The 69762-nt window shown below is 58.4% G+C and overlaps 1 protein-coding gene across 10 annotated transcripts; it reads right to left on the reverse strand.

Moving 5' to 3' along the window:
* Window positions 1-9090: 9090 nt before the first annotated feature.
* PRR5 (proline rich 5) lies at window positions 9091-60169 on the reverse strand. 10 transcript variants are annotated; one of them, XM_032646514.1, is made up of 10 exons: window positions 60101-60138; window positions 40645-40867; window positions 34527-34646; window positions 24611-24691; window positions 22024-22072; window positions 20467-20524; window positions 15730-15821; window positions 15188-15328; window positions 11597-11732; window positions 9091-10065 (listed from the first exon to the last, which is right to left on the reverse strand). In XM_032646514.1, the coding sequence occupies exons 3-10, from the start codon at window positions 34634-34636 to the stop codon at window positions 9590-9592; spliced, it is 1143 nt and encodes a 380-aa protein (XP_032502405.1). In that variant the 5' UTR covers window positions 34637-34646; window positions 40645-40867; window positions 60101-60138; the 3' UTR covers window positions 9091-9589. The 10 variants fall into 10 exon arrangements, with proteins under 10 accessions (XP_032502405.1, XP_032502404.1, XP_032502403.1 ...); XM_032646513.1 differs by lacking the exon at window positions 40645-40867 and having other exon boundaries at window positions 60101-60169; XM_032646512.1 differs by lacking the exons at window positions 40645-40867; window positions 60101-60138 and adding an exon at window positions 59301-59319.
* Between the last annotated feature and the right edge of the window lie 9593 nt (window positions 60170-69762).

Genomic DNA, 69762 nt, shown 5'->3' on the forward strand with positions numbered 1-69762 from the left:
CCGGGGCCCCAGGCAAGAGGGTGACTGGTCCTCCGATAGGATCGCATTCCCACCCGGAGAGCCGCTCAGGAGGTGACTTCTAAGCGTGGATTTCTGTCAGGCCCGGTGTCTGGCGCCCCCTTCTGGCTGCAGCTCTGTCTCCGCTGCCTCCTCCCCGTCTCCCTGGTTTCTGAAGGTCGGCGCCCGGGACTGGGGCTGCACCTCTTTTCATTTACTCCCCAGCCTCCTGCTTTCAATACAGCCTATACCAGATGATCCCCAACCGTTGTCTCTCGACTCCAGCCTCCTGCCTCTGACTGCCCACCTGACATCCCCACACGTCCACGTGGGCTCCTCTCCTGGGCTTCCCATCCGGTTCTCCACCAGCCCCTTCCCAACCCGTCGGGGCATCCTTGGCTCCCCTCATTCCCTCACACCCCATGCGTGGTCCCTGGATGAGCCCCGATAGCTTTTCCTTCAAAACATGTCACAGTGCCACCACTTCTGTCCGCCCACACTGGCCCAAGTGGTCCAGGCCACCAGCATCCCCACGTGACTCATTGCAGCATCTCCTGGCTTCTGCCCTTGCCCCTTTCCATCTGTGTTAGCACAGCAGCCAGGGGCATCCTTCCACGCGATCCTGCCGTGCCCCTGCTCATGTCCCTCCCCCTTCCTGCTCTTGGGGGAGGGGGCTGGCGCTAGCGGCTGCACAATCCCAGACTGCCTTGCGTGGAAGGTGGCACGGCTGCTGGCAGCTCTGGGGTCACGTGTGGTGGGCTCTGTTGTCCCCAGTGGCCTGTGTACAGCAGCCAAGACAATCAGGTGTGTCGACCCCTCCCCATTTCTAGAGGGGGGATCTGATTGCAGAGGCCAGCTGGCATAATATCACACGCTGCGACAGTGACTGGTTCCGGTTCCGGAAGTCACTGGGCCCAAGCCAATGACGCAGGCCTTCGCTGGGCCACAGTGAGCAGTTCAGGACACTCCAGTTGGTGGGAGGAGCTGGGCTTTGCCTGGAAGTTTGGGGAAGAACAAATCCTGCTCTGTCCTTTTCTCTCCCCCAACTTAGATGAGAAGCTTAGTGCACTGGGAATAGCAAGAAGCCATCCTGTGACCACAATGGGATCTAGGCTCAGGATAAAACAGAGATGGCAAGGAACTGGGTCCTTGGTGACCTTGCAGAGCCCCTGGATCAAACCCACCCGGGGGGCCCACACTTCCTCCAGACTTTCTCATTAAATGCACCAATAAATTCTCTTACTGTTTGAACTAGTTTGAATTTTCTATTTCTTACAACCAAAATGCCCTCTGATAAAATATCTTTATACCTTTTAGCCAAATTGCAAAGAGTTTCTCTCCTGACAGCATTAGCAGAAAAAAAAAACCCAGGGAAGCCCAGGATGGCTGAGCCCAAGACACATGATCATTCCAGGGATAGGAAGGGAGTTAGATCAAAACCTTATCCTCCCCAAAGTCAAGACAGTCAGCTTCAAGCCAGTCGTGCTAATGGTAGCCATGAACCATGGGGCTGTTTGCTCGCTGCAGTATCTCCAGTGTCTAGCCCTGGGTCCGGCACATGGTAGCCACTATCCCCGATCAGTATGAATGAATGAATGACCACTGTTTCTCTCTACCGTCACTCAAGCAGCTGCCTGTTTCTGTGCGAAGAATTTGTAACCATCCCAGCACATGGGCCTGTTCACCTCACACGGCACACTTGCATGTTATTTGTACCTTCCTTGCTCCCAGTGGACTTTGGTGGTGAGAAAGCAGAAGCATCTATGGTACTGCCTGACCTCTGAGTCTCATGCATACCTGAGCCCCACGATGGATCAGGAAGGGGGCCTATTTCTGGGTCGAAACTCTTCTTCCCTCTCAAAACTTGACAAGGAAATCAAGAGGATGCCTGATGCCAGGGACTCACACTTGATGGGTTTCATCTAGTGCTTTGCACTGGTTTCTCTTTTCCTTTTGTGGAATGTAAATGCCTTTTATTATCAGTGTCAGATGGGTCTCATGAAAGCCGGACAATTTGCAGGTTTTCTGGTTCAAAAAGCGACTTTGGACAGAAGTAAGAGAAAACACCCCCCGGATGGTCTACGGCTGGCAGAGTAATTCTGTGGTATTAAGACATGTCAGGGGGAATGCCACCCTCCTCGCATTTGTGTTTTGTGAAAATCTCATACAAATTCCACTACCATAGCTTAGTGATATTTAAATATATACAATAAAGCAATCATACGGAATGATTGTCAGGAAAAGAATGCAGGTGTATCCTGCCTTTCATAATAAAAGGAAAAAGAAGTAGAAAGAAACTGTGAGACCCAGGCCTGCTCCCTTTTTGGTTCTTCTGTTTTTCCCCAAGCACGTCTAATCAATAACCCACCGGTTAGTCATTTCCTTTTGTAGCTATAACAATAACTCCTTGCATTTCAAATGCTTTGCGATAGAAAAGAAAGAATAATAATGCAAAACGAAGGAATTACATCTGAATGGTATTATTCTCAGCTTTATTAAATTTGCTCTCTGTACAAATGTTTATGAAGTCGGAGAGCTGCTTTTCCCCCAAGCAGCAAATTCCACATCAATAAGCAGTGGGGGATGGGAACTTGAAGGAAGGAGGAAAGAAAGACCCCTGGTCCCTGGTCTTGGGCTTCTCATTTGTTTTTTCCCAAATTAACTCTCCCTGCCAGCTGCTTGAGCCAAGACGTGGTCTGCTTTGAACCTTATTAAAACCATGAAACCAAAACAGGTTGAGCCAAAAGGCATCTGGGAGATCGTGTTCCAACCCTCCCCCTTAATGGCGCAGACCAGCGAGCTAAGGGGTTTTCTCTGCTGCTGTGTAGCCAAGCCAGGAACCCCAGCCAGGTTTCCCGACTCCCTGCCTTCCTATCATGTGCCCTGGTCCAAGTTTTAGAGCAAATGCCTTTGGTTGTTAGCGTCGACTGCGAAATGCGAACCACTTCTCTGCAAACTGAGTACAACCCATATGCTCACTCCACGATGTCTTCTGTGGTTGCTTGGACCTAATTGTTGAAACTCTTTTGATTTGAAACTGAGCACGTGACATTCTTGATGCCTTTTTGACATCAGGCCGGAACGCTGGTTGTGTCCCCTGACACCGTGCACCTTTCAAATGCCCTTGCTGTATTGGGATTCCCTGTCCTACCAGTCTCTCCACCCGAGGTGGCCAGACCACGGGTTTACCCAGAGTCCTTTGCAGCCAGGACCCAGACATTGACTAGGCTCCACCATTGCAAACTACACCATAAGAGAGGAGGTATAGCCCTGCAATTTATTATGGGAAAGGGCAGCCTCGGATGTTCAGCTGGGGGTGGGGGTTGACGCTGCAGTGGGTACAAGTTTAAATACCTGGGACGTGATTGCTGTTGGTGCTGGTGACCGTTGTGGGTTTGGTCCAGTACAACTGGAGTATCCTTGTGTGGTGGGAGCATCTCTATGTGGTAAGCGCATCCCTGTGTGGTAGAAGCATCTCTGAGGGGTGGGAGCATCTCTGTGCCATAGCAGCCTCTCTGGGCAATGGGAGTATCTCTGTGGGGTGTGAGTATCCCTGTGCAGTGGTGCAGTAGTGGCAGTTTTCCCACCAGGCCCGTCATATGCGACGGTTTCAGGCATTTGGAAGGTAAGCCTCGAGCTTGGCTCTCCCACCTCCTGACAGCTCTAGGAACTCCCAACCTCCTTCAATAAACTCCTTCTCTGGGTAATCAGCAGAATCTACTGCCATTGCTTGCAGATAAGAGCCCTGCCTTATCCTCTGCACCCTCCTATTTCGTGCTACCCTGTCCCTCCTCCCCTGCCAAACACAGGCTGACATAAATCCCCACAGTGAAAAGAGAAATGCCAACATGAGAAATTCTTCTCGTGACGATGTCGATGATGCTTTACATTTTTATAGCTGTTTACAGTCTGTTAAAGCAGTTCTGAGTTTTCTGCAAACATGTCTGTCAATGAGGAGAAGCGTTCTTGGGTGAAACCATCAGTTTATTAAGTCATTATCACCTTCAGGTCAAAATCCATTAAGTGCTTGGGGCCCATACATTGTCATCTGCACAGAGTTTCTTACTTTCTTTTTTTTTTTTTTGCGGTACGCGGGCCTCTCACTGTTGTGGCCTCTGCCGTTGTGGAGCCCAGGCTCCGGACGCGCAGGCTCAGCGGCCATGCCTCACGGGTGCGGCTGCTCCGCGGCGTGTGGGATCTTCCCGGACCGGGGCACGAACCCGCGTCCCCTGCATCAGCAGGCGGACTCTCAACCACTGCGCCATCAGGGAAGCCCTGCAGAGTTTCTTAATCAAGGATGCTTGGTATCTCAGGGTTTGTGATCTTACAGCCCCTGCTCTGCGTGTGTCCATAGTGTACAGACTAGCAGAGAAATATCATCGGTCACAGAATATTACATCTGGAGAGATCCTCACTATGGATGAGGAATCTGAGAATGTGCGACTGGCCCAATATTACACAGCAAGGTAGTGACCAATTCAGGACCAGAACCCCGGGTCCTGGTTCTGCCCACAAGGGGTATGCAGCACACATAAATAAATAAAATGCCATATGCCAGTATCAGCCTTCTCCCCATCCACAGATGACCTTCCTCTAGAGTGTCTGGGAAAGAGGAGTGTATCAGTTAGTCATGCCAGGTTATGCTGCAGCAACAAATATCCCCAGTCTCATGGGCTTACATCAGATTAGGTCTACTTCTCATGCACGCCACCCGTCCACAGCCCCCTGAGACCCGGCCTACCGGAGCAGCCCCGTCTGGAGAGTGCCAATCACCACACAGAGAAAAGGAGAGCTCTGGAGGGTCTCTGCCTGGCAATGAAAAGATCCAGCGCCAAAGGGGCCCTCTGCTCAGAAGTCGCTGGCCAGAGCTGGTCACAGCACCCCACCCAGCCCCAAGGGGACCAGGAAGTGTGGCCCTTCTGTGTGCTCGGGAAGCAGGGAGCAGGAGACCATCGTGATTTTAGGGACTTATCTTGAGTCTGTGCCCGTTGCACCCCTGGCCCATGCTCCTCTGTCCAGCAGCCTCCCCACTTCTCCCAGCCTCCCCAAGAGTACTGCCCACTTCACTGCTGGACACGCCTGAGCTTTGGGAACACGATTCCCTGCTGGAAGGCTGCTCCCCTCCACTCGGGCCCTTGCAGAGGGGCCCACACGGGCCGCCCACACTCCCCAAGGCAAGTGCTGCGGAACTGCAAGGAGAAAGGGAATTCTTCGTCCCCCCTCCCCCCTTCCTCCTTCCGTTCTTCGCGTGCGCACGCGTGCGTGTTTGAATGTGGTAAAACACACGTAACATAACATTTACTGTCGCAACCACATCTAAGTCTACAGTGTTGTTAAGCACACCGACGTTGCAAAACCGAAACTCGGGACTCCCCTGGCAGACCAGCGGTTGAGGCTCCGCGCTGCCAATGCGGGGGATGCGGGTCCGATCCCTGGTCAGGGAACTAGGGTCCCACATGCCGTGTGGTGTGCCCCCCGCACCCCCCGCCAAAAAAAGTTTTAAAAAAAGGACACTGAAACTCTGTCCCCATAAACGCTGACTCCACGTCCCCTCCCCCTGCCCCTGGCCCCCACCATCTACTTTCTGTCTTGATGAACTTGACTCCTCTAGGTGCCTCATATAAGTGGAATCCTACAATATTTGTCCTTGTGACTAGCTTGTTTCACTTAGAAAGGTTCATCCCCGGTGTAGCACATGTCAGAATTTCCTTCCTTTTTTAGGCTGAGTCATATTTCATTGAATGGATGGACCACATTTTGCTTATCCACCATCCACGGATGGACACCCTCCCCTCCTGCAGCTGTACATAGTTTTCATTGCTGTCCCATCACATCAAGGACTGTGTTCCCAAGAATATAGGTCCTGAGGACACACACACACACACACACACACACACACACCCCAACAGCCAATTTCCCTTCCTCCCTCCCTCACAGCCCGGCAGGAGTTCTGGACTCTACCAGCAATGTTCCTGGAACCAGCTATCCCTTGAGACTGTGGGCCTCTAGGGTAGTGGGCAGGGAGCCTGTATCCTGTGTGCCCTTTACTCCCTGAAGGTCTGAGTCCAGCTCCTCTGGTGGGGAAAGGAGGCCAGCAGACACTGGAGGGCTTACAAGACCCCAGCGGAGGGGAGTGTGGAGGTGGGCGGCAGGGTCTGGAGTGCAGCTCTCAGACTCCCCGCTGCCTGGGGACAAAACTTGGCAAAAGCGATGGCTTTGTGCTGGCTAACTGACCTCGGAGTGGCGGTCAGCCTCTCTGCGACAAATCGGCTTGTCACCAGCAGAGGTGGGGACTGTGCTGACGTCACACCCAGCGGTTGCTGGTTCCACTCATCGCCACCCCGACCCCGGTCAGCAGGTGACCTGCAGGAGATCTGTCTACTGATGAGTTAATAAGGCACCACCAATCACACATTTTAAAGAGACCTTCAAGGTTGTACGTCAGCATAGCTGGTTTCCTCGTCATCCTATGTATTTTATTGTGAAAACACTATTCAAAGACTGCGTCCCTGGGCTTCCCGGGATGCCCGAAGGAGATATACAGGGCAGGTCAAGACCCCCCCGAGGCGGAGAATGGCCCCCACTCAATGCTGATGGGGAGTCCCCAAGTGTGTTTTTTAAATAACATCTTTTTCACTTCCCCTAGATCTCCTGGACGTGCAGCTCTCCGTGGCCCCTCGTACCCCCTTCACCGTGAGCACATCCTCTCCACAGCGAGCACCCCTGCTGCAGCTTGCCGGACGGACGGGGACAGACGTCCTACTCTGACTACAAGGGATGTTCCGCCATCTGCTTTTTGGCCGTTCCGCCTGAAGTGCTGTTGACTTTCATTATTTAGCGGGACCTTCCATTCCAGATGCCTTCGGAACACCCGCCTCAGACCCCGAGCACAGCCAGCATAGCTCACAGCACGCGGACCCCCAGCATCTGGCTGAAATGCAGATCCAGCCTCAGCAGGCGTGGACTGGCCTGAGACTCTGCATCTGGGAGGCAAAGGCGAGCGTGGTCACCAGGGTCCCCTGGAAGACCTACAACAAATAAACCAGAAAAAGACAAAAACAGTGAGCTGGTCTCTTGCACCCCAGCCCTGGAGATGCAGACGGACCATCCTCTGAAGGCTCCTCTGCTCGTGGTGAGGCCGGATCAACCTTCAATTAACTGAGCAGCAAGCGTGTGCTGGGCACTGACCTGGGGCTGAGGGCTCGGTGGGAACAGGGCAGGGGGGCCTCCTGGCCACATGGGGCTGCCTTCTAGTGGGGAGAAAAGCTAGTAACAAATTCATTTCTTCCAGAGGGGTCTCCCAGGAGCTAAAACCTCCGAGCCTCTCTTGGGCTCTGGTCCCTCCAAGGCAGAGGTAGTTTAATCCACTGTCTCTTTCCGCTCTGCTCTGAAAGAAAATCGCACCACATAAGCTTCTGACCGCACAGTCCCTGTTTCCACCCTTAATTACAGAGTGACAAGTGCCGTGAATGGGTGGGGAAACAGGAGGTGGGGAGAGGACTCGGGGGTGGGAGGCGGGTAGGTCGGTGGGGCGGACACAGGGCCATAGGCCGGCCTTGGCCACAGCTAGCTTGGGGCTTGGCCTGAGCTCCCTGGTGGCCAAAGTGAGACACGGTCGGTGATGTGACCTTCATTGTGAGGTCTGGTTCTTGGATGGGACACCTGGGTTTCATCTTAAACCGAGACCCATACGTCTGTACGTGAAGGTTCTGTAGATTTGGGGGGACCAGCAGTAGCTGGTTTTCTATCTGAATTTATGTGCTCCCTGGTCCTGATTTTTCATTTATAAGTTACCAATTTATAGCAAGATGTTTTGATGCAGAGTACCTCAAACATTTTTCGAACAAGAGTGGGTTCAACACATGGACACATTCAAAGCCCACCTTGATGGGATACCCCTTTATGGGGGGAGCGGGGGCAGCCCCAGCTGGAGGCCCCGCCTGGGTGTCTGGAGCTGCTGCGGGACCCAGGCTCAGCAGCCACCCCCTCCCCGGGTTCTGTCTCCCCACTGCTGGGAAGGCACGGCTGGCCGGTGTCTGGGGCTCCCCTTCCGCCTGAGGTGGAGGGATTGGTCAAAGAGCTCAGGGCCCCCCACAGACAAAGGTCATGCCTGGGCGTGGGGCCCTGTGCCAGCAGAGTCCCCAGGTATCAGAGCAGGCCCAGCAGCCCACGAGGTGGCAGTGCTCAGACCTCCACGACAGAGCCCCCGACACTTGGGAGGTGAGGGCAGGACAGGGCCCAGTGCCGGGGCGGTGGGGAGGGAATAGAGCCCAGGCAGACAGCCCCCTGCTACAGCCTCTGCCCTTTGCCTGGTCCTTCCGTCTCGAGGGGACCCTGCCCATAATACTCCCCACCCCACCCCAGGCTCAGCCGATCCCAGGCCTATCTCGGGTTCCGTTAGGGAGCCGGGAGCCAAGCAGGGCGGTTCAGGGGTCTCGGCCCCATCAGCGGAGCTGAGTGGTCACATTCTCCTTGGTCCTCAGACCCGGGACGGGCTTCCGGCCCCATCCCCCACACCTGGCTCCTCTGAGGCTGGCCCACTCCCGCTCTCCCGGCCACGGCCCCTGGGCACCTTCCCAGTGCTGAGGAGACACGAGGCCCCGTGCACTCAGTACGTCCCCAGATCAGACCACGAAGCTTCGCTCCTATCCTGCCATCCCCTGCGCACCCCTCCCTGGGCTGGAGCAGGGGCTCCTGGCTCGCTTTTCCCACTCGACAGGAGAAACTTGTCCCCCCAGGTGGCTCCCCCCCGCAGAGCCCCGTGGGCTGACACTTCTCACCAGGCGCCCACCTCCCTTCTCCGATCACCCGACTCCCAGCAACCCCCAATCACCGGCTCACGCACCCTGGGTCTGTCCTGTTATCTGCTCGTAGGGCACCCACATCCCACCTCCAACCAAAGGTTAACTCCACGAGAGGGGAGCCCTGGGAACGGGGTCGGGGGTCTCCCCGCCTAGCCCGCAAGGCCCCTTCCAGAGGCCCAGAGCCGGCCCTGGGAACCTGAGCCCTCTGGGAGCGGGAAGGGGAGACCCCAGTGAGGCCGGGTGCAGCCCGAGGGTGACGACCCTGGAAGAACGTCCTCAGGGCCTGGCATCGCAGACACAGCTCGAGAGCCGGGCAGACAAGTTTTATTCCACCCGCTTCCCGCCCACGGCCACGCCAGGCCGAGCGAGGACGGGCTGCGTGGAGGGTCTGGGACAGAGGTGCACACAGGAGGTCACGCTGTGGCCCGAGGCGAGTGGGGGGCGGGGAGGCAGTTCTGCCACTGACCCTGGGGGTCTCTCTGGGGTCCTGGCCGAGCTGAGGGGTTCACAGTCTGCATGGTGTGGACACTGGAGGGCTGAGCAGGCTGGGGCGCAGGGAACGGCCAGGTCTGCTCCACGCACAGGAGGCTGCCCTGCACCTGCTGAGCCCCTGACGCCCCAGAACAAAGGTGCCGGGGTCTCGGGCGGCGACGGTCTTTTCGACAAAGACTCAGGAATGCCAAAGTGGCTGAGGCCGAGGGGGGACTGGACGGGACAGAGTAGAAAACTCTCGCACTCACGCACCGCACAGGCGTACACGCGGGGTCAGTAAAAACACAAGGCCTGGGTCACACGACGCTCTGCCGGCCCCCTGCCCCCTCAGACTCAGACGTGCCACAGCCACCGCCCCGCCCAAAGTCAATGAAGATCCCTTCCGAACCCGAGTCGACTGACTCCAGGATCCGGTCCACCAGGTTCTCGGGGCTGGAGGAAGCTGGTGAGCTGCGGGCCGGGCCTGGGCCAGGCTCACGGGGCTGCGCCGGGGGGTACAGTCTGCTGGGGCAGGGCCCCGACGGGGGCGCTGGGGAGGGTCTGAAGGTCCCGGCAGGGTCCTGGCCGGGTGTGTCAGCAAAGCCCTGGGGCTCGGGGCAGGACGTCATCTCGGAGACCGAGTGCCTGCGGATGCCCGTGGCGCCGGCCACCGCACCCTCGGCCTCGTGCTCCGCCACGGGGTTCAGCAGTGGCGTGTTGTAGCTCTTGGACCGCACCACCGGGTTCTTGGCCAGGATGTCCCCCGATCGGGAGCGGCGCAGGAAGTGCTTCTCTGCATACAGACAGACAGACAGGGCATCAGGCAGGGGGCCAGGGTGGGGCTGGCCAGATGCTAGGGAACACCCACTGCAAGCACCTACTTTGCGCCCAGCTCTGCAGGAAGGGACCGCTACAGGGAAAAGCCCGACCGGTGTAGATCCTGCTGGGGCAGCCTGGAGGGAAGTTGGGGTTTCCACCCCAGCTGATACTAGGTCCATCCCTACGTGACCTCCTTCTCTCCTCGGTCTGGCCTCTCAGCCCGGAATGGGGGCGGGGGGCCTCAAGTCAACCGCCTGGGTTCAAACATGCACCTTGCCAGTGACCTGTGCGCGTGCCTCCGTTTCCTCACCTGTGGAAAGTCAACAAACCCAAGCACTTGCTAAGGGAGACACAGCCCCTGTCCTCAGAGCTGGAGTCCTACTGTGTGTGTGTGGGTGGGCCACAGGTCGGGCGGTGGCAAGTGCCCGGATGGGGCAGCACATGAGGTCAGGGCTGGGGTTTATTCTGAGTGTGGGGGGTGACCCCGGGGGTGGGAGAGGACGGATATAGGGGCAGGTCTCAGGCTCCCACTCAGGACCCTGCAGTTCCAGAGTTGACCACCAGGTGGCAGGGCTGAGCGGGATGAACCAGAGGCTGTCCTGGACCACAGGACACAGGCTCCCTCGTTGCCTGGCAGGGGTCTCGGTGTCCAGGGCCACACAGACCTCAAAGTTCCTCCAGCTGCTGGAGCCCCGCCGGAGCCGGGACATGCTAGCTGGGCAGGTTTTATAACTGCAGGTGGGTGGGCCCTCTGGACGAGGGGACACTCTTGATGAGCTCTCGTACCACTGTCCCCTTGGTTCCCTTCATGCATTTCTTCCCAGGCCTGGATCCTCCCTGCCCTTCAGCTCCCAGTCTGGCCTTCCCTGAGCTCCCCGCCGTGGCCCTCATGTCACCTGGGCACTGGTCCCCTTGGGCACTCATCTGGGGATGGTTTACTCATTGGCCTGCCTCCCCTGGTGGACAAGAGCAAATGAGGGTGGGGCTTGGTCTCTGCTGAACCCTCAGGACCAAGAACAGGGGCTGGCGCACAGTAGGCGTTCAGTTTACACTGCTGAACGAACCGACGGGGCCAGGCAGCCCCAGGACGCCCAGCCATGCCCACTTCACAACCCCTCCACACCCCCCGTGAGTCCCCAAATAAGCCAGGACTTCTTGGGCTCCGGGCCTTTGCACGTGCTGGGTCCTCTCCCTCGTCAACTCCTGACTTTCGGGACTGAGCTCGGATGTGACCTCTGTGGCGGGTGCGGGGGTCTCTGCCGGGCTCTCAGGGGAGTCACTGCAGCACCACTTGTGACGTCAGCCCTTGAAGGAGGGACCCCACGTGACCCACCCTGTGCCCAGTGCCCCGCACACAGCACGGCCGGTGGATGCTCAGGACAGGTTTGCCGTGGCTGCACATCTGGTTCTGCATGACTCCCCTGGGAGGCCTGGGCCCCCGACCGTGCAGAGGTGGATGGGGCCAGGGGACACCCTGCTCCCACCCACGCCCAGGCGACGCCTACCCAGGATGCAGGAGTGTGTGAAGGCACCCTCTCTGGAGTAGAGGCCGTAGGTGCCCAGGTAGGGCGACACCACCTTCTGGATCAGCGTCTCCAGGCGCAGGTAGTCCTTGGTCACTCCCCGGGACTCGTGCACCCCCTGCAAGAGGGAGGGGTGTGGGGGTCCGCCGGTCGGCCTGTTCCCTGCCTCCCTAGCCCAGCCATGCTTAGCTCAAAGGCCACCACAAACGGCGCCCTCCCTTCCCCCGGAGTCCTGGCCCCCATGGCGGTGGCCCAGCACCCTCCCTTCCCAGCCGTCTCTCGGGTTGGGGCCTCTGAGCCACCCTCCTGCTTTAACACCCTCGTGGCTGCCCGCTGCACACAGGAGCTGGCGTGGCTGGGAGACCATGATGCCTGCGGGAAAGGGGTCTGTGGCCAAATTAGGCTGGGCACCTGCACCTCCCCCTCGGGACAGTTGTGTGTCCCCTTCCGTGAGCTGGCTTCCCAGAGGCTCTGGGCAGTCCTGGGGGGCCAAGCTCATTCACCTGGACCCGCACCCTCACTCCCTCGCCCCAAGGAGCACTGTAGGCAGGACAGGCTGCCCCCCTGGGCCAGGCCCAGGTCCAGGTCTATATCCAAGCTGAGCGGTCAAGGCCCGTCCATCTGATAGAGCCGCCCCTCCCCCTCCCACACTGCTTCCCCGGCCAGGCACCGTCCAGCCCCTCCCAACACCTCCCCTCATTCATAGCTTTGAAGGGTTTTCCACCCCTCCCATTTCACTGGAGCCAAAGCCTGGAAAATGAGGCTGCCCACGGGACAGCCGTGGCCTTGCCCACTCAGCTGTGAGCTGACCAGGAGGCAAGCTCTGGGTCCCCAGCGACACCGGCAGAGGGCTGGGCACACAGCAGGTTTTTAGTGAGTGCTTGCTGAACGAATGATGTCTCTGAACGCATGAATCATCCCCAAGGGGCTGCCAGCAGTTAAGAAGCAAGATACACCCAGGTTAACGCTGAACGACAATTGAAGACAGCGAGAACCCAACTCTGCACTGCCTAGAAGAAACCCACTTAAACTACTAAAGACACACACAGACGAGAAGTAAGGGAGTGCGGGACTGTATGTGATGACACGGATCACAGCACAAGCAGCCGTGTCAATTTCAGATAGGACAGACTTCAGACCAAAGCCATTTATCAGGGATAAGGAAGGTCATCACCTAACGCTAAAGAGATCACTTCTCCGAGGTGACATAACAATCCCTAATGTGTACGGACCTAACACAGAGCAGGAAACTACGGAGGCAAAAACTGACGGGGCTGCGAGGACAGAGAAATCCATCCTCCTAGCTGGAGGCTTCAACACTCCTCTCAGAAACAGATCCAGCAGGCAGAAAATCAGGAAGGACACAGATGAACCCAACACCACCATCAATCAACTGGATATAACTGACATCTATAGACAACTTGTCCAATGGCAGAATCCATATTCTTCTCAAGCTCACATGGGACATCCTCCAAGACAGACCACATTCTGGGCCATAAAACACAGCTCGACACATTTAAAAGAACAGAAATCGTACAATGTCTGCCCTCAGACCACAAAGAAATTAAACCAGGAATCCGTAACACAGTGATAACTGAAAACCCCCAAACACATGGAGATTAAACAACTCCCTTCTAAATGACACAGGGGTCAAAGAAGAATTTTTAAATAATTTGAATTAAATGAAAATGAAAACGCCAACGTCCAAATTATCAGGATGCATCGAAGCAGTGCTTACAGGGAAATTTATAGCACTGAATGGATACGTTAGAATATAAAAAGTCTACAAGCAGTCTTGTAAACTTCCACCTTAGGAGACTAGACAAAGAAGAGCAAATTAAGTCCAAAGTAAGCAGAAGCAAAAAAATAAGAATCAGCAGAAATCAACGGAATTGAAAACAGAAAAATGGATGGAGAAAATCAACAAGACCAAAAGCTTTGAAAAGATCAATAAAATCCATAAGCCTCTAGCCAGACCAGCTACGGACAAGAGAGAGGAGACCCAAACGACTAACGTGAGAAACGAAAGCGGGGACATCACTACAGACTCCACAGATCCAGCTGTGCTTGGACAAGGAGGGGGTGCCCCCGGAAGTCATCCAGATGAACCTGGAGGAGCCGCCCCCGCCCCCAGCAACAGCGCCATGGATGAGGATGACATTACTGCTGAGCTGTGCTGGGCGTTTCGCAAACTTTGTGTCCCTTCATTCCCAGAATTTGTTTCTGGTGTCTGGTCTCTGCTCCCCATTGCCCAGTGAGGAAATGCGGGCCCCGGGGGTTGCATTATTTGTGTACCACGCTCAGATGCAGGGCTGATACTCAGCTTCTGGGACCCCGGTGAGAAGGAGCTTTGGTTCTGCACGTGAAGCACGGGGCACATAGTAGGCCCTCAAAAGATGTGCTGACCAGTAGCTGTGACCTCAGGTCCATCTGGGACTTGAAAACAGTGGGGACAAGTTCACCGCAGGGCTGGGACAAGGCCATTCAAAGTGGAGGCCAAGGCGAGAGCAAAGGGTTGTGGTTGGGGGTAGGGGTCGCACCCAGGAGGGGTAGAAGGACACTCTGGGGGAAAATGGGGCCAAGCCCAGAAGCTGCATGAGGCACAGCGACCACCAGGGGGCAGCACCACCCCGGCCTGGCCGCCACCCAGGTGCTGTTCATGGGATCGAGATGAGACCTTATTCCTTGGCTTGAAATCCCAGCCTCATCACTTCCCGCCCCCAAGAGGAAGTGCACCATGGAGGACTTTGTGTCGATTTCTCCTCGTTATCCTTCGAGGAAATGGGCCGAGGGATGCAATGTCCCGCCAGTCGCTGCCCTGCGTGGCCGCCAGGACGACCACCGGCTCCCAGCGAGTGTAGCCCCTCGACACTTCTAACGTCCACATCTTTGCTCTGGAATCTTCAACCAGCTGCCCTGGGCCCCAGGACCAACCTCACAGACATAAATTTAGAAGGACTTCCACGTGCATGGGTGGGCTCAGGACAATGAACAGGGTTGGGAGCCTGTCAGCCTCAGGGAAGGCCAGGCTCCCAGCCGTCACAGCTCCGGGCAAGCGAGGACTCTACTTCCCCACCTGTAAAATGGGGTGGTTGATGGTGCTCATCCTGGGGCTGTGACAGTGAGACAGGCTGGCAAACTGTAGGGTGCCGTGCCCGCCACAGGGCTCGGGGCGCAGCAGTTTGCAGAAAGGTCCTTCAGAAATGTCTGGAACTGCTGTGGGGAGCGGGAGGCGGTGGCCCCCAACCCCAGTGACTGACCGATGGGGGAGTAAAGGCCTGACCCCGCAGCCCTCGAGGGACACTCTGTCCACACTCCTGGGCTCCCTGTGGGCTCCCGGGCCGGCCTTCTTGTGAACGAACCCACACCCTCGTCCAGCTCCTTCTCAGGCCCCGCTGCTTCCTTCTCCCTCCCAGGTTTCTCCTGGGAGTCCCTCCCCACCCCCGCCCTCCCCCACCGTTGAGAAGTCACGTGGCCCCACACCCACATCTCAGGCTCTGTCTCCGGGGAGCCTGGGACATGCCGCCTGTGCCTGTCACCGGGCTGAGCGCAGCCCCCACGGGCCCCGCACACCTGCAGCACCAACAGCATCTGCACGACGGCGGGGGGCACGCGGGCGCGGGCCCGGGCCAGCGCGTCCTCCAGCTTCACACTGAGGGTGATGATGTTCCGGAAGTGCAGCAGGGCCAGCTGGCGCACCGACGGCTCCTTGCCCTGCAGACGTGGGGGCCGCCGCTATCACGTGAGACCCTTGCTCCTCCACCCCCACCAGTTCTGGGGCCAGATACAGGGACGGACCACTGACCCTCAGGGCCCCTTCCACCCCGTCCTCCTCCCCAGATGACCCTGGCCCCACGTGGCTCCCTCAGGCAAGGGAAGGGTGACTGTCACAGAGCCCCTACTGCACGCCGGGCACGGCCTACTGTGTGCTGCTAAGGGCTTCCCAAGGCTCTGAGCATGGAGCTGGCCTGATGCCCGTCTTGGGGGTGGGGAGCAGGTTCTGGGAGGTCCGGGGGCGAGCGCGGGCGCAGATGGCCCACACGTGGCAACAAGGGCAGAGGTGTGCCCACCCCCAGGCCGGGATCGGCAGTCCCTGTGGCCCAGGAGCCGCTCACCTGCACCGGGTAGAAGACGGCCTGCAGCGTGGGCAGCACGTCGCTGAAGAAGAAATCCCAGGTCTCTGCCAGCGAGTCCAGCAGCTTCTGTCCTGTGGGCACAGGGACCGTCACCATTACCCCAAGGGGTGCCAGCAGATGCTTCCCGCCTTCCCAGGTCACGAGTCACCTCCCCCGGCAGGAGGACGCGGGAGCTGAGGGCCGGGCCCTGGAGGGCCCCCCCACCTGCCAGGGTGATGGGCCTGGACGCCCAGCTTCACCCCCGAGCCTCAGCTGCCCCACTAATAAAACGGGGCTGTAGCAGGGCGAACCCCTCAGAGCCGACAGGAGGAAAGGAGATGAAGCAGGGCCTGGGGCAGAGAGGTGCTGGTGGGTCCGTTTCCTCTGCACACAAGCCCTACAGGCACAGCCTGACAGGCGCTCCACTCACACCCTTGTCTCATCCGCCCTCCCGCTCCTTCCGCCCACCCATCGGTCTGTCCCTCTGTCCACCCGACAGACATTCACGCAGCAGCTATGCTGTGCCAGGCCTGGCACTGGGGACCCAGCTGAGCCCAAAACTACCCCAGTCCCACCACGCGACAGGGCAGCAGGACAGTGGACAGCCACCCTGGCGAGGGAGGAGTGACCCCCACCGGGCAGTTGAAGTGCCTGGGCCTCAGAGAGGTGCGGGTCTCTGCCTCAAGGGCCTGGGTCCCCACCACCCAGGCTGCCGCGGGTGGGATCTGGGGAGCCAGGGAAACCGCATCCAACAGCAGCAATTGGCCCAGGTACGAGGGGGTCACGCAGGGAGAGCTTCCTGGAGGAGGTGGTATCCGAGCTAACTCAGGAGGACCGTTTTGCCTGGTGGACTGAAACCCTTGGTACATGAACCATGGAAGTACACGTGTGGAAAGCAGGCATTTGGACAAGCTCTGTGGGCCTTTCTGCCGGCTCTGGGGAAGCAGCAGCGCCAGTCACAAGGTGGACAGACCCTGGGGGTGGGGACAGCTGAGGTGCCCTCCAGCTGGCTCTGTGCTCCCCTAGGAAACGCCAAGCGCTGAACCCTCAGCCCCTCTGCCTGGAAGGAGCGGAGAGCTGGGATGAAAGGCTGCTGGGTCAGGATAAGCAGGCCTCCCGGACGTGTCGCCGAGGCCTCTGCTGCTTGGCGGGACCCCACCTGGAAGCCAGACTAGCGGTTGGCTGGAGAAACACGGCCGTGGTGGTGGGCATCCCCAGGAGTGGAGGGGCCGGGCCACGGGCTGGCCAGCCTCCCAGAGCGCACCACCCATGCCTGACTCCTCAAGGTTTCCATGGGAACCAGGAGGTTGGTCAAGGGCTTTTGCCTCTTGTGCTCCCTTTTCCTGGGCTCTGAGCCCCCACCCCCCTCGCCCCCATAAAGCCCCCGGGTCTGTGTGGGTGCCGGGCTCTGGGAGGGGAGCCTGGTGGGGGTGACCGTGGAGAGGGCGGGTCCACCTTTCCACGCAGCCCGTCTGCCGGCACTGGAGCACCCTGGCTGGAGGCCAGCTCCTGGTCCGACCGGGGGCCCACACCCCACAGCGGGCTCTATGGAACCCAGGACAGTGGGTGCCTGCCACCCGAGGAGCTCTGCCTGCATACAAAGGTCCCTTGAGGTCCCCGCCGTCACCGGCGAGAAGAAAGGCGGCTCAGTTCCCCGGGCGGCCGTGGGGCGGCTCTGGGCGCGGGCCAGGCGGCGACTGCGGAGCGCAGGCTGCTCTCCAGCCCGCGGGGCGGAAAGGGGATGTCGTACAGTCCAGGCCCCGCCAGAGCCACACGCCGACCAAGGGGCCAGGAAGCTCGGCTCCGTGCCCTGGCTGGGCTCTCTGCTGCCCGGGAACTGCGGTCTGGGGACACCAGGGTCGGCAGGGGTGAGTCAAGCACACGGCGTCGAAGCCCCGCCCTGGGGCCCCAGGGGGTCCCTCAGCCCGAGCCTCAGTGTGGTCCTCTGTAAAATGGGCGTGATCAACGTGTCCACACTCAAAGGCCAAAAGCTGCCCTGTAGCAAGTGCTCAGCTGTTAGCCTGGCACTGACTAGCGGGCCCGCGTGGTCTGAGGCCGCGCCGACGCTCAGGAGGACCCACGCCACCCAGCGGCCGTGCCCTTGAGCTGGATCTCCCAGGATGGGGCGTGGGTCAGCCTGTCTTCCTCTCTTCAGTCCGACTGTGCAAGCCCTGGAGACGGGAATGCACCAGGCTGATCTCAGCTCAGATCTCAGTGGTGACCACAGGGCAGTTGGAAAGGCCACAGCAGGGGCTTGGAGGAGGGTGGCCAGGCTCGGAGGCGAGCGTGTGAGGGCCGTCGCAGCGCAGTTTGGTGGCCTGACCTTAACAGGCTGGGATTCCCGCAGGGCAGGCAGAGCCCAGGGCCCGGAGCCTGCAGAAACCCCGGGCTCCCCCTCGGAGTCCCAGAGCGTCCGGCTGCTGAGAAGCTACCCCCACTGCAGCTGAGCCCACCTTGAATGTGGCCCCAGGGAGGGAGGCCTCCACCTCAAGGCCCCTCCAGGCCTCCCACTTCCAGGAATCACTGTGCTCGGGTTCAAGGCCTTGCTGGAGGCTGGAGGGGGGCAGGCGGCCATGTCCTGGGCTGCCCCTCGTGGGGCTACCCACCACCTCCAGCAGAGGCACGGGCTGAGGACATGGCTGGCCGCAGGGAGTAGTCCTAAGGAAGAGCTCTCCCTGGGACCCGGTAGTAGGCAGAACGGGGAGGCTCCCAAGGCAGCCCCTCGGGGTGTGATGTCAGCCACTGTCCCCACTGCATTGGCTGAAGGCAGGCAGATGTCCTCTTGATGTTTCGAGGCCTGACTCAAAGGCTGCCGCTTCCACGCAGCCCTCCCTGACTGCCAAGGTGGAACTAGCCCTTCCTTCCCCAGGGCTTCCCTTCACTTTGACATTCATCACAGTGGACTCTCACTGTCTGGTCCATGTCTGTGTCCCCAGCTGGGCTGTGAGCCCCTGCCAGGCAGGGCCTAGGTCCATCTCCAGGTCCCCAAAGGCTACCTGGGGCCTGACCTGTAGTGAGCACATGGGTGGAGCCTGTCTAACCCCCTGTGCTAAGGTGGGGACAGAGGGAAATGACAGTCTGTGGCTGGATGGGAACTGGAGGCCGGGCCCCCTGGCCCCCAGCCTGGGGCTCTGTGCCTGTCCCTGAGGCCAAGGGCGGTTGGATGGGGTCGGTGCTCCCTCCTGGGCGGCCTGGCGGACACGGCCACTGCGGGCAGGACTCCACCAAGCCACACAAAGCGCCTCTTCTGCTAAGATCCCAGCTCCCCTGGGCCGGAGCTGGTGGGAAGGCAGGCACTGCCGGAATGTGCTGAGCCTGCTGGCCTGGTGCTGCCCCCTCCAGGAAGCCCGCCCGGAACCCCAACGGCCTGTGCCTCCTGCCCCCACGTCTGTGGTCCTCACAGCCCTTCTCAGGCTCCTGCCTTGGCTGCTTCCCCCCCGACACACGCAGAGGCGGTGCAGGAGGAACACAGGACACGAATTATGCTGAGCACCCCAGGCCTCGGTCTCTGCCTCTGTGAAATGGGCTGAGACCCGTGCTTTGCGGGGTCACCGAGAACTCGAGGAGGAACCTGGAGCAGCACAGAGAGGCGTGCAGGCTCGGGAGCCAGGCTGCCAGGTAGGGTTGTGGGGCTCAGGCGAGTTACTCAGCCCCTGTGCCTCAGTGTTCCCAAGTGTTCAGTGGCTACAACAATGGAAGCTTCTTCACAGGGCTGTGGGGTGATCTACGAATCAGGCAATGGAAACTCTCGGGACAAGCGCAGCACAGGGTGAGGACGTGCGGCAGCTGGTGCCTGGTACACAGAGGGAGGGTCGTGACCTGCACAGGGCCTGACACACAGCGGGCCCGTAGCCAGATGTGCCGGTGTGAGCTGCGTTCCCCCCATAACTTGATTTCTCTCTACACCAACTCACTCCTGCCGGGAAGTGTACACACAGTACCTGTCACCCCCAGCCCATGGGCACAGGGAGCCCAAGGGTTCCAGGACCAGGCACATCCTGCCGGGGCTCTGGGCCTGGCAGAAGGAGACAGCGGCCGGCCAGGACCCTCTCTCTCCTTGCTGGGGCCCGAGCTGGGCAGCGAGGCCAGCTGTGACTTGTGGGCCTGCCCCTATAAGGGCAAAGGGGGTGTGCTCTGGAGTCGGGATGCCCTGGGTTCGAATCCCACCTCCACCCCTTACGTGCACTGTGGCTATGGACAAGTTGAGGCCATCGCTGCGTTGTTCCCCATCTGTGACATGGGTACAGTGGCCCAAAGGTCTCACAGGGTAGGTATGAGCATTAAAAAACCCTGGCAGGGAGCCCACATCCGCTGGTCCTCCAGGCGGCAGCTTCCAGCTCTACCTCTTCCCCCGGGTCTAGGCCAGTTCCCCTCCAGTCCTCAAAGATCCTGATGGGGGTCCTCCCAGGCTGCTGGGACGGGGTTCACGGGGGCCAGAAGCCCTCGTGGGCAGTGAGGTGAAGCAGGGGCCTTCTCCCAGACATCCCTCAGCCCTCCTGGGCCCCAGCAAGATGGGGGGCAGATGCTCTTCCCAGCAGGGTCCCCTCCCGGGGTCAGATCTCAGCCCTGCTGCCCTCGAGGCATTGCTTCTGCCCCTCTGGACTCTCTCGACCAGAAGGGCCACACCACCCACCCAGAGCCCCAGGTGGAGCCCACGTAAGGCCACGGTTCCCAGCGGCCACACCCGCGAGCAGCGTGGCCTGGCACCCGGTCCCGGCAGTGGGCCACCAGACTCACCTTCGTAGAAGCGGATCTTGTCTCGCAGGATCACCATGCCTTTTGTCAGCAGCTGGTTCTGCAAGGCACACGTGGAGATGCTGTCACCGCCCCAGGGGTACCCAGGGCCCCCAAGGCTCCACCAACAGGCAGCCGAGGCCCAGAGGGGGAAGGACTCACCGACATCCCAGTCCAGTTGTTGCAGAGCTGGAACCTCAGCTCCCTGGGCACACGCGGGCAACTGACCCAATCAGGCTGTCCCAGATAGGAGGTGGTGCGGGGACCCCACCCTCACCGCCCCCGAGAGACAGGCCAGGCCTGGGCCTCCTGCTTCAGGCTCAGCAGGCGGGCAGGCAGCTGCCCCCGCATCCCACAAGGAAGGAGGGACTTTCGGGCAAGAGGGGCCCCAGGACCAAAGGCCTGGCTTGAGCGCTGCCATCACCCACTGCCACGAGGCTCAAACGGCAGCCCCCCTGCACTCTCACCCTGGGCGTGGCTGAGTGACACCACGTGGTCTCAGCAGCCGTCAGAGCAGCCAGAGAGTAGAAACAACGCGGGGACCACAGACGGATGGACGGATAAGCAAGACGTGGTCTCGCCGCACTGTGGAATACTATTTGGCCGTAAAAAGGGATGAGGTTCTGATACAGGCACAACGTGGATGAACCTCGAAAACTCTGTGCTCAGCGAGAGAAGCCAGACACAAAAAGCAACGCGCTGTGAGATCCCACTGACGTGAAATGTCCACACAGGTGAATCCAGAGAGACAGAAAATGGACTAGTGGTGACCCAGGGCTGGGGGAGAGGGCAAGGGGGGTCACCTATCTATAAACACGCGCTTCGCTTTTGGGGTGATGAAAAAGCCCTGGAATGAGCAGTGACGGTTGCCCAACTCCGCGAGTACACTACACAGCGCTGACTGCACACTTCCCGTGGGTGTGCAGTATGGTTGGGTGAATTACACCTCAACAAGGCTGTTAAATTAAAACCAACCCTAAACCCACAGGACGGGAGGAGCCGCAGGCTGGTCCTCACTTCCCCCTCTCCCGGGAGGGTGGGCACCATGCTCCGAGGCTGCGTGAGGATGCCCCTGCCTGCAGCACCTCCGCCTTCCTGCCTGTGCGACCTCGGGGGTCCTCTCCCCTCCCCGAGCCCCAGGGTTCCATGCGTTCATCCACTTTGCAAGCCTGTGGCCGCAGCGCCTGGGACAGCTCAGCCTCGGCAACGCTGGTGCCACGCTAATATCACCACCACGCGGCTCAGGGCCCTGGGGTTTGTAGATGACCCACCCGTGGGCTCTGGGGACCCACACCGATGCTCCAGGAGGAGGTGGACAACCAATCACAAAACTGACCTCGAGCCGCGCCACGTGCCAGGCAGAGTGGTGAGTCCTCACCTGCATCTCATCGTGTAACCTACCCAACAACCCACACTGGCTAGACGGGGGAAACTGAGTCATGGCCAGGCGGAGACCTTGAACCCAGAGCTCCACGTACCCACCGGGAGCCAGTGGCCCCTACCCCCACCCTTTCTGGCCAGCTCAGGAAGCAACCCCTCAGGAGAGCACAGAGCACCCACCTGTAGGTACTCCGTGAAGAAGGACCCCAGCTCCGTCTTCAGCAGCTGCCTGTGGGCGGGAGGGCAGGAGTCAGAGACCCCACGGTGCCAGCGAGGGCTGGGGACTGGGCTGGGGGCCACCTGCAGCGGGAGACCCACCCCCTTAGCCCAGTGACGTGAGGACATGACTAGATATTTCTCCAAAGATACACAAATGGCTAATAAGCGCGTGGGAAGATGCCCCATCGTGAGTAACCAGGGGGACACAAACCCAAACCCCAAGATGGCACTTTACCTCCACTAGTGCTGTTAGAATCAAAACCCCAGGCAGAAAAGAAAAAAGCCGGGCAGTAACAAGTGTCGGTGAGAATGTGGGGAAACTGAACCCTCGCTCACAGCTAGTGGGAACGTAAAATGGTGCAGTCTCTGTGCACAACAGCTGGGCGGTTCCTCGAAAGATTAAAGGTAGAGCCGATATATGACCAAGTCATTCCGCCCCTAGGTGCAGACCCGAGAGCAGTGAAAACGCAGATCCACACAAGGTCTCCTACACAGATGCTCCCAGTGGCACTGTTCACCACAGCCAAAAGGGGGAAACAACCCAAATGTCCATCAACAGATGAGACTGGATAAACACAGTGGTGTTCTTCACACAATGGGGTATTTCTCTGGCCATAAAAAGAAACGAAGCACTGACACCTGCCCCAGCCTGGATGACCCCCGAGTATGGAGGACCATCAGGCTGTGAAAGAAGCTAGATGCAAAAGGCCACACGTACATAGTATGACTCCATTTATATGAAATGTCCAGGATATGCAAAGCCACGGAGACAAAGTTGACTGGCGTCGGCCAGAGGCTGCTGGGGGAGGACGGGTAACCAACCGGGAGTGACCGTTAAGGAGTACAGGCTTTTTTTGGGGCGGGCGAGGAAAATGTTGTGGAATTAAAGAGTGATAGTTATACAAGCTTGTGAATGTACTAAAAACCACTGAACTGTACGTTGTCAAAGGATAAACCGTATCTTAAAAAAACAAAATCTATGTCTATAGCTATTTGGTGGTGGCCCGGGGCTGGGGGGAGAGGAGAATGGGGACTACCTGTCTATAAATATGGGGTATCCTTTTGGGGTGATGAAAAAGCCCTGGAATTAAAGACAGTTGCACAACTTCGTGAATACACGAAACCACACACACACACACACACACTCACACACACACACACACACACACACACACGTGTATAAAATGGCAGAACACAAGAATGACGGCCAGACATCAGAGCTTTGTACCCCTGCACCATCCCCGGCCCTTCTCATGGCTGGGCAAAGCCGAGGGATGCAGAGGTGTATCAGGAAAATGGGGCTCCTGGGGCCCCACCCCTGAGTGGCCACATGAGCCCAAAAAAAGCAGGACCCCCTGCAACGGTCACACACATCAGGCCTGGGAGAGGCAACAAGCCCCTGCTGTGACCGCAGGCAGCCCCCTTCCCTCCCCGGGCCTGTTTATCTGCCTGTAAGAGCCATTTAGGGTTGGAGTGGGGGGACCCTGCCCCAATTACCCTTTTACTCCTGCCCCAAGCGGATGAGGTTTGCTGCCTGTTTGTCCCAGATATTCTTCTGCTGTAGGGACAGGGTGGCACAGGCCAGGGCGTGAGGGAAAGAGCACAGAGGCAGGAAATGCCTCCTTGCGGCAGCTGTGACCCCGGGCAAGTCTCTCGACCTCTCTGAGCTTCAGCCTCCTCCACTAAAACGCAGGACTAACACCTCGGCTTCGCAGATTCCCTCAAAGCTGGTCCATCCTGGGCCCCTTCACAAGCGCTCAATTCTCAGCTATTCACAGGAAATGAGGGGTACTCGGCGGGGCTGTGATTGCTTTTCTGGGAACAACACTTCCATCATTAGGCAGGTGGGTCCTTCCTTTTTTTTTTTTTAACTTTATTTATTTAATTTTGGCTGCGTTGGGTCTTCGTTGCTGCACGCGGGTTTCCTCTAGTTGTGGCAAGCGGGGGCTACTCTTCGATGCGGTGCACAGGCTTCTCATTGCGGTGGCTTCTCTCGTTGAGGAGCACGGGCTCTAGGCGCACGGGCTTCAGTAGTTGTGGCATGCGGGCTTCAGTAGTTGTGGCATGCGGGCTCAGTAGTTGTGGCTCGCGGGCTCTAGAGCACAGGCTCAGTAGTTGTGGCGCACGGCCTTAGTTGCTCCGTGGCACGTGGGATCTTCCCCGGGCCAGGGCTCGAACCCATGTTCCCTGCGTTGGCAGGCAGATTCTTAACCACTGCGCCACCAGGGAAGTTCCAGTCCTTCCTCTTTTAACAGAACAAATACCCTTTGTGATGCCTAACACCAGCGGGGCATGTGGGCGTTATCTTGAGCCACTGTCCCAGTCTCTCCCTGTTTCCCCTGAAAAGGAGTCTTCAGGAGGGTGGGGGGTGAAGGCCACAGGACAGGGCCTGGGGTCAAGGTCCATGCGGTGGTCACCGCCCACCTGGGCTCTAAAGGCAGAACCTGAGGCTGGTGGACCCACAGGGTGGGGGGGGCAGGCCTCCCACCTGGCACAGCCCTCCCACCACTTACAGACCCAGGCCTGGATGGGACAAACGACCACTCACCGGACGCCCTCGTTGAGGCTGAAAAGCTCCTGGTCGGGCAGCCCCTTGCGCTGGAAGACGGCGATCACCCCGTTGTGGATGCTGCGTGGGGGACACAAGAAGAGTGCTGCTGTCCAGAGGCCCTAAGACCCCTCCCCTCCTTCCCTCTCCCACTGCCCCTCCTGCTCTCCTCGAGGAACAGAAGGGGCCCGGTCAGAAGCAGGGCGCCAGTCCTTTCTCTTCGAAGGCAGGCCTGGAGCACAGGCACTGGCCGCCCCATCAGACCCCATCCGCCCCAGAGCCTCAATTCCCATCTTGAGCGCCAGATCCTGGGCTCCCAGCCGCAGCCTCCCTGGAGCCCCAGGCCTGCCACCGGTCACCTCACCTCTCCAGGCTGTCACTGGGTTACCTTCCACACACTCTGCCTCCCTTCCCATGTTCTTGAACCCTCTGCCTCCAGGCTGGAAACTAGGGGACACCCTCTGATGGTCTCTCGCACCCCCAAACATAACCAAGTCCAACTGGCTTTCTCACCCTGTGCTTCCAGGTGCCTGTGAGCCAGCGCCTGCCTCACTGAACTGGGTACCTGTGTTACCTGCACCTGGCCCCACTGGGGAAGCTGCCCTCACCACAGGGCCTTTGCACATGTCCTTTCTTCTGCTTGGTCCCCACCCTCACCCCCCACTCCTGTCTACGTGGATCCTTCCTTCAGGTCACAAGAGGTCACAGCGTTTACAACACTTGTCAGTGTGCACCTACATGTTTATCCGTGACTCGTTTGATTGATTGGTTCCCACGGCTATCTATAAACCTCGGCGCGCAGGGCCCCGTGCCGTCTATGACTGTGCGCTCTCACCTGGCTCAGAGGAGCAGCCTGGTAGTTAGTTATCTGGTGAAATTCATCCTGACTCTCCCTGGCCCTCCAGATCCTACAGATCCTGAAGCCCCACCAATCTCTACCCGCTAGATCTCTGCTGCACCCTTCTCTCTCCTCCATGCTCGCCTGACCTCTGATCGCATAGGTACCTCCTCACTGCACTCAGTGCCCCCTGCGCTGGGCCCTGCAGGTACAGCCCAAGGCCTGAATGTGGCATTCAAGGCTCGTCTGGAATTGGGTTCTTGGGCACCCAATGCTCACAGAGTACTGGAGCCGCCAGGGGAGCCACACCTCAGGGTCTTTGTACCCACTGCCCTTCCTACCTGGGCGGGGGGGCGCTTATGCTATCTACTAGGCAAGTAGCTATTCATACTGGAGCCCTGGCTCAGAGGCCACTGCCTCCAGAAGCCCTCCTGACCGCCTCCCTTCCCCGTGCAGACTTAGGTCCTGGCACTCTGCCGGTTTACTTTCATGTTAGCCCTCACCATCAGCCATGAGCTCCCAAGGGGGAGAACCGGGTCTGGGTGGCTCCACCGCCCTCCACTCAGCACTGGGTTGCTGCTCTAAACTCACCACTGCAGACGAGCTGTGTGATTCTTGGTGTACAGGGACAGCTGGACACGTGCTGCCGTTCACATCACGGAGTAGGTGGGGGCCACCAAGCTCCTGCTGCCCCTGTCTGCTCTCACCAGCTCCACCCTTCCCAGCCATGTGGACTGGCCGCCCACTTTGCAGATGAGGAAACTGAGGCTCGGAGGGAACAAGCTCTGGGAGGCCACAGAGCTCGCCCGACAGCTGCCCCCTCTCCCCACGGAGCCAGGTGTGGGCAGGGCTTCCAGTTCCGCACCCTGGAAGGGGCAGGGCAGGGTCAGGGCCCCGCACCCCAGGTGGGTGAAGGCAGCTCTGAGCAGTGCAGGGACGCGCCCCAGGGGTTCCCAGCTGGTCCCGACCAGGCCAGGCCAGAGGCCTTGTCCCCTGACCCGACGATGCCTGACTACCCAGGAAGCTGGTGTTGAAATGCTACTTATTCGCGTGTCCAGGCGTACATGCCCTCTAACTTCGGTTTCCTGCCTGTGAAATGGAGGCCGCCAATGCGCCCGCCCCCAGGTTGCTGTCAGGATGAAAGCCCGGCCAGCGCCGAGCCTTGGTGTGTGGCCACGGCCGGGACTGTGCTCAGCTCTGTCAGAAGTGCCTGGTGAGGGCTTCCCTGCTGGCGCAGCGGTTGAGAGTCCGCCTGCCGATGCAGGGGACACGGGTTCGTGTCCCGGTCCGGGAAGATCCCACGTGCCGCGGAGCGGCTGGGCCCGTGAGCCATGGCCGCTGAACCTGCACGCCCGGAGCCTGTGCTCCGCAACTGGAGAGGCCACAACAGTGAGAGGCCCGCGTACCGCAAAAAAAAAAAAAAAAAAAAAGTGCCTGGTGGGCTCCGGCGAACAGTCAGAGTAAGGCTGTTCTCCATTGACAGTCTGACGGGAAGTCTAATGGCTGCCACCCTGAAATCCTAACAGATGGGGACTCGTGCCCAGCCTGGGGGCTGCTGGGGGCAGAGGTCAGACCCTCCCAAACCTGCAGGAGCCTGGGAGCTGGCAAATGGGGCGTCCTGAGCATGGCCCCGTGGGCCCGGCCCCCGCTGAGGCTCAGAGGGGCCTTGCCAAGTGCTCCCTGGGGACCAGGCCTCCACCAGGCCGAGGGGACAGCGTGGGGGACCCTCATCAGCCTCCCAGGCCTGGCCCTGCTCTTCTCACCAGCCTTTCCAAGTCCCTCCTCCCTCCTCCTCCAGTAAGCCTTCCGGAGGGAGGGCAGCCCACTCTGGTCCCCGGCCCAGAGGCACCTTAACCCACAGTTTTGGATGGGAAGACGGGCTCTTTGGACAAGTCTTTCCCCGAGGCCCTCAGGGGTCGTCCATCGCCATCTGTGTCACTTGAACCGCCCCGCCCCTGGGTCTGAGCAGTGCTGGCCTCCTCCTGCCTCAGGGCCATCATCCTTGCTGTTCCCTCTCCCTGAGGCTCACTGTGACGTCAGGTCCCTCCCCGCTCACACCTGTGTGCAGAGAGCATTTGATCCCGGCTCCTTTCGGGGGAGGGGAGGTCTATTTGGTTTACCACTTAGGGCACGGGTCTCGAACCACCCTACGTGTATCTGAGCCGCGCCCCGGCCAGCCCTAGGGTCACCCTTGAGTTCTCCTATCCACACCCCCACCCAGCCCGGCCTCCACCCTGGTGGACCCTGCCCCTGCCCTTCCCACCTCCAGCCCCGAGGCTCGTTCAGGTGCGGGCCTGGGGTTGAATCCCAGCTCTGGGCTTCCCTGCTGCCCGCCTCTGGAGACCGGACCGTGAGCGCCTCAGCTTCCCCCTCCATACAATGGGACTCAATCACAGCCCTTGTGGGGTTACGTGTGCCATGGCATCAGCAGCAGTGACTGTGGGTGGGGGGCAGGATATGTGCCCCCGGAAGCATCCACCACGGCTCAACCATCTGCCCCGGGGTTTCTCCATCTCCTTCTAACCACACCATGAGGTGGGGACTGTGACAGCCCAGGCTGCAGAAGGAAACACTGAGGCTCAGAGAAGCCAGCGGACGGCCCAGAGTCACACAGCTCGATGCCTGGCAGGGCCAGAAGGGAGCCCGGGGCCCACAGTCCTCCCGCCCCCAACAGCTGCTCAACCTGGGATTGGTGGACAGGCAAGGCTCCGCTCCTTCCCGTTTCTCTGCAGCCTTCTTTCCAAAGTCCAAGTTGGGTCAATAACAAAGCCCTGCTGTGAGCCGTGGGAGAGAGAGGAGGAGGGGTGGGGAGAGGAGAGGCCCTCATGTGACTTATCCCCCCAAACAGAAGTGAAACTCCGGCCCGGGGCCTCCCACACCGAGGCCCAGCCGGGGGCACTGGGAGCGGCCCCCTGGAAACGGCAGGCGCCCCGGGGCACTTCTGGGTGAGGGCCGAGCAGCAGCTGACCCATCACCTCCTCTCTCCGGGCCTGTCGCTCTGCCCCATGTAGGGAGACAGGAGGGCAGCGACAAGTCTCAGCATCTGTCACCTGAGCACGGGGTGAGGGGAGATGCCCAGGACCCTTAGTGGGGATCCATGGCATGCAGGACAGTGCCAAGGCCTGCTGCCACCAGGGCTGGCCGGGGGCCCTGTGGTCAGGCTTGGGGAGGAAGGGCTGATGGTGATGCCTCTGGGGGGACCCGCCTGTAGCAGCCCTGGCTCGGCTGGGGCCGGTGTGGCGCTGCGAGCAGGTGGGACCCCAGCGGGGCAGGTCCCTGGCCCCGTTGCCGGTCTCAGTGTTGCCCACCTGTCCACGCAAGAAGGTCCGGCAGACAGTGCGTGGGGGACCCCAAAGCCTGGCCTCTGGGGGGACAGACAAGACACCTCCAGGAACCCTCGGAGAGGCGGAGAGGCCTAGAGGTGGAGCTCTGCCCTTTCTCAGGCCCTACCCTGCTCTGGAGCTGCCTCTGGAGCCTCAGAAATCAGAGAGGGGGGCAGGCCCCCGCCAGGTGCCCTCCTCACCCTCTTACTTGGTGTCCCCAGAAGGGCGACCCGGACCCCGAGAGGGGCTGGCACTTCCTCGAGCCCGTCGCCCTGGTGTCGAGGCCTGGCTCTTTCTCAGGAGCTGGCCTGTGGGCGCGGGTGGGCGAGGGTGGGCGGAGGCGCTGGGCTCCCCCGGTGTGCCCGCCTGGGCTCCCACCCCGGACAGCCCAGGCTCTAGTCCCCCCTCTGCCCTGTCCATCCAAGGGTGATCAACCCTTGGGTCGATAACAAAGCCCTGCTGTGAGCCACTGGAGAGAGAGGAGGTGGGGTGGGCAGAGGAGAGGCCCTCATGTGACTTATCCCCCCAGACAGAAGTGCAACTCGGGCCCGGGGCCTCCAGCATCCTCATCATTAACCCAGGGGCCCACGGCCAGCCCTGAGAGATGAAGCCCTGCTTCGCTCTGCTCCGGTCGCCCTGGGGGAAGCATCCACAGGCGTCCTCTTCACGCCCAGGTGAAGGCACAGGGGAGGCAGGCGACTCGGAACCCAATGCAACCCCCTGCCTGGCCTCAAGGTGACCCTCTGGCAGATGTGGGTACCTGAGGGCACCACTCTCAGGCCTGCGGGCCGTTCCCATGCTCACCCTGCTTTCAGTGCCCTGGCCCTGGCTTACACGCCCCCTAATTCCCACCCCTGCTCCTCCCTGGGCTCCAGGCAAGAACTCAGAGCTTTTCTCCAGAGCCCCACCAGCCCAGCAAGGCAGACGCCTGACTGCGCTGACCCCCCCCGTCCCGACAGGCTGCAGGGGGACAGCTGGGTGCCCACGCCGCCCCCATGGCTGCCTGGCCGCACAGTCCCACCCGTCCTGCTGGAGGGCAGGTTCTGGACGCTGGGCTGGGGGCCGGGAGGTGGAGAGCGGATGGCCCTGAGCCCCGACTGCTGGGAGAAGTGAGGGCCCAAGGCGCAGGGCGGGGAGGGAGGGAAGCCCAGCATACGAGTGTCCTCTGGCTGCTGTAACCAAAGCCCACACACAGCGGCTGCAAGGCAGCCAAAAGTTGGCTTTTTACAGCTCTGAAGCCGGAAGCTGTGTCAGTGTCACAGGGCTAGAATCAAGGTGCGGCTCCTTCAAGGCTCCGGGGGAGAGTCTGTTTCCTGGCCTTTTCCAGCTTGGTCAGGACTCCCCCCTCCATCCTTAGAGCCAGCAGTGAGGTGTCCTCAACCTCTCGGTTCCCATCCTCACGTCTCCTTCTTGAACTCTGACCCCTGGGCCTCCCTCCCATTAGCACCCTTGTGGTGACACTGGGCCCACCTGGACCATCTCCCCATCTGAGGATCATTTACTTAACATCTGAAAAGTCTCTCTTGCCGCGTAAGGGAACGTATTCACAGATCCCCAGACATCTTTGAGGGCCGTGACTCTGCTGACCACTCCCAGACCGCCTCAGAGCGGCAGGGGGTTCAGGACCCAGGCCCGACTCAGAGCAGGTTGTTCGTGAGGGTTGGCCGGGAAGCCAAGCACCGGCCCCCCACTGGCCTCCACCCCCCAACTCCCAACCAACTGGTCACCCTGAGGGCTTCAGCCAACCTCCTCCGGCCCCTGAGACCCCATGAGGCGGTGGCAGAAGCTCTGGACTTAGACCTGGGCAGTGCCCACACCTCTGGACCTCAGTATCCCCATCTGCAAGATGGGGGTAGCAAGTCCCACCTTGAAGGCCGTTGCGGGGATGAAAGCAGCTCCTCCATGCCTGGGGTTGGGACAGGGCCCGGCAAAGGTCAGGGTCGGTGGGCACCGCCGTCCAGGGGATAGAGCAATCACAGGCCCGGAGGAGATCTAGGTGCAGGACGCCCTGTGGGCTTTGGCCAGCAGTGGCCCCGTCCAGGACCAGGGACGAGCAGACGAGGAGGGAGGGCTGCACCTCGGGCTCTCACCACCGACCCCCGCCCCGCCCGGCCCCAGCAGACACCAACTCACACGTGTCCCTGGGCAGCGGCTTCAAGTCAGGCCAGGGTTCAGGCTCAACGTGAACAGGGGCTCTTGGTCAAGTCCCTCTCCTTCTCTGGCCTCAGTTTCTCTGGATGCTAAGGACCATCTGCCCGGCCTCGGAGGTGGTCCCGTGGGAACGAGAGGGCGCGCGCTCCACCTGCGCGGGGCCTCTGCTCTCACAGCCAGAAGGCGGGTGGGCGCCAGGCTCACCAAGCCCCAGGCATTCGGGCAGATCCAGGCCTGGCAAGGAGTAGGGCTCCATAATGGTCTACACCCTCTGGCCCAAACGCAGGTACAGGGGACTCCTGCCCGCCCCCCAGCGGGCCCCTCAGCTCAAGTACATGACCTTCGTGCAGCTGGAGGCCTGGCACACGCGTGGGGTGCACACCCGGCGAGGAGCTAACTGGGGCCAACACAGGGACAGACAGGGACACGACATGCCATGCCTGGGCCATTCGGGAGGGAGGGGATCAGGGGCTCCAGGTGGGAGTGACAGGTGAGCCTTCTAAGCCAGCCCTGTGTCCTCCCCTCTGCAGTGCCGGCACTGGGCCGGGCACAGGGGACAAACCCGCCCCGTAAAGCAGCAGCAGGGGCTTAGGAAACAGCTTCTGACGGTTCTGTTCTAGTTTCCGGTTTGTGAGCGTGGCCCAGCCGGCCGGCAGCCCGGCACCCAGCACTCACACCTGCCCTGCGCACGTGCAGAAGGGAGCCCGGGCCCCCTCTGTGTGTGCTCAGCACCCGCGCTCCCCCGGTTTATCCTCCTCTCAGCGCTCAACACCACCCGCTCGGACCAGTGCCGGAGAGTGAACGAATGAACGAATGAACGAGTGGCTAGGTGAGTGCGCGGATTCCACTATCACAGGAGCAAGCTATGTGTTTTGCCCCAGGTCCAGATGAGGGAACAGATGAATGAGGCATTTAGGGGATGGACCCAGGGTCCACTGTAGTGGGTTGAACAGTGTCCCCTAGAAATTCATGTCCACCTGCTACCCCAGAGCTTATGTGGAAACAGGGTCTTTGCAGATGTAATTAGTTAAGAACCTTGAGACCAAGTCATCCTGGATTTGGGGTGGGCCCTACATTAGGTGGCCCAATGACTTTCTAAGAGAAAGGAGAGGGAGGTTTGGACACAGACAAGGTGGCCAGATGAAGAGCGAATCGGAGAACGGGGTGATGCAGCCACAGGCCAAGGAGCCACTGGGAGCTGGAAGAGGCAGGAAGGCGCCTTCCCTGGAACCTCCAGAGGGAGCGAGGCCCTGGCGACGCCCTGATGTGGGGCTTCCGGCCTCCAGCGCTGTGGGAGGACGAACCTCTGTGGTTTGAAGCCACAAGTTTGCCGCAATTTGTTACGGTTGCCCTGGGAGACTAACGTGGTCACGTGGAAAAAGGGGGTTCATCTTGGACTCAAAATAAGGAGTCTACAACCTAGCAAGGCAGGACCTGTACTGTCCCGCCCCCCAAGGCTGTGTCCTGGGGGGCCCTGGCAGGGAGTACTGCGAGGATCGGGGCTGGGCAGCTAGGCAGCGACCAGAAGAGGCCCCGACCTCCCCATGGTACCTGCGGAACGCTGGCAGGGAAGGCACTGCCCCTCCCTGGCTCAGGGCCCCCTCTGCCCAGGGAGAGCGGTGGCTCCGCTCTGCGGCGTCCACACGGACAGGCTTCCTGATCCTCTCTGCGTCCCCCTCTGCACCTCTATATGGGGCGTGGTAGTCATAACTCCCTCCCTGGGCTACGAAGGGCACCAAGGGCCGTGAAGGGGCCCGGCACACAGGAGTGCAGCATGGCAAGTGGGGCTGACATGGGTCCAAGGGCTGGGCGGCTCAGAGCCTTAGAGACGCCGGCTGTGGGCCAGGCCGCTGCCCTGCAGTCTGCCCGGCCAAGGCCCTGCAGTCTGCCCGGCAAGGCACAGGATGGCACTGAAGTTTGAAAGTTCCTTTAAGTGAGAAGCAGTGGGGGGGACCCAGGTGGCCTCTCCCTACAGGCACCTCCCTGAGCTCCAGAAGACTCCGAGCCTACCCCAGGGTGCCCCCACCTCTGCCTGGAGAACCCCTCAGCAGGAGAAAGCTGCTGGTGGTGAAAGCTCAGGGACCAGCAGACACCTGAGGGCCCCCCCAAACCCTGTCCCTACAGGCCCTCCCTGACACGAGTTTGTCCCCAGCACGAGTTTGAGCTTGAAATATACGTTACGGAGGCCCTACCGCCAGGCACGTGCTGAGGACTTCAGTAGAGATCTTCACATTTAATCCCCACAATGGCCCATTTTACAGAAAAGGAAATTAAGGACCAGGGAGGCTAAACAGCTTGCTCAAGGCCACGCAGCAGGGAAGAGGCAGAGCTGGGATTTGAACTAAGTCTGTTTGGCTCCTTGCGCTAAACCACGGCAGAGAAATGAGGAGGGAGACCGCTTCTCTCCGCAATTCTGCGAGAGGAGGAAACGCCTCCGAAGGCAGTGTGCAGTCACCGGGCTGATGTTACCCAGCGAGAGTCCTTCCGTCTCTGTCCCCACACCGGTCCTGTAAGAAGGAATGTGCACGCCCGCTGACCGATAGGGAAACTGAGGCAGCCTCGTCCCAGCGCTCAAGCAGTTCGCAACTTGGCAGGGGGCAGAAGACAAGCACGCGACTGGACGACGGCGTCCTGCCTAGTGCACAGAGGAGGGTCTCAGGCGGGCAGCCCTGTGCCCACCATGACGCTCATGAAACGACTGATGGACAGAATAAATGAGTGTCCACACTGACAGCTGGTTTTCCGATGGCCAAGACCACAGACGGTCGAGCATCTGGCAGGGTACTGCCGGGTGCGTGCGGTGACGGGGGCAGCATCCACAGCCCCCTGGATAGCCTGCCCTACTCTCTTCTCCTGCCCTCCCATTTTCCTTTTGGTGGAAATATCTATTGCTGAAAAGAGCTCATGAGCAAACACGGTGGGGAATCCCACGAAATAAATCGTCTCTTTTCCGGAGATCCCAGCCTTGCTCTTCAAACCAAGTGGGAGGGGGTGGTGGGACTTCCCACGCCCCTGCTTGTCTGGGAAGGGCCCGCGGGGGGAAGGTCGTCTAAAGAATGCCGGGCAGCTGCTGCACCCCTGCTGACAGCTGGGAGGGCAGGGGGCCGCTCAAGGGAAAGCCACCCGCCCACTGCCGACCAAAGGGACCTAAACGCAGAACAGGAAGCGCAGCGGCAACCCACCGACTGCGCCCGCGAGGCTTATCTGCGAAATGGGATAAATACTTCCTGCTCTATTTACCTCCCAGGTTGCCATGAGCACTGGAGCGAAGACGTGGGAAGACCCCGGGGGGAGGGCGGGGGAGGCTGGCTCGCAGGATCCAGGCCCACCCCACCACCCACCCGCTGGGCGCGTTGGGACCAGCCCCGGGTCCGCGGTCTCGTCCCTCCGTTCTAGAAACACGTTGCACTAAACTTCCCTTCCCGTCCGCACAACTCCGGCGGAGCAAGTTCTCTACTAACTGTAAAGTGCCGCGCTGCCCCCCAGCACAGTTCCTCGCAGGGGGCAGGCCCTCGCCCGCGGACCTGCTCCAGGGCTCCCCCTCCCCTGGCTCTGGCACCCGGGGCCAGCGGCCCGCGGGCCGGCCGGGAGGGCGCGGCCTTACCTGTTCCAGGTGGCGTTGGCGCAGGCCCGGCGCTGCTGCGTGCCCCGCTCGTCCGCGGCGGCGGCGGCCGGCTCTCTCTTGCCCAGGTCACTGAGGCTGGGCGAACTCATGAACTTCAACCTGCGGAGAGTCCTCATGGTGACCCCGGCGACAGGCTCCGCGCCCACGCGCGCCCGGCACCCCGCCCTGCGCCACGCCGCGCCGCGGGCCCCGGCCGTTGCGGCGCCCTCTACGAGGAGACTTGGGCAAAAGCAGGAAGCCGAGCGGCCCTCCAGGGTCCCGCCCCGGCCCCACACCTCCGCCCCGGGCCCCGCGCCGGCCGCCCCGCCAGGTTAATCATTGCTCGGAGCGGCCGCAGCGTGGAGCTCCCAGAGCGCAGCTGGTAGCGCGGACTCGGCGCTAAACGGGCCCGGGGGCGGGGTTCAGGGCCGGAGGCGGAGCACGGCAGGCCCCGGGGGCGGAGCAGGAGAGGGGCGGAGCCGAGGCGGGGCCTCAAGAAAGAGGGCGTGCGCAGAGGCGGGACCAAGCTGGGCGGGGCCACGAGCTGGGGGCGGGGCCGGGGCCTCCGCGGCCTCGGCCGCCGCATCCCACTCGCCCCGCCCCTCCCCCAGGCAACCCGAGTCCGCCCTCCTGGGGTCGCACTCTGGCCCCCTCTGTCCTTCCGAGGGCCACCAGTGCCCACAGAAACCAACACGGACGACCGCACAATCCAACCCCAAGCACCCACCCAGCGCCGGCTCCTGCGGCCACACCCACACGCCGCTCAGCTTCGTGCCCGCTCCCAGACCCCTAGTGCAGTGGTTATCTTTCCCCTTCTTGCCATCCCTCCCCACAAAGGCTGTGCCCACACAGATCCCTCAGGACCCCGCCACGTGGACACAGACTCCTCCGTGGTTATCACGAAGACTGGGTCGAGGTCTTCAGCCCATTTTCCAGTTGAGGAAACTGAAGCTCAGAGGGTGAAAGAACTTGCCCAACGTCATGCAATCCACAAATGGCAAGGCTGGACCTAACTCAGGCCTCCTGAGCACACGGCAGGTCACCCCTCCGGCTCCGGGGTCCCCGTGGGGCTCCCTGCCCCCTCCATCAGACAGAGCAAGGCAGTGTTGCCGCCCTCCCCTACTTCCTTCATTTCTTTCCTGAAGCAATGCCTGTGTCACCAGAGCACGGGCCTCGTGTCTTCCTATAAATGCTTCCTGCGTGAATCAGAGGGGGAGAGGAGGGGCCAATCCTAGAACCTCAGCATGGGAAGTGTGCTCTGAGGCCCCCCAACCATGCTGTACAGAAGAAGGAACGGAGGCCCAGAGGCCACTGGGTTCCCGGTGTCCTCTATGCCAGGGTGTGTGCATGAGATGCTCCTCCCCAAGGGCAGAATCAAAGCACCTGCCCCCCGGGCCTTGTGGGGCTTGCTAATTCAGTCTGACACAGCATAGGTCGATGTTATCGTCCCCACTCGGAGACAGAGATCTGCTCCTCGGTGTGGAGGAGGTGGTGCAGGGGGCCTGGCTCAGCCCCCCAGGCCGGGGCTCTTTCTGCTGAATGCCCCAGGCAGGGTGGGTTGCCAAGGCCAGGCCGAGCAGCCAATGAGCCTCTTTTGTGGCTCCAGGAACCAGGAGAACCTCATATAAGGTGTATGAGACCCTGGTGAGGAGACGTCCAGTGAAATCAACCAGCATTTTCCGAGCACCTACTGCGTGCCAGACATTACCCTCATCCTAGGGGGGCAGAGTCATGCCTGGCAAACCCCGACCCTGAGCTCCAAATCGAGGGAACAGAGACCTTTGACTCCCCCAGAACCCATAATCCCCAAGGCCGAGACCTGCGTGACTCGGTGTGAGTGACAGACCAGGAAGGACTGAACTCTCAGTGAAGCCCCTGGTGGTTTCTCGCCCTTTTAGAAACTTCTGTGGACCCCGTCTACTCCTTCCACTTCCACTGTCACCTTCCCAGGCCAGGACAACAGACACTCCCTGACCTCTCTCCCCGGGGCCACACAGGTCACCGGACAAGCCCATCCTCTGGGTGGTGGCTGGAGTGGTCTTTGGTACACTCACACGCCCCTGTGCTTAGAGCTCCCGTGTGTTCCCACTGCCCCGAGAATCAGGTCCAGAGCCTGGAGTCCAGAGCCAGAGCTTGGAGGGCCTTCCCCGCCTCTCCTGGCTCCCCCATCTGACTGCCTTCACCCTGGGTTAGGCTCAGGGGTTGCCCTCTGGTCATCTGGTGAGTTTTCCATGCGATGCCATAAGCCAGGAGGGCTGGGACTGTACTAACTGGTTCACCAGTACATTCCTGAGCCCAGCATGCAGTAGACACGCAGTAAATATTTGGTTAAATGGATGGATAAGCATCTGTCTCACAGGCAGGAAGGGATTCAATGCTTTGTAAAAGGTGCCACACTGGACAGAGATAGAACCACTGTTACTGCTGGTGTAAATGCAGCAGAGAACCCCCGGGATTGGCTCAGACCCCGGGTGGACGGGATAAAGGATGGTTTCCCGAACTGGAGGCAGACTCTCGGGGGAGGGGCTGGCTTCGTTTGCTTGGCACCCTCGGGTGCGAAACACTCAACCACCGGGAGGGCCTGGCTGGCCAAAGCAGCCAGCTGAGAGCGGAGGGAGGCTGGACTGCTCTGGATGGGGAATCAAGGGAAAAATGGAGGTGCGTGGTAAGGGCAGCCCACGGTGGGAGGGCAGGAGAAGACAAGAAGAGGAGGGGCTGGGAGAAGAGGCCAGCAAGAAATGCCAGAGGTGGGGATGGCTGAGGGATTTAAAAGCCATGCACACTCAGTGTTAAGGAATTAGCTTTAGCTGCCCCCTGAAGCCAGCCGCAGACTTCTGTAAGATCCGTCTACACCCAACAGCCCAGTACTGGGAGTGTAGTGGAGACCCAGGCAAAAGTGCCACTGCCCTGTGTTTGGGCTGGCGACAGGCAGGGAGGGGCACGGGGCGGGGGGGTGGGGGTGCTGGACAGCCAGAGGAGCAGCCAGCCCCCAGGGCCAGAATCTGAGGCCAAGGCCAGAAGGAGACAAACCCTCCCACCCCTCAAAGCAGGGGGCAACTGGATGGCCGATGGCCAAGTCCAGCCCTTAAACGTGTTCCACACAGTTGGCAGTGCGGGGAAAGAAAACAAAAAACCCCAACTGCATGCAGCCAAGGTTTTACAATGGAGAGGCTGACATAGAAACCCTGATTTCTGGCTTCCTGGGAAGCATCAGATGACCGGGCCTCCGGGGCCTGAGGCCCCACGTGACAGCTCTGGCTGAGCTGCTGCCCCGCAGGCAGGCACGGGCCCTCCACTCACTTACAGAGCCTTCCAGGCCAGATAAGGGGTTGGGGATTGAGCAACTGTATGGGGGGAGGGGGATGCTGCGCTGGGCCCATGTGTGTCTGGCACTCAGGGATGGGAAATGCCCTCCATTCAAGGGACTGGGAGACGGGGGTACCCATCATGCACCCCCAAAGCTGCCAGAGTAACCCTGCTCCAAGAGCCGTGCCAGGCCTGACGGCATCAGCCATGTCCTCTCCTTCAGGATCCAAACTTCATTCCAACCCCTCCCCGACCAGTGGGGTGTCAGGAGCTGGTACAGGACCCTGGTCACTAAGGGGGACCGCCCCCCCGCAGGGCTCTTCCTTCTGTTGGGAGAGGGAGCCCTCGGTTGGGGGACCAGAACTGGGGTCCACTGGCCCTGCCACCAAGTCAAATGACCTCTAGGGCCTCGGTCTGCCCGTCTGTAAGATGCATGGGGTAGAGAGTTGAGGGACAGGGGAAATGAGACCCCATAAAGCCTTTCAGAGGCCATGTGCTCCCCGTAGATGTGGCAGGAGATGGTGACCTAGGTGTCTTTGGTCCCTGAGGTATGACTGTGCTGGGGAGCTGGCCAGAGGTTTTGTCTTCATGGGCACCGCGCTAGGACTGGCAATGACCTTTAGGATGGGCTCAAGGCACTGGGACTTTCTTTGCATCAGGAAGTCCCCTGGGGCTGGTTCAAACCCCAGTCAGGATCTTTGGGAGTGGGACCTGGGATCGCTCAGGAGCATCTCGGGGACTCTTGCGTGATTCCCTGGGGTCTGCAAACCCCCGAGCCTGGCTCAGCCCCTCACGTCACGGATGGACAGCCTGACGCCTGGGGACAGGACTGCCGTAAGTCCGTGCAGCTCTGGAACCCAGGCCTTCAGACCTCTAGGCCACCGGGGTGAGGACACGAGCGGGGAAGAGACAGCCACCAGCTCTGTCACCCTCTTGTCCCTCTCTCGGGCGCTGACTTCAGCCGGCCGCTCCCTGCCCGCCCCAGGCCTGCCCACTCGAGGGGCACGTGCGCCCCCTGGTGGCGAAGGCTGGTGCTCCCCACAGCTGCCTGGGAAAGTCCCTCCTGCTGGTTGGGGACCCCCCAGGGCCTGGACACCCAGGCAGGGGCTTGGCAATGTGCCGGGCGCAGGGAGCCATGCGGGGAGTGCTCGGCCCATCCGTCCCTTCTCTGGGATGGACGGGGATGGGGACACACCTGCCCCATGATGGGCTGAGGTGGGACGAGACCATTCACGTAGTCGTGGGGTGCACGCCAAGGGCTTGCTTACTGCCGGCTGTGACGGTCGTACTGCAGAAAGAAGATTCCTGAGTCAGGGCTAAGCCCAGGTCACCCTCAGTGACTCCAGCCTGGTCATCTCCGAACGCTTTGCAACGTGCCGGTTCTGTCCCAAGGCTGGACGGCCGGTCCTCCTCCAAGGCTGGATGGGCATCGGCCCACCAGAAGCAACATGTGTGGCATTTCATGAATGGGGGGACTTACAGATGCTCACCGTGCCAAGCCTGGGTTGGGGACACCAACACCAAAGGTGGGTGGGTCCTGCCCTCACGGTGCTCCGGAGGAAAAGTTCCTTTCAGTGGCTTCCGAGCCAGTGCCAACCGTTATCACCCCGACTTCAGAGATGGGGACAGTGAAGCCGAGTGGGGTTAAGCTACCTGCTCGAGCTGTCAGCTAGAAAGCGTGGGAGCGGGGACACTGTGCTCCTGGGGGACGAAGCCCACCTCCCCAGTGCTTTAATAAACGCTGAGCACCTACTACATGCCTGGCACTGTTCTTGGTGTCGGGAATACAGCAGGGGACATGAAAGACAGGGTCTCTGCCGTCATGGGGTGAGCTCGCCGTCCCATCCTAGCTCTGTCATCCGACACCTCCTGACATGTTCATGGTCCCCTCAAGTCTTCTCTCTACCAGCTGAGCCCCGACTCCCACACCCCACGGCCACCAGGACCCCTCCTGGAGCCCCTTCCCCACACCAGTGGTCTCCATCCTCTGCTCTCAGAACACTCCCCTTTCCTTTCACTCTGGATCCCACTCCTGGGGTGGGTCAGGGGGCTCGGATCAGCAGAGGTCCCTGTTCTTAGATCCCACAGGGCATCCACGGGAGACTCTTTCCAAGCCTCAGTTTCCCATCTGTAAACGAGGTCTCAAGCAATCAGTCCTCAAGGCCCCTCCCGGGCGGGTGTTGTGTAACCCTGATTCTGGTCTATAAATAGGTGCGCCGTGGCGCAGTGAGGGGAGTAGAGCAGAAGCACGGCACAGCAGAGATGCCAGGCTCCACGGCCCCCCGAACCGGGTCTGCTCCCTGCTCGGCCACCTCCCCTGCAAGCTCCTCAGCCCCCTGGGCCTTGGACCCCTCTGCAGAATGTCCCTCCCAGCGTGAGCGGCACCCACCCTTCAATTTCCATAGCAGTTCCACCGGGAGGGAGCTGCTCTCATCAACCCAGTTTACAGGTGAGCCAGGGGCGCCCCTGGAAAAAGCGATGGGTCCAAGGTCACGTGGCCTGGCCAGGGATTCAAACCAGCTGGCTTCGGCGTCTGGACGTTTGCTCAGTGACCTCCTACACTAATGAGGATGTGCATGTCTGCCCGGGACCCAGCGCGGAGCAGGCCCCGAAAAAGCAGCAGCCACTACTTCCTTCCTTTCAGCGATGTCACGAGAAGAGGCAACACTGACGCAGGGGGGCCACCACCACCCAGGTGCCTCCTGTTCGGAAAAGGACCCCACCTGCCCCGTCCAGCTCTGCACGACTAACTTGAAGACAGGAGAAGCAATCTGCCCGCTGGGCTGAGTCCTGGGGCACCCAGACTGCTCACCCGGTGTTGCTCCCAAAAGACACGCTGGAGTCCTAACCCCTGGTGCCTGTGAACTCATCTGGGTGTAGGTCTCTGCAGCTGTGCTCAAGCTGAGACAAGATCATACCGGAGTCGGGTGGGCCCTGCAGCCAGTGACTGTTGTCCTTATGAGAAGGCCACCTGAAGACACAGAGATCCAGGCACAGAGGGAAGACAGCGATGTGGTGGCAGCTACCAGCAGAGGCTGGAAGAGACGAGGAGCGATCCTTGACCTGCTGACACCTTGATTTCAGACTTCCAGCCTCCAGAACTGTGAGAAAATCAACTTCTGTTTTAAGCCACCCAGTGTGTGGCAACTGGTGAAAGCAGCCCTAAGACACCAGTATACTGCCTTTCCCCAGACAGGGCCTGCACTCCCCCAGACTCTGGCTTTGACCTCCATGTCCAGAAAACTCCCACATCCAAACGTGGAAAGGTCAGGCCCCAAAGCTCAGCAAACTGGAGGCACCCTCATCTCCCTACTCCCGACTTCTTTAACAGGAGCACACAAACTCCGGGAGACGGGTGGTGACAGGTTACTTCTGGCGAAGGCATCGTGGTGTGGCCCCTGAAGGATAACAGAGCCGGGTCCGCATCTGCCATTCCTGACCTGGATAAATGCAGCTGCCCTGCAAGGCGGCCCTGCCACCGTCCCCACTGTGCAGATAGGTGGACTGAGGGCACACAGGGCAGAGCTGGGCGGACTGGGCTTGATGTCCAGCTTTATATCCTCCCCAGGCACTTTCCTGGCCAGCAGCCTTTTCTTAGAAGAATCGGAAAGAACAAGTACCGCTCAGGACATCAGAACTCACACTGATAATGAAAAGCCCCAGGAGAAGGAGCCTGAGATCGTGGACCAGGTTGGTGGCCATGGGAGCTTTGGAAGCGCCTTTCCACGTATTCTTCCAAACAGCCCCGTGAGGCAGGAATGACTAGCTCCAGTGGGGGTGGGGGTGGTGGCGGCTATGTTCTTGACTTTGTAAACAAAGCCCAAAGAGCCCAGAGGGGAGGTGATGCGGGGTCAGCTGGGCTCTGCCAAGTCTAAGGCTTCGCTCCCAGGGGAGGGGCATCCCCCCAGGACGGCGCTCCTCTCGCCATCCTCCCGCTTCTCCAAGGCCGAAGTTCACAGTCCACGAAGGGATGCATTTAATGCAGGAGAAACGGTTGCGGAGATTTGCTGTAAGGTTTTGGTGGGGGAGCGTCTCCTCCTAGGGGTGAGAGGTACCCCTTACTGAGGGCTCACCCCGGCCAGCCTGGCCCACGGTCCCCATGGCAACCCTGCCAGCTGGGTTGCCTCTTCCTCCACTGCAGATGGACGTTGAGGCCACAGATCCTGTGTCACCTACCAGGTCACACAGGCTGAGAGAGGCAGGGCCAGCATAGATGCAGGGGTCCCTATTCCAGTCCCCGGCTTCTTCCATGGTGGGCCGTGGACAGAACCCAGGCCTGCTCCTGGAGGAGACTGGGACCATCCCCGCCCGAAGCCTGGACGGGTAGCACCCCCTTGCTGTCCCCCAGCCCCTGCAGGGCCAGCTAGCGTAGGCCCTGTCCCTGTCCCTGGAGCCTGCCCACCTCTGGGCCTCGAAGGCTCCAGACTTCACCACCTCCCCTGCCCCAGACACGGCCTCCTGGCCTCACAGCCTACGGGACTCCACCCTGCTGCTGGCACACTCACTCTGCCCCCCAGGTGTGACCTGTCCGTCTGCTCAGCGGCTTCAGCCGAGGCCCCTAGCCTGCAGGATGAACTCCACGTTTCCGGCAAGGTGTCCAAGACCTCCACAGTCTGGGCGTGGCACTCATCCTCCCACCTCTGCTGTGTCTCCCATGAAGCCCCTCTAGGCCCCGTCCTGCCACCCCCAGCCCCCGAGGAGACAAAGCAACCACTGTCCTACAGCCCTTCTGCCTGCTTCCCACCTCCGGGCCTTTACCCAGCCTCTGCCCTCTGCCTGGGTGCCCTTCCTCCCTTCCCTCCAACAAGTTTCTTTTTCAGGGATTATATTAATAGTAAAAGGCAGTAAAGAATTGTGATTCGGGGCATGGGCTCTGGAGCCAGATGGCCTGGGCTGGAACGTGGCTTCACTAGTTGACAGCTGACCACCTGGGGCTGAGTACTTCTGTTGAACTGTGCCTCAGTTTCCTCATCTGTAAGATGAGAGTCAGAATAACATCTTCCTCCCTGGGAGATCTCAAGGCTGTAAATGTATTCAGAGACGTCCAATGCTTAGGACGGGCCTAGCACCCAGTAGGTCCTCAGCAGCCTTAGCCATTACCACCAGCTGGCCTCCCGCTCTCCACTCCCAGTCCTCTGGCTTCCCCTGGGCACTGGGTCCCCACCCCAGTGATGCAGACATTTCTCCCCTTGACCCAGCTCAGCCGACAACCCCCAGGCCGTCGTCCTCCCTCTGTCTTGCGTTAGGATCTCGGGACGGGCCTACCTTCTCCATCAGATGCTCTCGGAGGCCGAGGCTTCTGCAAGCTGAGGTGAGGGGCAAACGCCCAGCGGACACGGACAAAAACTTTCTTCTTGACCTAACTGTTACCAGTCTCCTTGGAGCCTCTGCTGGACGAGGCCTGACCGTGGGCTTCCCTCTCTGTTCTTGTAGGATCCACTGTGAGCGAGAATCCTGTCAGTTTAGTGAAAATCCTCCACTCGCCACTGTCAGACCCCCCTCGTCCTGCCCACCCCCCCCGCCGTCTCACCACCCTGGCTGGCCTTAAGCAAGGATTTGGCTAAGTGGGTCAGCAAGAATCCTCCTTCCCCAGATGTTTCCTCTTCCTACTTTCCCATCCACTGACCCCCCGCCTTGCTCCTTGGCTATAAATCCCCACTTCTCCTTGTTGGAGTGAGAGTCAAGTCCAATCCCCTGCCCCGACTGCAAGACTCCATCTGTGATTCAGAATTGCAAAGAGCTCTGAAAACTCAGATTTTTCAGGGCTCATTCGGCCACAAAACCTGACCTGACCAGAAGTGAAGTTATTTAGAGCTCCTACTTAGTGGAGATCCTGTGCAAAACTTTCCCCAGGATGCCTCCCTGACCCCTTCTACAGGGCAGCAACAGACTGTATCATTCAAAAACAGTAGGAATTCCAAAGTCACATCTGGCCCTGGGGGTGTCAGTCGGATAAAGGATGGAAGATTTGCACAGACCGCAAGATGTGTCACAGATGTGTCACAGAGCTGGCAGGTATGCGGCTGAGCTGGATTCCACCGGACTCCAAAGGTGGCCTGCAACTTACTAGGAGAATTAGAGACAGGTATCTACAGGCTCTGAAAGTGCTTGGTCAGAAGTAGTAATACCTGCAGAGTATGATCATTATTTTGCATTAACCACTGAAAGGTCAATTTAGAGAACTACACAACCTGACAGCTCTTTCCTACATAGCACCTAGAAATGCTGGATAAAAAAATTACACACATCTCAATGCATAACTGAGCTAGTAAGAAAATGAGGATGATCACCAGGGGCCAGAATAATATTAGGATTATCATTAAGATAATCTTATCAGTATACTTATATCATATTTAATATTAATTTTACTGAAGGCCAGTATAATGCTTGCAATATGCAATAATTCAATAAGGAGCGATGTTCTCAAGTGTCTTAATGTATCAAGCCCTTGTGAAAATTAATGAACAGAAACCTCATTTAAAATGGATGTGGGAGGCCAGAAGGGGGAGCTCTCACACCCCATCACTTCTGGTCAACCACAGACCCAACAGGAAGAGACGTACCTTTGCATCTCCAACAGGAAGGTTACTACTTACTTTCCAGCAGGAGGAAGGAAGAATTTCTCCTCGCCTGGCAACAGCCCAGCCAATGAGAGACTGGTACAATTCAGCTAATGAAAAGCCATTACACTTCAAACTCCCAGTTTCCTCCAATGGACTCTTTGTTTATAACAGCCCCTCCCAGCTCCCCTTCTCTCTTATAAAAGAATGGTACCCTGGACTCGCCTGTGGTTCACCATAGGTTGTGCATCCTGAATTGCAATTCTTTGCCGTTCCTGAATAAACCCATTTTTGCTGGTAAAATAACAGGTGTTTTACTGTTTTCCGTCAACGCCCTCTAGCGCTTGCAGCAACCCCAACTACTGCTATTCCCATGTCACAGATGAAGAAACTGAGCACATCTCATGCTGGTGGAGCTGGGATTCAAGCCCAGGCAGTCCAGCTCCAGAGTCTGTATTCTTAACTATTACACTCTTCTAGCTGTACTCTAATTAGCATAACATTTAAGTCACAGGAAAATACTGTGAACTAAAAACCCAGACGTTAAATGAAGGTGCCTTGTAGGGTAGGGAGAGGGATATTGAGACAGAGGTTAAACCCAGCAGTCAGGAGATAAGACACCAGCAAGCAGGACGATGGGAGATGCAACTGAGCTCTTCACAGAAAGCCAGGGGTCTCGAGGGGCTGCACCCCTAATAAATGGGTAGCCGGGAGAAAGATCTCCCCATTGACGGAGATGACAAGAAAACTTGTCTCTGACCACCTGAACTCGAGGTAGGAAAAAGCATGCAGGGCTCCTGATAATCTGTAGCCAAGAGCCCACCTTCACACGCTGCTGGGTTACGGTGGAGAGAGCCTAAACTGATTAACATAGATGTGGCCCCAGGCTGTGACAGCCCTAGGCTGCCAAGCAGAGCGACCACAGAGATGCTCTGGAGGGGTAAGCGCACAAGCCAGGCCTCCTGGGGTTTCCACAGATAAAGCCTGGCTGGAAATAAACTCATGATCTCAAATTATGCGACACACGGAGAAACAGCCGCTATGCGGGAAAGGAGAGCAAACGCTACAAATGTCAGGATGAAATTCCTAAAACTTCAGCCACGAAACTATTGGAAAGAGACTGTAAAATGAATTTGCTTAACATAATCAAAGAGAAAAGAAAGCATGAATATAACAAGATGTTATAAAAGCCAGGTACCAGCTTACTGGGCACCCACCCAGGTGTAAAAGGGGATGGGGGGCTTCCCTGGTGGCGCAGTGGTTGAGAGTCCGCCTGCCGATGCAGGGGACGCGGATTCGTGCCCCGGTCCGGGAAGATCCCACGTGCCGCGGAGCGGCTGGGCCCGTGAGCCATGGCCGCTAAGCCTGTGCGTCCGGAGCCTGTGCTCCGCAACGGGAGAGGCCACGACAGTGAGAGGCCCGCGTACCGCAAAAAAAAAAAAAAAAAAAAAAAAAAAAGAAAAAAAGAAAAAAAAAAGGGGATGGAACCCAGGACAAGGGAGCGTCGTACGCGGTCTCTGCGTTGATTTCCCCGTCCTTCCCTGGTGTTCTGCAGTCAGTGTAAAAGTCCTCACTGACTCAAGTGCCTGGCGTGTCCAGGAGGCTGTCAGGCACCAGGTCTACTCCTGTTTGGGCCACAGTAAAAACATCTGGCTCTGTACAGAGTACACAGCCTCAACATCAATTGGAGCTGCTCCATGTCTAACAGAAGCCCACCGGGGAGAAAAAATTCTCATGAGCTTGGTTCAGAAGATATGCACTTACCCCTGTCACCCCAGATCAGAGCCCGTCAACTCAGGGTCCTGGAGGCCCGGGAGTTTTTCAGGATCTGTGAAACCCTGAAATTGTCTGCATAACTCCCGAATGTGAGTGTGCCTTTTGTCGGGGAGAGGAGTGTGGCTTTCATGGGCTTCTCTAAAAGGGCTTGGGACCCCACCTTACGGCAAAGCCAAGGAATGAGCATGGCCCATCTGTAGGGAATGTCTGTGGTACCCAAAGATTTTGAGTAGAGGAGGGAAAACGTTATTTTTAGAGTTAATACAGATGCCTTAATTATAGACTGAGGTGAAATCCTCATGGATTTTGAAGATAACACATGAAGCTTCAGTCATCTCAAGGTTATGGGCCTCACTGGGTCCCCCTTGCAGACCACCTGAGGATGCCCCTCTCCATCTTCCCTGCAGTTAGGAAAGCCTGAGGGTCCTGCCCCAGATACTAGCTCCTTGGATCAAGCCAGGGTGTTGTTCACATCACACAGGGAGCCCTTTAGGAGGGCACCTAGGAGGATCATCCCTTGGATTTCATTCCCAGGAAAGGCTGCGTTTTCATCTTAAGGGCATTATGAATCTAGTGAGTGATCCACTTTCCCTCTTTGCTTTTGTTGCCAGGAAGCTCAGAGTAAAAAAATCAGTCCATATCTCACACATGTACTAGATCTCCTAGCATGTTTTGTTTTTGTTTTTTTAAATCCAGGAACATCTTGATAATGATTATAGCAATAACACAACCATAGTTATTACATTATAAGCATTTTCTAATAGCCAAGCACAGGCCTGAAGGGTGTACCATATGATCATACAGTCCCAATACCCTCTCACACGGGTATCGCCATTCCCGCTTCTGCAGACAGGGCTAATGAAGCTGCAGGAGGGGCGGTGATGTTCCCGCGGCACCTGGAGGGTGAGATCAGAGCAGTGGAGCCTCAGACAGGGCATTTCCCCTGGCAGCCTGCATAGCAGGGTAGCAGCAGCAACGAGGCTCTGCTGTCTCAGGAGGGGCTGGGGGCAGGGGTGGACGGGGGGTGGGGGGAATAGGAGACTGGGAGGATTCCACTCCTAGAGGTGTCTGGAGGGAAGGGACCCAGGACCCTGGAGTCCCGGACCCTCCAGCCCTCCGTTACTCTCCCCTCCTCACACACCTGAGTCTGCAGTTCCTACACTTTCTTGGCCGTGAATGTGGTTTAAGTTTGGTAACTGACACAAGCAGCTAAGAAACAGCATTTAACAAAACCCACCTGGCCCTCCTTTCCTACAAGAAAGGCCGGTCAATACAATAAACGCAGGGGGAAGTAAGAGAAGGGGATGACCTGTGTCTGACGCTGCTTCCCAGGCCCTCTGCACCCCACTCTCTCCCACAGGAGGCTAGGTCCAAAGGCTCCCGGAGTTCATGTAGCTCAGCTGTCCATTTTACAGACAGAAAGACGGAGGCCGGGAGCAGGGGTGGGACATTCAGGGTCACACACAGAGCAGGACTGTCCTAACGTGTGGCGAAAAGAGCAAATACTGAGGTCCTACTGGGTGCTGGGCCCCCCACTCCCTCCCTCCTGGGGCAGCCAGGTCAGAATTTCCACCCACATTTTTCTCAGGAGGAAACTGAGGTTCTGAGGGAACTGACCTACCCTGTTGCACGGCAGGTAAGTGGAAGTGCTGAGATCGAGCCCAGCTCTGACCTGGAGGGCCCACACTACACGCTGTCACTCTGGGGGACCCCCTCTGCCCCCATCAAGTCATTAGTGATTGTGAGCACCTACTGCAGGCCGGAACCTGTCCCCAGAGGAGGCCACGTTTCCTCTTCCCTGGAGTCGCAGGAGGCCAGGAACAGAGGAGGCAATGGGTGGAGGGTTATGAGAACCCCGAGGACACCAACTGCCCTGGGGAGCTCCAAAGTGCCTCCAGAGGCAGTGACATTTCAAACAAGCCTGGAAGGATGGCCTCGCCCAGCAGGGCCGGGGCGGGCTGCAGACCTGGTGGCAGGAATTGGACGGACCGCGGCATCGATGAGGACACGGGCTGAGCCATCAATAGAGGACAGGCCCTGCACTCAGCGGTCCCCGGGAGAGACTCTGGGCTCTGGAGGGGACGGTCAGGGCAAAGGCAGGAGGTGGCCCTCTGGCCTCCCCTTCTCTCCTCAGCACTCCTCAGCCCCCTGCAGCTGCAGGCCCCAGACCTGCCCGGGGCATCTGGGTGGGGGGCATCTGGGGATGGGCCATGGCTGGTGCTCAGATGGGCCAGGTCTCTCTCAGGCCGAAGGGGAGGGCATCACAGAGGCAGGGCAGAGCAAACACAGAGCAGAGGCAGGAGATGCAGCCCGGGGCCCCAAAGGCTGGGAGGACAGTGGGTGCCACGATGCCACCTCGGGGTGCATGAGGGGGTTTGGGGGGAAAGGTTTCAGGAAGACCCCGTGATGAGTCCGAGTTGCCGCCCAGGGATTTTACAGCGTGACCACCCGGTTCACGCCGAGATCGGACAGTTAGACGAGGAAGGGTGTGAGCTTAGGATTCCGCGCTTTGCTTTTCCAGGGGCTCTGCTTTCCCCGGGCGCACTTAGAGTTGAGGCTGAGAAAAGCCAGTGGCCTCCGCCCCAGACGCCTTCTAAGTCACGGAGGCTGCCGCCCTGCTCTCTATGTGTCCTTCTTGCTGGTGACCTGGGACGGGCTGCCCTTCCCCCCTCATTATGCTCCCCCAGCCCCATTTCTGGGATGTGTAAGTAGTGACTCTTGTGACTTTGCTTTCTTTGTGTGAGTGTATTGAAACTGTGCCTTCAGGGGTCCTGGGGCGTGGCTGGATGGGCTCAGGGAAGGGACTCCCCGCGGGCCCATAAGTCACCCAAGTGACAGGGCCAGGGCCAGGAGCTGGCATGGGGACACAGCGTCCTGGCACCTATTCTCCCTGGAGCCCCCCTCTGGGGTGCTGGGCGTGGGAGGGCGGCCCTGCCCAGCCCCCGGCCTGACCCCCAAGCGGCTCAGGGCTCAGCAGTTTCTGTTTTTGAGTCATGGAGGCCTGGGCTCTTTCTCTGTGGTTCCTGGTGTGGGTGGCAGATGCGGTGGGGGGACTGAGGTGAGAAGTCTGCCTGGGAGCTGAGGCCGCCAGCTCCACTGTAAAGCTGCATGGTGCCTCCTGCACTGGCCGGGCCCACGGGATTTCCCCAGACTCGGGGGCAGGTGACAGGAGCGGGGTCTCCTGGGCTTTGCTGCAGGGATGAGATAGAGGGTAAGCAGTCAGTCACAAGCTCCCAGCCCCTTACAGGGAGGCCGTCAGCTCATGGGTTGTCTGAAGCGAGACGAAAGGGAGCCAATAGCCTTCCTGAAGCCTCCCAAACAAATGAAAGCAGAAGTCAGCTTCTTGGTGGAAGGTGCAGTCCTTGGAGGCCAGGCCCAGCTCACGTCCACATGCTTGCCCTTGTCCCACTGTCTGGGATAACCTTTCCCTAAGCCTGGGCTGCTTGGCCAACTCCTATTCATCCTGCAAAACCCTGCTCAGGGTGACGTCACCCACCTAAGCCTTCTCCACAAGCCCCACCCGACCACACATACCCGTGCATTTGGAGGACAGTACTGCCCAGGCCACCTGCTGCAGTGTGGCACTTTCCCCCAGGAAGCTCAGAGAGTGAGATCCCTCACTATTAAGGACATGCTCCTGCCTCTTTCCTTAGCTGGCTCCTGTGGTCCTAACCTGGCTAGCAGCTTAGTACTCCCCTCCGCACCAGGCCTGTCTGCACAACATTCCTGGGTGGGGTGGGCCTCGGCAGCCCCCTTCCCTGAGGACACAGGGACTCAGAGGGCCACACAATTTGCCAAAGGCCATGTGCACTTTCTCTCCAGGAAGTATTTCATGCGAATCTAATATGTACCAGGCCCTGAGCTAAGCGCTGGATTTGAACCTGACCTTGGCCAAATCTTCTACCCTGTGGCAGCCTCAGTGTCTGTCTGGCCTCATAACTGCTCTGGGAGCAAGCTAGAATGTGGGGGAGGGAGGGGGCTGTCCTCATTTTTCCAGCAGGGGACAGAGGCCTACACTGGGCACACGTCCAGGCCCCTGGGGGGGCCACCGCACATTGCCTTCTCTGCCCACCTTGCCCACCCAGCTGAAAGCCACAGAGAGCAGGGGCCCCTCACCCTCTGCTGGTGAAGCAAAGGGAAGAGAATGGTGGGCCCTGGCTGGGGCCTGGGCGGGCTTCTCCCTCCCCCTCCCCCCTCCTCCCCTCTCGCCCACCTACTGCCTACAGCACCCGTCAGAGCCCGCTGTATTAGCATACATGCAGGGAGGAAACCCATCTGAGCTCGGCGACATCCCCCCTACACCTTGCCCAGCACCAAGGCCTGCAGCCCACAGACCAAGGTGATGGCCGGTGACCTTGACCATCAGCACGGAGGCCTTTTCCCTTCGTTGGCTGGTTCTTCTCTGCAGCTTCAGGTAAAGCAGAGGACACCTCACCTGCACGGGGGCTGCCCCCTCTGTGGCTCGGTGGGCAGCTGTGTTCCCCACCTGCCTCTGAGTCCTCAGCTGGCCCGGCCCAGAGCATTCTGAACCGGCTCCCTAGCCACCGGCCTGCTTTGTTTCTGCCACCCCCGGGGGCCCGCGGCCCACACTCCCCCGGGTCTGGTCCTGGGACTGTCCACGTCGACCTCCTTTTGGCTGCCTGAAGTTCTTTCCGGTTGGTCTTGTGAAATCAAACTCATCTCCCATTTCTGTGGGTTCTCCTCAGAGCCCCGTCCCCAAGGTGCCTCCTGTGCTTGTGTCTCGTCCCCCTAACCTGCCACCCTGGGCAATGCTCTAACCATAGATGACAGAAATCATGAACTCAGCAAATATTCAAGGGGTGGACCTGACAGTTATAGGAAGGGTGCTCATTTGGTCTAAGATGTCAGGTTCTAATCCCCACTCTACGGATGACAAAACAGAGGCCCCAAGGCTCAGGGACAAGCAAGGGCTGCAGGAGAGGCCAGATGGTCCCGGTTGGGCTCTGGGGACAAACACACCTGGATCTGAAGTGCAGCTTGGTCACTCACTGTACTTGGCCTCAGTTTCCCCATTCTGTAAAGTGGGGACACAGCAGTGCCAGTCCCATAGGGTCCCTATAGGGGTAGGGGTCGCCTGGGCTCCTTAGTGCACAGTGCCTCCCCCCACCCCCCAAAGGCTGGTGGGTGGACCCTCAGGGGATGCAGCCATTGTGATTCTAACAGAAGCACCCCTCCCCCCATCCCTCAGGATCTGGTCCAGACCCTCTCCTTGCAGGGTCTCTCACCATCCTCACCTCACCGTCATCCAGGTCTCCAGCCGAAGACCACTCCCCAGTCCCAGCACACCGGCCTCCCTAGCAACCCACCCCCTGCACACCTCCCCGCCCTCCCCCACTCCCCAGCAAGGTCCCAACTTCACAAGCCTGCAAGCTGGGCCAGGGGCCTCCTCCGGGCTTCCCACCATGACAGCTCCATCACACCGTGGGTCCATCAGACCATGTAGGGTCAGTCTGTTGGAGAGGGGCTACCTCTCTATCAGACTGAGCGTTCCAGCAGCACGGGCTCTGTTGCCTCATAGGGTTCAGCGCAAGGCTCTCAACACCCATGCAAAGTCACTGAATGAACTTGAGAATATTGGAAAAACACAAAACAGTTGGAAGAGGAAACAAACCACCAGAGAAAGTTCTTGCTACCATCTTGGTGCATTTTTCCCTCCAGCCTTTTTTCTGTGCCGGTTGTGAGTGTCTGTCGGACATCCCCGTGAGCACCCCAGGAACGCAAGCCTGCCACCTGTCCGCTTCTCTTCCACAAATTAATGCTGGGTTTGCAGAATGGGAGTGAGGCCTGACAGAGGGGCTGAGTCGCTTGGGGTCATGCAGTTCCAAAAGGAGGGGCCCAGCCCTCCCGACCCCCAGGACTCAGCGCCCGCTGCCCCACAAGAGTCTCAGCCCCAGAAGCCCTTATTTCCCGCTGTCTAGCTGAACGTCCATCGTCTGTGAAGACCAAGAAAACAGGGGTCCCTCACAGAAACACAGGGAGTTCACACGTGGAGCATACCTTACAGGTTTGCGGCTGCCCCTTACCACACGTTCCTAAAACCCCAGCCCCGCCCTCATGTCCGACATTCTCTCTCGTTCCTCAGACAATCTTGGGGCTCCACTCTGTGCCAACCCCGAGCTGAGCCCTGGGACCCAGAGATGAATAGAGCAGAATTCCGCCCTTGGAGCCCCAGGCTGGAGGGGAGGAGACCGGGGAGCTGATCCAGTGCTGGATCAAAGATATGAGCAAAGATTCCAGGGTAAAGGGCACGGGAGAGGCGCCTACCCACCCTGCCTGGGGTGGACGCAGGGCAGCCAGGAGGGCTTCCTGGAAGAGGAGGGTATCTTCCAGCGGGGGCTTGAAGAACCAACAAAAGCCCCCAGTGAAGAAGGGAAGAAAAGAATTCCAGATAGAGGAATGGCAGGAGGAGGGTCCAGAGGAGGGAAAGGCGGACAGCAAGCAGGAATATGAGATGACCTGCAGGCATTGAGCGGGGAGATGACCCGGGCCACCCACAGGGCTCCCTCTCACAGCTGTGGGCAGCGAGTGTGGCTCCAGAGGCCAGTTCCCTTCAGAACCAAGCTTGGCAAAAACTTCCACCTTCAACCATCAGACCTGCAAGGCTCCTGGGGCAGTGGTTCCGGGTTATTTCCTGGGAGGGCCAACCTCAAGGCCTGCCGGGATCTCTCTGGAAACCAGACCTGTTCCAAAGGCCAATCGATGTCCATCAGGCCAACGTGAAGATGTGACGGAGAACAAGGACGCAGGTGTGATTGATTCTACCCCCCCATTCACAAACTGGAGACCAACCCACCAGAGATCACAGAGCACGGAAGCAAGCAGTAAGTGGGCTCGGGCACAGAAGCCAGCCCTCTCTGGCTCCGAGGGCGCCCCCAACCACGGCCTAAGTGTCCCCCATTGGTCCCCAGGGCCTGGAACGCTGGCCCTGGCCAGTGCACCCAGAATGTATTTTATGAATGAGTGAACGAAAGAATCCGAAAGCCCTGTCCTTCCACCCACACCTCCAGCAGCAGGAAGGAGCCATCTGCTACTGTGTTTTGTTGTTGCTGTCACTTTGAAAATCAAACGCACAAACCTGAATTCACAGCTGTGTCACTTCGGGGCGGGCAGGACCCCCAGCCCCTGACCCCGGACTAGAACAGAGTCCAGCACCTCGGCGGAGGGGTCAGACAGCTGAGGACCAAATCTCCACTCGGCCACTAACAGCGTGAGATTGGACCCGTCGCGCCCCTGCTCTGAGCCTCGGTGTCTCCGTCACCAAACGGAGGTGCTGAGGACCTACCCTGCTGGGTGGGTGCAGTGAGGACTAAGGAGCTGGGACCCCGCAGGGGTGGGTACAGGGGAGATCCCGTCCCTCTGGCCTCCTCTGCCTATGACCTTGGCCGCCGAATGAGCTCTGAAACCCTCAGCACTAACCAAGCTGGATGTCCTGGCCCTGTGTGCACCCGAATGGCTTACATATTATGAGGCATCCACGTGGCCAAAGGGCAGAGGGGCTGAGGAGGGCTCGGGCTCGCGCGTGACTCAGCGGGACTCGTCAAGGCTGCAGGTCTGGGGTGGGAGGTGCCCCCAGCTGTACGCTGTGCAGGGAAGCCCGGCTGCCGGCATCTCTGATAAATATTTTATCACGGCTCGCAGAGCAGGCAGGCCCCAGGAAGGTGCCTGCAGCCTCTGATCCCACAGGGCACCCCTTCCTGCCTGGACAGAAGGAAGTGGCTGGGTGGGGTGCCGGTGGGGTCAGGAGCCCAGATAGCTAGCTCATTCCTGCCCTGCTGTCACTTCAGGTCAGCTCAGCCCAGCAAACGCCCCTGAGCCTCAGCCACAATCTGCCTTGCACTGTGTGGGTGCTGGGTTCCACTCTGCCCTGGACAGCTCCCAGGCTCCTCTGCACTGCCCCCAGAACACCAGCACTCTGCACCTTGGCCTGGTCAGACACCCATTCCTGTTGGCCCAGAGCACTGCCACCTCCTCCAGGAAGTATTCCTGGCTTTTTTCTTCCCACTGTGTGACCTTGGGCAGGCCCATCACACTCTCTGAGCCTGTTTCTAAAATGGGGCTGGTGGTCCCCACTCATGGTGGACCAGATGAGACTGTATAAACAAAGGATCTCCCAGCTCCTTGCCCACATGGATTCATTCTTTTTGGAGGGACCTGAACATTTGGAATCAAATCAATAAATATCATAGGGCATAGGGTGGGACACAGGAACGTATAGGGCCTGGCTCCTGCTTGCAGGGCTCCACAATTTAACTGTGGAGATAGGACCTAAATAATAATAATAATAGTAATAATAATAATAACAGCAACAGTAATAACAGCTACCACATTTCAAGCCCCCACTACTGCCAGATAATTGACATCACATCCCCTTGTCTACTCCTCCCAGCAGCCCTGTGATATGAGGTTCCCACCCTCATTTCACAGCACGGCAGGAACCTGAGACTCAGAGAGGGGCAGGACCCCGCCTGAGGTCACACAGCTTGGGGGGGCTGACCAGCTGTCCTGCTGGACCTCTGGGGCGTGCCCTCGGGGTCAACACCTGCTTTTCACATCCTTGTCCACGTGGGGGCTCCACTGAGAGGGGGATGGTCCAAGTCAAATGATGAAGATGCTCAGGATACGGCGCAGCGTCACTGCTCTTCAGGAGCTAGTGGACTACTGAGGGAACAGGGGAAATGCTAGCAAGTGAAATTACAGCAAGTGAAAAGGAAGAGGATACGGAACTGCGTGTGGTGTGATGACATCCTGTGAAAACAGTTCTACATCAAGATGTACTGATTCAAAAAAGACTGGAAATGATACACAAGATGATAATGTTCAGAGGCTGAGGTTACGGGTAAAATCGGAGCCTATTTTCCAGACTTTGTACAACGTGGCTATGTTGGTTTTATAATTTGAAATTTTCCTTAGAAATAGGATTGGGGGGCTTCCCTGGTGGCGCGGTGGTTAAGAATCCGCCTGCCAATGCGGGGGACACGGGTTCAAGCCCTGGTCTGGGAAGATCCCACATGCCACGGAGCAACTAAGGCCATGCGGCCCAGCTAGAGCCTGCTGTGCACTCTAGAGCCTGTGAGCCACAACTACTGAAGCCTGTGCACCTAGAGCCCGTGCTCCGCAACAAGAGAAGCCACCGCAAGGAGAAGCCCGCACACCGCAACGAAGAGTCGCCCCCGCTCGCTGCAACCAGAGAAAGCCTACGTGCAGCAAGGAAGATACAACACAGCCAAAAATAAAAATAAATAAAATAAATAAATTAAAAAAAAAAAGTAGGATTGGTCCACCACAAGGATTTATTGAGCACCTAGTGTTTGCCCTCCCTTGCTGAGAGTTTCCTCCTCTCTCAGCCTCAGATTTAGTCAGTGGGAGGAATGAGATGGACACCACTGTAAGTAACAAAGAACTTGGGGCCACCCTCCCCATCTCTCCATGATTGGGCCTGTCAGCAGCTCAAACCCAGCACAGCCAAAGCCACGCTCAGGATGTTCTCCCACGTTAAGTCAACTGTACCAGGGATCACCACCACCACCACCTACTCAGGTCCTAGACTAACAATCACAGGGGCTCACGAGGTAGTGAGCTCCCTGTCATGGGAATAACCAAGCAAGGAGCGTCATGTCTCTCCACCAAGACGTGGCCTCAATGGCTGTCTTTCAGTCCATCTTAATGAGACCCAAAGTCTTACCAGCTGTGTGACACTGGACAAGATACTGACCTCTCTGTGCCTTGCCCTCCTCATCTGTACAATGGGATCATACAATGACCTCATAAGGCCTCAGAGGGTTAACTGAGAGCAAATATGTAAGATGCCTTCCAGGTGCCTGTCCAGGACTATAACTTCACAGCTTTACCTACCCACTTGCGGGAGCTAAGTGGGACAGAAATAAAAATTCCTATTTCACAGATTTGAAAACTGAAGCACAGAGAGTAACCCCCCTCAGACTCAAAGGGAGGTAAGTGACTCCAAGCTGATTGTTTTTGCTGGAGAAACTGCTTTGGCAACACAAAGAAGGCCTTTAGCCAGCCCAGCTGATGGCACAGAAAGCAAAACCTTAAGAACCTTCCAGAAAGTGAGCAGGACTTCTGCTGGGGTCAGAGGAGCCCACGGTGGCAGCTCCTGACAGTGAGGCATCTTGGTGACATTCCCTCACCTTAAGGCACGTAGCATTGTGGAAAGTGGGCACGCACACCTCATGCCAGAGACCCTGGTGTTTGAGCCCCAACCCTGCTCCTTGCTGCCCTGTGTCTCCGGGCAGCCCTTGGCCTCTCCAGGCCTCAGTTTGCCCATCTGTTAACTGGGCATGGCCATGATCACCTTCTGGGCTGCTGGGAGGAGTAAGTGGGACGGTGCCTGGGGAAGACTTCACACAGGGCCTGGCACACAGTAGGTGCTCAGGGAATGGCTGTCCCCTGCTTCCTTCCAGAGGTAAACCCAGGCTTTGGAGTCAGAACCGAGGAGAGCAATACTCCCAGCTGCAATGAGCTACATAGATTTTCCTGAAAATCTTTTCAGAAAGGAGCTGGCCCTGGCCCCTCCCCACTTGCGCCTGTGTGTAGTACGTGGTAATGCAGTAGCAAATGTCACCTCTGTCCTCTCTGCTCTCCCTAGAGGGTACAGATGGGCGCCAGCATCACCTGAGGGCTTCCTTGTGCACCGAGGGACCCTGTACATGGCTTCACCCAGTCATCACGTGACCCCACAAGTGAGTTTCCAACAACAACATTAACACTAATACTGATAAGAACTCCAGGGCCGGTGCCAGGTCAGCCTGACCGCAAGCCGCTGTCACTGCACGACCACTCTACCACACCAACACAGGGCACTGTCCTTCTGGAAACCTCCCATGAAGCCATGCTGTCCTCACAAGCACCCTATGTGGTAGGTGCTACGATAATCACCACGTCATAGATGAAGAAACCAAGGTGCACACAGACGTTTGGTGACTTGCCAACATCACATAGCTGGTGAGAGGTGGGGCTGAAATTCGAACCCTAATAGCCTGGCTCCAGAACCCAGGTCTTAATCACCTAAGTGTGTTTTCCAATCCACTCTATACAAATGAGAGCACGGAAGCTCAGCAGGTGGACCTGACTCTGGGGTCTCCAGCCTTTGCGGCCCCTCCCTGGCCCCTGCTGGCTCCCCTTCCAGGCCACCCAGAGTCCAGGGTCTGAGGTTAGAGCCAAGTCCTCTACGCAGCGGCACCCGGGCTGCTCCCCTGAGACATCTGGATTCCTGAGTCACTAGAACTCTGCTCACACAGAGTTTCAAAGTCCCTGTGCCTCCAGGTGCTCCCCCACTGAGGTTCGATTTTGAGACATAAAAGAGGGATGTGGTTAAAAGAAAAAAAAAAAGAAGGTTATACTGTCACCAGGAAGTCACCTCCTTGTCTCACTCTCCCACGTCTTCATCACAGCCCATGGTCCTAATTCATACCTCCCGACCCTAACTCTGGTCCTCCTCAGCATCCGTACCCCTGAGGGCCACCCTGGGCTATGGGGTGAGTCCCGCAGCAGGACGTCCTGACTCCGCTTTTGACCTAGAGGACCACTGACAGCACGTGTGACCCAACAGCTCCCCATCCAGGTTGCTTCTGTGGCCTCCCCCTTTCTGCATGGGTCCCTCTGCCTCCCTGGGGACGCTTGCCATCCTCCAGGCGAACGAGAACGAATGAATGAATGAATGACTTTTCCTGTTCCTCTCTGGGTGTCACGAGAGCTCTGCTCTCCTTACAGATGTCCCAGAAGATGATTTTGTTCACGTCCATGAATGTCCACAATTTGGGGAAACTGGTGAGGGCCCGGGGCTTTCGCCTTCCTTCTCCCATCCCAGCCGCTCCAGAATCTGCCGGGAGTCGCCGGGGGACAAGGGTGTTGTCTCCCAGTGCCTGCCATGAGCAAGAGAGCTGGCACCGGCGCACAGCCGGATGCCATAAAAATGCTGCCTGAGGCTGCGAGGCAATTCCACGTGCCCGTCCTCAGGCCTTTTAAGCCACCCATTAGAAACAAAAAATCCATCAGCTAACAAATGTTTCTGCACAGACCACTCGCCCTGCTGATGAGAAATTAAGTTCATGTGACTGTCCCCATCACCAGAGAGTTAAAACAGTCGAGACACACGGAGTGCCAGCCACTCTCAAAACGGGTACCCACCCCCACCGCCAGTTTGCGGTGAGCTTGTGATATGTCGGGCGTTGTGCCTCTTTGCATCCTGACCACCCACAAGGAGTTCGTAATTTTAAGGTTCCCAGTTTTCAGATAAGGAAACTGAGGCCCAGAGAAGCAGTGACTTGCCCAGGGCCACACAGCCAGCCAGTGGTGGATGCTGACCCAGGTGCTAACCCAGGTCAGCTTGATTCTCTAGCCCTCACCCACCCCTTACCACCATTTAAACAAATGGCTCAGAATGCCAGACCGTTTGGCAGGAAAGACCCTAGGGAGGCCCTAATCTCCTCTGACTGACGGGGACGTGGGCTCAGAGAGGGCAAGTGGCTTGCCCAGGGACACAGCAAGGCCATGCCCCCAGGATGGACTCCTCTTGGGTCCGCTCCACTGCCTGCCAGCCAGAGGGAGCTAATATGACCTTGTCCGATCACCCAAGGCCACCAGCCAGCGGCACTCACACCTGAACGCGCACCAGAAGAGGGGGGAGGAGTGGTAAAATGTATATTCCTGGTGCCCCATCAGTGGTCAGGATAGGAGTCCAGGAATCCGCGTTATATCAAGCCTTGTCATTAAAGAGGACAGTCTGGTGGTCCCTGGCTCTTGCCCCAGAGCCCCCAGCTTACTCCTCTAGGGAGGGTCTTGGGTTGGGCCTGGTGCAGCAGGTCTGAGAGGCCACAGAGAGCTCGCCCTCCCCCTCCAGATGCAGTCCAGGGACCAGCCTTTGGGATCCCTGGGAACTCAGGCACAGCCACGCTCTAGCCAAGAGCATCGCTAATCACCTGGACACGCTGGGTTCTCACAGCAGCTGCACACAGCTCTCAGGGCTGCCCTGAGCCACGGATGGGGAAATGGAGCTCGCCCTCAGGAAGTGGCCTGGCCGAGCAGGGCTGAGACCACACCCTGTGACCTTCGGGCCAGGGACCCTCCCCCAGCGCAGCAAGTTCTCCCCTACCTTGGCTCCATCGGAGAAAACCTTAGAAAGCGTCAGGCGCTGCTCATGTGAACGGGCTCTCTGCATGATGAGGTTTTGCCAGAGGCCCACACCCCGGACCGGGCAGACCTGCCCCGTGTGCCACCTCTCAAGGGACGGGAGGGGGCTCACCAGGTTGAGGGCACGAACCTCTACAGGCTCTGCCTCTGCCCTCAGCTGTGCCTGCTGCCCCAAACGCACCCGCACAGCTCTGCAGGGCCAGCTCCCTGCAGGAAGGTGGAGGGCGGCCCAGGCCAGAGGCCAGAGGGGTGGGGCCGCACGCCGAGCCAGGACAGGGCTCAGAAAGGAGGTGTCTCCCTTCTGACCATCTTTGTTTGCTCTATTAAGGGGGCGGCAGTGGAAAGACAGGGGGGAGCTGCGATGGGGAGGGGCAGTGTCGGGGGAGGGGAAGATCAGGAAACAAGGCAGCTGGACGAGCGGCCGGACGGACACGCAGAGACCCACCCACGGAGACAGAGAGAAACTCAGAGACAGAGAAGAGAAGGGGGGGCGGGGCGTGGGCGAGAGAGAGACTGAGAGAGAGGATGTGCTCCGGAGGTCCCAGGAGACGGGGGTGGGAGGGGCTGGACCCCCAACCAAGGGGAAGGCCCGACCCCCGCCCAACCCATGTCCCCGCACTCGGCGGGGACACGCGCGCGCGCACACACGCCACTCCGCCGGCGCCGCCCGGGCCCCCGCCCTCCGAGGGGCACGCGTGCCGCCCCCTGCCCACCCGGACCCCTCCTCCGACGGGGCCTCCGGGACCCGTCCCCGCCACTCACCTTGGTCCCCGCGCCACCTCCGCCGCCGCTGCCACCGCGCAGAGCCGGAGCCCAGGCCCGGGGGAGGGGGCCGCGGAGGCCCCGCCCCGCCCCGCCCCCCGGGCCCGCGTAGGGCGCCCGACGCGGCCGGAGCCACCGGACTCCTGGGCTGCTGGAGACGCGCGGCAGGTAGCCACCTGGGTCGCGGGTACGCCCACCCACCGGGGCCCGCCCGAGCTGGGAGCCGGGGGCCGGGGGCGCCCTCCCGGGATCCCCCCACCCGGGTGTGCTGCGCAGGCTGTGGGCGGTGCCCGCCGGGGAAGGGGGTGTCCCCGGCCACCCTGGCGGCCCAGATCGGCTCTCCGGCCAGTAAGCATTCCTCCGCGGCCCTCTAACGCCCACGGAGCGCCCCTTCCCCAAGCCCCATCCTGTGGGGGTCGCCGGTAGCCCGGAGGAAAAATCAGACACTCAGATTCAGTCCCTGCCCTGGGGCTTGTGGTCTTGAGGGAGGCCGAGGGGTCAGGGATGGGACAAACAAACGCTTCCAGCATCTAAATATCCCAGGGCCATGGCTGTCAAAGGGTGGCGCGACTGCTCCATGGGCAGCACCCTGGAACTTGGTAGGATGGAAATTTTCGGGCCTCCCCAGACCTACAGAAACTGGGGATGGGGCCTGGGAATCTAGGTTTTAACAAGCCCTCCTGGTGATTCCCAAGCTCCTGTGAAGTTTGAGAAGTTCTGCTCTGGTGGAAATAGCCCACACCCCATGCCCCACGCCCATAGTAGGATGTAAATTCCCTGAGGGGGGGTGATTTGTCGCTTTTCTTCCCCCAGAGGGTCCCCAGTGGTTAAGACAGTGTTTGTCTGTTGAAAGAACACGTGGATGAATGGCCCCATCGTGAGCAGCGCTGGTCACTTTTCACTTGTGGCATCCCCTGCCCCCCAGATCCATCCGCTGCTGGCTCTGTGCCGACCCTGGTGGGCTGCGTCCCCCACTGGTGCCTGGTTGGGTCTGGCCAATGGGGGCAACAGCTGGAGATCAGAGGGAGAGAGGATGGGGCATTTCCTCCCACTGCCATGTGCTGTACACTGACACTGTCGGTGCCCCTGAAGCCGAATCCAGCCTCTGCCCCCCGACACCGAATTAAATCTCAGAGTTTTGGGTGAAGTAGAAAAGAACAGCTTTATTGCTTGGCCAGGCAAAGGGGGCCAAGCGGGCTCCTGCCCTCAAAACTGTGTGTCCCACCTTGGAGAGGGTAGTGAGAAGTTTTATAGTAATGGTTCAAAGAGGGCTCCCACCTGTCATGCAAGAGACCCTGGTTCCATTTCCCGACGGGAGCCAAAGGGAAGGGATGGGAGACTAGGGAGAAACAAACGGTCAAGAAAAACAATAGGGCAGCCTTGGGGCAAGGTCCTGGGTCCCCATCAACATATACATACAATATCTTTGAGCTGTTTTGCGGATCCTGAAACCCCTTCCAGGTGGGAAAAGTGAACAATTGACCAAGGTATGCTGCCCACAAGCACGTAGACCCCAGACCAGTTGGAACCTGAAGGTTGATGATGCTGACTCCTACTTACCTCACCACCAACCAATCAGAAGAATGTCCACAGGCGGATCACACCCTCTTTGAACCATTACTATAAAACTTCTCACTACCCTCTCCAAGGTGGGACACACAGTTTTGAGGGCGTTAGCCCGCTGTGACCCCCTTTGCCTGGCAAAGCAATAAAGCTGTTCTTTTCTACTTCACCCAAAACTCTGTCTCTGAGATTTAATTCGGTGTCCAGGGACAGAGGTTGGATGCAGCTTCACCTCTCTATGACCACAGCTTCTGCCGGGAGGCCCTCTGTGACTCTAGCTCCCACCAGCTTCTGCTGGAAGCATCATCTCCTCTGCTTGTTCCTCCAGCCCCAGGGATGGTAGCATCTTCCCGCCATTGCCAGTCTCTGGGTGCTCCTGAACCTGCCCACACCTCTGTAAGCAGTCCCTTTGGTCACGTGCCTTATTTGGACCACCTGGGGTAAATTCTGTCTTCTGCTGGGACCGTGACTGAAACAGATAGATATGATTTTTGACACTTTACAGAATTGGAAACTGAGGCATGGAGAGGTTATAAAACATGCCCAGCCAGAGATCTTAATAGACACCTCACCAAAGAAGATATACAAATGGCAAAGAAGCATATGAAAAGATACCTTGCATCTAATGTTATTGGGGAAATGCAAGTTAAAACAACAACGGGATACTATTATACACCTGTTAGAATGGCCGAAATCCAGAACACTGACATCACCAAATGCTGGCGAGGATGTGGAGCAACAGGAACTCTCCTTCACGGCAGGCGGGAATGAGAAGGATGCCGCCACTTCGGAAGACAGCTTAGCAGTTTCTTACAAAACTAAACATACTCTTACCATATGTACGATCCAGCAATCACTCTCCTTGGTATTTACCCAAGGGAGTTGAAACTTATTTCCATGCAAATCCTGCATACAAATGTTTATAGCAGCTTTATTCATATTTGCCAAAATTTGGAAGCAGCAAAGGTGTCCCTCAGTAAGTGAGTGGAAAAACTGTGGTATAGCCATACAATGGAATATTATTCAGTGCTAAAGAGAAGTGAGCTATTAAGCCACCAAGACAGAGGAAAGTAAATGCAGGTTACTAAGTGAAAGAAGCCAGTCTGAAAAGGCTACACATTGTATGATTCCAACTCTATGGCATTTTGGAAAAGGCAAAACTATGGGGTCAGTAAGATCAGAGGTTGCCAAGGGTTGGGGTGGGGGGAGGGAGGGATGAATAGGTGGAGACGGGATTTTTAGGGTCGTGAAACTTCTCTATGATATTGTAATAGTAGATACATGTCGTTATACCTTAATCCAAACCCATAGAATGTCCAACACCAAGAGTGAACCCTAATGTCAACTACGTGTCAGTGTAGGTTCACCAGTTGTAACAAATGTGCCACGAGGAGGCATCTGATATTGATAGTGGGGTGGGGGCTATGCACTGTAGTGGGGGGAGGGTGTATATGGGAAATTTCTGCACCTCCCTCTTAATTTTGCTGGAAACCTAAAACTCTTCCAAAAACATAAAGTCTTAAAAAAATGTCCAGGACCACACAGTGAGGAACAACAGAGCCAGTGTCCCAACCCAAGACCCCTGGTTCAAAGTCTACATCTGGCTTTTGGGGGATTTTGAGCTCTTCTCCTCTGAGGGGCCCAGGACTGTGGGGTAAACGTGAAGGGGATGAAGGGGATGCAGAGGCAACTGAACCCCAGAGCCCCATCCACCTCCTCCAAGGGTGAGAACTGAGTGTGTCCCCGGGCCTGGCAGGAAACCCCAGCACGCACATGTGTCACCTCCGAGCTGCTCTGCGGGTCACGAGAGACTGTGGGAAACGGTGGGAGGTTCAGGTGAGGCCCCAGCCCCGCAGTGGCAGCCAACTTCCTATTTCCTTCCCTGCGCCCTGGTGGAGGCCAGCCCCACTGTGTGCCAGGACTGTCCCAGCGCGGAAGGGCACAGGCTCTGCAGCTAGCAGACCGAGGCTGAGTCGCTTGTCGAGTGACCCATCCATTCTGAGCCTTAGGCTCCTTGTCCGTACAGTGGGGATGGTCATACCTGCCAATTTCACAAGTTTGTTCGTTTATTTATTTATTCATTGGTTGAGTCACTGAACATTATTTAGTGAGCTTTTGCTCGTTGCCCGGCATGTAAGAAAAGCGCTTTGCAAATCTAAAGCCCTGGGCAAAGCTCAGTTCTCTGATGGGTGAGTCTGCCTATTTCTAACACTGCCCCTGTGGATCTGGGGTCCCTTCTGGGATCTCCTACACCCCACTTGGCCAAGAGGGGCTCTGGTGCCCTTGTGGGATGGGGTAATAGCCCAAAGATTCCAAGGGCTTGCTGAGCCTCTGCTCCATGGGGAAGACCCTTGGAGACATCTACCCAGTGACTGCCCACAGGGAGATGGAGGCCAGCAATGTGCAGTGACTTGCCTCAGGTCACCCTGTGTGCCAGGCTTGTAATGGCTCCCCAGAGATGTCCACGTCCTAAGTCCCGGAGCCTGTGGATATTACCTTTCATGGCAAAAGGAATTTTTTTTTTTTTTTTTTTTTGCAGTACATGGGCCTCTCACCGTTGTGGCCTCTCCCGCTGCGGAGCACAGGCTCTGGACACCCAGGCCCAGCGGCCATGGCTCACGGGCCCAGCCGCTCCGCGGCCTGTGGGATCTTCCCGGACCGGGGCACGAACCCTCATCCCCTGCATCGGCAGGCGGACTCTCAACCATTGCGCCACCAGGGAAGCCCTCACGTTGCATTTTAGCTTCTCAGACTTGACCTTTTGTCTTGGGTCTTGCGTTTGATGGCACTGCGGGAGCACGTGGATCCTCCTGTCCCCTAGGTAGACGCCTGTTCACTAAGGAGCTGGCATGGCCGAGCAGCCTTGATAAACAGGAGTAACTGTTGGGGTCCCTTCCTTACCTCCTCCTCTTCCCTGGACTGGAAAGTCTTGGAAAGCAGGGAGCTTGGCCTTCAACTCTGGGTCCCTAGCGTGCAGTGCAGGGCTTGGCCCATCATAGGTGCTCAGTGAATGGCAAATGATGGCCGTACCTTGCAGAGAGCGGGGCAAGGTCGGCACCCAGGAGACGTTTTGGTAAATGCATACCTCACCTGGGCCCTACATCTGGGCATCACACCTGTGTACCAGGCACAGGCTGGCAAGTAGGAAGGACCCAGACTCAGTCAGGCCTGAGGACCTGACACTCTTCTCCCCAGCCCAGGCTTCACGCTTGACTGTGTCTCTCTTAGAAGGTTCCAGACTCTTCCTTTGGACTCTGGAAGTGCCAGCTGCATCCCAGGGGTCATGGTCCGAATGGAACCCACCCTGGCAAGCTTGTGTCAAGAGGCTATTTCCTAGTGACCGAACCTCGAACTTCTCAGCTTGGGAATGCCCAGTCCTGCCTCTTGGCCTGTCCACCCAGGGTCCCTGGGACTTCCAGGCGGCTGCTACACTGCCTGGCAGTCCCTTTGCCTGGCCCCCGAGCCCTACAGGAGATCCAGGGGCCCTGGGAGACATCAGTGCAGGGCTTGGCCCCTCTGCCTCACCTACACCTGAGCCCTCCCACCCCAGCATGAGGTGCCTTCAGGAATTTTCCTGAACATTTAAGGGGCCTTGCTCCACACAGCCCTCCCCCTTCCCTGGGGAGCCCTCCCCCTTCCCTGGGGAGCCCTCCCTCTCCAGAACAAACAGTGTGTGCTCCCATGGAACATAAACATTTGCACAGAACACCAGACAGAGCTGATCAAAAACGAGGCTTCCGGGGCTTCCCTGGTGGAGCAGTGGTTGAGAGTCCACCTGCCGATACTGGGGACGCGGGTTCGTGCCCCGAGTCTGGTTCAGTTCAAGGAGTGTTTCCACGTGTCTCATCCGTGCTAGGCCCTGTGTTTGGGCCTGGATGTACATGGGAGCCCTGGGGAGCTCCGAGGTGGAGGCAGGGGAACCAGAGCCAGAAACCAATTCTGCCAGGTGGTGGCCGAGGACTGTAGTACTGGAAGCCCAGAAAGGGTCTTGGGAGCTGGAACTGGAGGTACCTCCCGCACCCCCTCCTGGGAATTGAGTGGAAGCTTCCCACCCACCAAGGGCAGAGCCCGGCTCGGGACTCTGGGATGAATATGCATCCTGCAGGCTGCCACCTGGAACACCCCACAGGCCTGGTGCCTGCCTGTGACGGTCTAGGGCTCAGGTCCAGGTGCTGAGGCAAGCCAGGGGTGCCTGAGAGGGTGGGCTCGGAGGACCCAGCCTGCCAGCCCTGTGGGCCAGATTCCTCCTCCAGAGACCCTCTCTCTCACCCTCCCTCTGGGAACAGCTCTGACCACACAACTGACACTCCCTCCCCTGGCGGGGATAACTTGCCGATGAAAGGGTCTGGGCTGAGGCCTTTCACACGCAGCCAGCCGCCAAAACCCCACTCCTCCAATGCGCACTCTGAGAAGCTGGCAGCCAGCCCCCTGCGCTCGGCCGAAGCACCCGGGGCTGGCGAGCAGAATTAGTGCAACCCCGCAGGCCCGCCAAGAATCTGTCTTCAACTGCTGCTTTCGGATTTCCCAGAGAGCAAGCCTGGCCTCCGCAGGAAACACAGGCCCAATTTGCCTTGAAATAACTCAGCAGAAAAGGCGCCTGCAGCCCCCTCCCCAGGTTCAGTCTTCCTGGGTTCCCCCAACGCAATGCAAGGACCGGACCTCCCTCACCGGGGAGAGGCCTTGGGGGCCTTTTGTGGATTCTGCAGGGTTTTCAGTGTGGACTACCATGTTGCTGGCACACAGAGGTGGGCTGTGACCATGGGCCAAGCTGGATGGAAGTGGGGACAGTGGACATCCTGTCTCCCTCCTGGTCTTTTGAGAAGAGCCTCAGTCTCCCCCGCTTCCCCTGTGATGTTAGCTGTAGGTTTTCTTGCAGTTTCTTGATCTGGTTGGTGAAGTTCCCTCCTATTCCTGTATTGATGAAAATTAAAAACATCTTTTTAGCATGAATGAGTTTGATCATGTGATTTTTGCATCTATCGAAATCATATGATGTTTTAAATCCTTTATTCTGTTAATTATGTGAATCATTATTTATTTATTTATTTGTGGCTGCGTTGGGTCTTCGTTGCTGCACACAGGCTTTCTCTAGTTGGGGCGAGTGGGGGCTACTCTTTGTTGCGGTGCGTGGGCTTCTCATTGAGGTGGCTTCTCTCGTTGTGGAGCACGGGCTCTAGGCACGCGGGCTTCAGTAGTTGTGGCACATGGGCTTCAGTAGTTGTGAGACGTGGGCTCAGTAGTTGGGGCTCGCAGGCTCTAGAGCACAGGCTCAGTAGTTGTGGCGCACAGGCTTAGTTGCTCCGCGGCATGTGGAACCTTCCTGGACCAGGGCTCGAACCCATGTCTGCTGCACTGGCAGGCGGATTCTTAACCACTGCACCACCAGGGAAGCCCATTGATTTTTTTTTTTTAATTTATTTAATTTATTTTATTTTTGACTGTGTTGGGTCTTCGTTGCTGTGTGCGGGCTCTTCTCTGGTTGAGGCGAGCGGGGGCTACTCTTCGTTGCAGTACGCAGGCTTCTTATTGTGGTGGCTTCTCTTGTTGCGGAGCACGGGCTCTAGGCACGCAGCTTTAGTAGTTGTGGCACACAGGCTCAGAAGCTGTGGCTCGTGGGCTCTAGAGCGCAGGCTCAGTAGTTGTGGCGCACGGGCTTTGTTGCTCCGCGGCATGTGGGATCTTCCCGGACCAGGGCTCGAACCCGCGTCCCCTGCACTGGCAGGCGGATTCTTAACCACTGCGCCACCAGGGAAGCCCCCATTGATTTTGAATATTGAACGAACCTTGCATTTGTGAAGAAAAGCCCACTTTGTCACATTCATTATCCTTTGTATATGTTGCTAGATTCGATTTGCTAAACTTGTGTTGAGGATTTTGCATATATGTTCATAAGTGATACTGGTCTGTAATTTTCTTATAAGGTCCTTGACAAGTTTTGTTATCAGGGTAATTCTAACTTGTTAAAATACTTTTTTAAAAAGTATAAATGAGTGCAAAACCAAAAAGACATCAACAACCTACCAAAACCCCTAAATCAAACCCTAGACAAGAATCGTTTCCTTAGATGAATCTTCCACCCTTTCTGATGGATATCAGGGCCCTAATACACTTACCTGAAATGCAGAAAATAATCTGTGAGACACAGGGGCATCGTGAAGTGTCTCTCTTTTTGCACCCGGGTGTGGGCCTGGTGTGGTGTGAGTGCCAGCTGCCAGAGCTGGAGTCCGGGGTCTTTTCTGATATGCCCACCCTCAGAGCCCCATTTTCTTAGATGTCCATAGTGGATGGGGAGGGGCTTGAGTTTATTCAAGGTGGTTAAAAATGCCTGTATGGAGAACCAGCCAGCGGCACTTCTAATGCTTTCCTCACTTTATCTTAGGTTATTTTATTTAGTGTTACTGTATTTTTAACGCCTGAGTAGAGGTTTACATATTCTATTTCTAATTCAAATAACAGGCATCTTCTTATTTAGCACTTGAAAGACTTTATGTGGCTTTATGTGGGCAGCGTTTCTCTCCAGGGACCTTCCTTCTCTGCCTCCATTTTTTCCTGGCTCCAGTCTCTCCACCGTCCTCCTGGCCCAGCTCCTGTCCCCAAGCAATGGACACGAGCTCTCCTGGAGAAGGGAGGGGTGAGCCCAGCAGCTTTATCGGGGTGCTCTGTGCCTGGGCTGTCAGAGGCTTTGCACATTCATTGTGCCCATCTGTCTGCTGGCATGTGTCACTGCAGCTCCTGGCAACCCCTCTCACACACGCCTGGTTATCTACCAAGAAAGCCCAGGCGGTGTAGTCAAGTCCAGAAGGAGAAGTCAGGGGACTAGTGGGCACCCGTTTCGCCTCTGCCAGAATTCCTCAGTGTGGCCAGGGGCAAGTCGCTTGCCTCTCGAGGAGGGGATCTCCCTGCCTGTGGGATGGGAGGAACCTGGGAGAACTGGGCGGAGAGCCAGACCCCGGGCAGAGACTCCCACTGAGCCACCCAGACTCAGCCTGCAGGGGCTGGACGTTGGGGCCCCCCGTGTCCTTCCCTGGTGCACAGGAGCTGGAAAAGTAGACTCAGGTGGGAACATCCTCGTAGCCACCAGCAGAAGCCAATCGGGAGAATTTTAAGAGGGCAATGCAGCTTGAGTTCCGGGGCCCCGATCCCTACCTAGATGGGCAGGGGGCGGGGCTGGCCCCTCCAAGCCAGTCCTGGGAGTCAGGTTTGAAGGCTCAGGGAGCTCAGGAGGGTTAGCGCTGCCATCCTGGGGCCATGGGAACAGCTGCAGGGAGGTCGGGTGAGGCTCCTGTCCTTCACGACCTGGCTCTGCTTGCCTGGCCCTCCTCCTGGGCCACCTCTGCTGGTCTCCCATGCCTAGACAGGAGCCCTGCCTCTGAGCCACACCCCAACCCCAAGACAGAGTGAGCCCCTGGATGTGAGAACCAACACCAGGCTTGGGGCTCTGTCTATCTATCCCAGAGGGCCTCTGCGGGGAGGGTGGGGACGACAGGACTCAGAATCCTCTCTGCCAGAGGGCTGAGGGGTTTACCCCAGAGGAGAGGGCAGGACAGGGTGGGTCAGATGGAGGAAGCAGGGTGAGCTCAAGGGAGAGGTGTGGTCCTCAAAGTCTGCAGCCCCAGTCCCGGGACCTTGTTAGAAATGCAGACTCTTGGGCCTTCCCTGGCGGTCCAGTGGTTAGGCCTCCGTGCTTCCACTGCAGGGGGCACGGGTTCGACCCCTGGTCAGGGAACTAAGATTCCACATGCCGTGTAGTGCGGCCAAAAAAAAAAAAAAAAAAAAAAAAAAATGCAGACTCTCAGGCCCACCCAGCTTTCTGAATCAGAAGTGTCCGGTAGGGCCACAGTCTGGGTGGTAAGGGGCCCTCCCTTCAGGTGATTCCAAGGCACACTTGCAGTTTGAGGTGGTGCATGGAGCTAGATAGGGGGCCCCTGGGTTGAAGGGTAAACACACGACTCTCATACAAATATTAAATGAACATGCACCAAAGATTGTATTTAGCTCATTAATTAGTGAGGAGACCAGTAAGATGTTACAATCAATTCAGAGGAAAAAGCCAAGAGCAGACACATGTGTAGGAAATCAGAAAGGCGGAATTGAATTTG

Source organism: Phocoena sinus, chromosome 10, assembly GCF_008692025.1.
Source record: "Phocoena sinus isolate mPhoSin1 chromosome 10, mPhoSin1.pri, whole genome shotgun sequence".
Lineage (NCBI taxonomy): Eukaryota > Metazoa > Chordata > Mammalia > Artiodactyla > Phocoenidae > Phocoena > Phocoena sinus.

Excerpts from the sequence above, each read along its gene's own strand:
- PRR5 (XM_032646510.1), bottom strand. The coding sequence starts at position 34,663 with ATGAGGACTCTCCGCAGGTTGAAGTTCATGAGTTCGCCCAGCCTCAGT. Across the intron at positions 24,692-34,526 it reads GCCAACGCCACCTGGAACAG|CATCCACAACGGGGTGATCG; the intron begins GTAAGGCCGCGC and ends TCCCCCACGCAG. Across the intron at positions 20,525-22,023 it reads TCTTCACGGAGTACCTACAG|AACCAGCTGCTGACAAAAGG; the intron begins GTGGGTGCTCTG and ends TGTGCCTTGCAG.